The sequence below is a fragment of the Camellia sinensis genome, chromosome 11 (assembly GCF_055761805.1).
Source record: "Camellia sinensis isolate YWXY chromosome 11, ASM5576180v1, whole genome shotgun sequence".
NCBI classification, from domain to species: Eukaryota; Viridiplantae; Streptophyta; class Magnoliopsida; order Ericales; family Theaceae; genus Camellia; species Camellia sinensis.
This window is the reverse complement of record NC_138971.1, coordinates 142,486,692-142,558,780: the sequence shown is the minus strand read 5'-3', so window position 1 is coordinate 142,558,780 and position 72,089 is coordinate 142,486,692. Positions and strand designations below refer to the sequence as shown.

Genomic DNA, 72,089 nt, shown 5'->3' with positions numbered 1-72,089 from the left:
ATTGTTGAATCATTGATGAAAATGGGACCTAAGGGTTGAAATAGTAATTATGGAAAATGGCCTAATTACATTGTTTAATTAATTGGGATAATTAATTGGTGAGAAATGAGGAAATGAAATGTTGATTGAATATCCATTTGTGCATTTATTTTCTGTTTTAGAAATAACTGCTTTGGGCTATCGGTGGAGGATAGTCGTGATTGTTGTAGACAATGTATGTTGATTAGGCAAACTGAAACTAATCAATGGAATGTGTTATGGAACTTGACAGTTGCTAGAATACATTAATTGTTTGTATTGTGTGATTGTATATAGAACCAATGTGTTTATATACGTTATGTGTAGAGGAGGAGATAGGGGATGTACTCCGCGGTTTAGGGGAAGATAGGGGATGTACCTCTAAACCGGATAGGTATTTGGAGGAGATAGGGGATGTACTCCGTAGACAGAGCTCATATGCTTGTCTAGAGAAGTGAAGATAGAGCTCATATGCTTATCTTTGTGAAGTGAAGTGTGGATACAGCTTGTATGCTTATCTGTGGATATTGTTGATATACATATCTGTTGTAGAGTGTGGATACAGCTTGTATGCTTATCTGTGGATATTGTTGATATACATATCTGTTGAGATTGTGGATATAGCTTTTATGCTTATCTGAATGTGAGATATAGTTTTTATACATATCTGTGGAAATGATGATAGAGCTAGCATGCTTATCTGTTGAAAAAGGGAAAATGAAGAGTAATTGGGACTTGTAAGTCGTTGACATAAATATGTAATTTATGTGATTGTATCAGTGTTGACCAACTATCAATTGCTAATGTTTTAGTCATTGTCCATGGTTGGTTTAGTGTATTTCTACTGGGCTGTGGCTCACCCTATATGGGAATATCATTTTCAGGTACAGGAAGCATGCCACCTCCAAGGACATAACTGGGAGGCTAGTGGCGGGCATAGTTTTGTCGTTTTACTTTTGATGTATTATATGTAATTTCAAGCCAAGGGCTTAATGTGTAACGAGTTAGAACTCTTTGTTGTAACCAAGTGTTAACTTGGAAAGCTGTAAGCCCGTAGGGCATTTTGTTATGATGTTAACATGTAATACTTATGTCTTGGAATTCTAATGAATGAAAGGAATGAGGTTAGTTTATATGAAGATGCGTGTCTTATCTGATGGGTTTAATGTTATTATTTTGAGGGCGTTACAACTTGGTATCAGAGCGTACCGGGTTCGAATACTTTGGGTACGTGGGAAGTGATTTAGTATCACAATGGGTTTGTCTCGCTTGGTAGAGACTTAGATGTAATATCATATGCTATGTGCTTAAATGCTAACATGCTTATGTGACTATGTGGGTATGGGATTTAATTTCTGGGATATTGATTGGATCCTTGAGTTTCTGGGAGTCTTGTTGGAAAAGCACTTGATCAACGCTGTTTCTAACCGGAACTCTAGTAACGTCTCGGGACTATTATTATCCGGAAATGAAGTTCGTAAGTGCTTATGTGTTTATGTGCTTATGTGGAGTGAATTACACTTGTCCATGCATTAGGACGTGAGTGTTTAGTTTCGGCACATTTATGAATGTGCTAACGTTCTGTGTTGCCTTTATTAGGATGTCAGGACGAGGAAGAGGTGCTAGGCGTGGTAGACCTGCGAGGCAGGAAGTACCGTTACAGGGTGAGATTCCGGCAGTGCAGGAGGGAGTTGGGCAGGCCAATGTGGCTGAGCCAGTAGGTCAGCAGGCTATGGGTGCCTTGGCCAGAGAGATAGCAGGAGCTTTAGGTATTCTTAGAGCTGGGAATCAGGCAGCTGAGACAGGGCCTTCCTTCTTGAAGAGGGAGTTCTTCCGGTGTAATCCGGACGAGTTTATCGGGGATCCTAAAGAGCCGCTTAAGGCAGATGAATGGCTCGAACAGACAACGAAGACGTTTGAGATGCTTGGCATCGAGGACGGAGCACTGAAAGTGACCTTGGCATCTTTCCAACTGAAGGGAGATGCGGGTCAATGGTGGAAATACGAGAAAGCTCGTGTTGGTGGTACTTGGGAGGCGTTTGTGAATGCTTTTCAGGAGAGGTTTTTATCAGCAGCAGCTAGGGAGAAGCTGAGGGATCAGTTTAGCCGGCTTAATCAGCAGGGCTTGTCAGTGGCCGAGTTTGAGGCTACTTTTACCAGTCTGTCCAGGTTTGCACCTGAACTGGTGGCGTCTGAGGAACGCCGTTGTTATGAGTTTGAGCGGAAGTTGAGGCGGGGCCTCAAGTTGAGAATTGGTGGGTCTTACATTCGAGAGTATAGACACCTAGTGGATGCTGCAGCTCATATGGAGCTTATGATGCAGGAGGAGGATGAGGGTCAGAGAGGCTCCAAGAGGAGCCAGGATAGTCAGAGTGATGGCAGGAGGCAGAGGGGTTATAACCCTCAGCAGTCTCAGGGTGCAGTCTCTAGATCGACCTTTCCAGTGCCTAGTGTAGGCTCGGGGAGAGGCAGTCAGGGAGAATTCACTTGTTACAAGTGTGGCCAGCTGGGTCACAAGGTTTCGGTTTGCCCGCAGAAGGGTGGGAGTCAGAAAGCTGCTTCTTCTTCAGCTAGACCGCCGAGTCAGAGTTTGGGCAGGGGGCAGCTCTTGACTTGTTATCAGTGTGGACAACCTGGGCACATGAAGAGGTTTTGCCCACAGTTGAGTGCCACTTCGGGAGCGTCTGGTTCTAGGCAGACGCAGGGTTTTCAGCCAGCTCAGTCTGTGCAGGCCTCGAGGGCCAATCCGGGAGCTTCGTCATCCCAGTCTGTGCAGCAGTCTTTTGCTCCGAGAGGTGAGCAGGTAGACCAGGGGCCTACGGGGCGCGTGTATGCTGTTACCGCGCAGGATTTAGTACCGGCTCCATCAGTAGTGAGAGGTACTTTTCTGTTTTGCAACTCAGTTGCTAATGTGTTGATAGACACGGGTGCATCTCATTCTTTTGTATCTGCTGCATTTGCATCTGTTTTGGAATTGGAGTTAGCACAGTTAGCATCTCCTATTTGTGTGGTATCACCTTTGGGTGGTGAGTTGATTCTGAAACAGGGTGTTAGAGGATGTGATATAGAGGTCGCCGACTATAGGCTTCCTTTTCCGTTTGTTGTCATGCCCATGAAGGGTTTTGATGTTATTTTGGGTATGGACTGGTTATCGTCATACCGGGCTGTTATTGATTGCTACCGCCAGAGGGTTACATTGTGTACCTTGAGCGGGGAGTGGTTCCATTTCTTGGGAGACCGGGTTGGTAGTGTTTTGCCACCGGGGTATGATTCGCGAGGGCGAAGTGAGCTTAGTAGTCTACTTGCTAGCTTTGAGAGTGGTGAGAGTGGTGAGACCCAGCATGTATTGCCGAGGGTGGTTTGTGAGTATTCGGATGTCTTTCCCGAAGATCTTGTTAGTTTGCCACCTCACCGAGAGATAGAGTTCTCTATTGATTTAGTGCCTGGTACGGCGCCGATTTCTATGGCACCTTACCGTTTTGCTCCAGCAGAGTTGGTTGAGTTGAAAGTTCAGCTCCAGGAATTGCTAGATAAGGGCTTTGTTCGCCCTAGTGTTTCACCGTGGGGAGCACCGGCCCTCTTTGTTAAAAAGAAAGATGGTGCCTTGAGATTGTGTATTGACTACCGGAAGTTGAATCGGGCTACGGTTAAGAATAAGTATCCTATGCCCCGTATAGATGATTTGTTTGACCAGTTGAAGGGTTCCCGTTGTTTCTCTAAGATAGACTTGAGATCGGGTTACCATCAGTTGAGGGTCAGGGAGGAAGATATTCCGAAGACGGCATTCCGTACGCGGTATGGCCATTATGAGTTTCTGGTGATGCCATTTGGGCTTACCAATGCACCGGCAGTCTTTATGGACTTGATGAACCGGATTTTCCGGGAGTTCTTAGACCGATTTGTGGTTGTTTTCGTGGACGATATCCTTATCTATTCGTCATCTAAGGAGGAGCACGAGGAACACTTGAGAGTGGTGCTTGAGTTACTTAGAGCCCATAGGCTGTATGCCAAGTTTGGGAAGTGTGAGTTCTGGCTGGGGGAAGTCAAGTTCTTAGGCCATGTGGTATCCGGGGAAGGGGTGTCTGTTGATACATCCAAGGTTGAGGCAGTGCAAGATTGGGCACAGCCTAAGAGTGTGTTTGAGATCCGCAGTTTTCTGGGATTAGCTGGGTATTACCGTCGGTTTGTGAAGGATTTCTCCAGGTTAGCGTCACCGTTGACTAGGCTGACTCAGAAGGGAGTCAAGTTTGTGTGGAGTAAGACTTGTGAAAAGTCGTTCCAAGAGTTGAAAGTTAGATTGACCACCGCTCCGGTGTTGATTATTCCGGAGAGAGGGTTGGGTTATGCGGTTTATTGTGATGCCTCACGAGAGGGTTTGGGTTGTGTGTTGATGCAAGAGGGGAAAGTGGTAGCTTATGGCTCACGTCAGTTGAAAATACACGAGAAGAATTACCCCACACATGACCTAGAGTTAGCAGCTGTAATCTTTGCCTTGAAAATCTGGAGGCACTACCTTTATGGTGAGAGGTTCGAGGTATTCTCGGATCATAAGAGTTTGAAGTATCTGTTTACACAGAGAGACTTGAATCTGAGGCAGAGGAGGTGGATGGAGTTCATCGAGGATTATGATTTTGAGTTGCATTATCATCCGGGAAAGGCCAATGTTGTGGCCGATGCCCTTAGTAGGAAGACCATTAGTGATGTAGCTTGTATAGCCATCCGGGAATGGGTGATGTTGGGAGCACTTGGCGAGTTTGATTTGCTACTGGGCGAATCTGTCGAGGCTGCGGCCTTGTTTTCTGTTGTTGCGCAGCCTACACTTATGATTAGAGTGTTAGAGGCACAGAGAGGTGACCTTGAGGTAGAATCCCTCCGAGAGAAGATCTCCAGTGGGAAAGTTGAGAAGGGTTTGACGGTGTATCCCGACCTGAGTGTGAGATACCGAGACCGTTTGTTTGTACCGGAGGCTTGCCGTGAGGAAGTACTCCGAGAGTTTCACCATTCGCGCCTTGCGGTGCATCCGGGAGGTACTAAGATGTATCAGGATTTGGGTCGCCAGTTTTGGTGGCGGGGTATGAAAAGAGATGTGGCTGTTTTCGTATCGAAGTGCCTTACTTGCCAGCAAGTGAAGGCCGAGCATCAGAGGCCAGCGGGTTTGTTGCAACCCTTGCCTATTGCCGAGTGGAAGTGGGAGCATGTCACTATGGACTTCGTTGTAGGTCTTCCGAGGACTCAGCGGGGTAGTGATGCTATTTGGGTGGTTGTAGACCGGTTGACTAAGTCGGCGCACTTTATTCCTATGCGCGTGAGAGATTCGGTAGATCATCTTGCTGATTTGTATATTCGGGACGTAGTGAGATTGCACGGGGTCCCAGTGACGATTGTCTCAGATAGAGATCCTCGTTTTACTGCTAGGTTGTGGCAGAGTTTGCAGAGTGCCTTGGGCACTAAGTTGACCTTTAGTACGGCTTATCATCCTCAGACTGACGGGCAGTCCGAGCGTACTATTCAGATCCTCGAGGATATGCTTCGGGGTTGTGTCCTGGACTTCAGTGGGACGTGGGAGAGGCACTTACCCTTGGTAGAGTTTGCCTACAACAACAGTTTTCAGTCTAGCATCGGTTTGGCACCGTTTGAGGCCTTGTATGGCCGACCGTGTAGGTCTCCAGTTTGTTGGGCCGAGGTGGGTGATGCACCTTTGTGGGGTCCGGAGTTGGTTAGGGAGACGACGGAGAAAGTTGAGCTTATCCGTAGGAGACTTGTTACAGCCCAGAGTCGACAAAAGAGTTATGCCGACCGTAGGAGGAGGCCTTTGGCGTTTGAGGTAGGTGATCATGTCTTTCTGAAGATATCACCTAGGCGAGGCCTGATGAGGTTTGGGAAGAGTGGGAAGTTGTCCCCTCGGTTTATTGGTCCTTTTGAGATCCTTGAGAGGATAGGTGAGGTTGCTTATCGGTTAGCCTTACCGCCGCAGTTGTCCGGGGTGCATGACGTGTTTCATGTGAGTATGCTTCGGAAGTATGAGCCAGATCCATCACATGTGCTGGATTGGAGCGATTTAGAGGTAGATGAGGATGCCTCGTATGAGGAGAGACCGGTTCGGGTCTTGGATAGGCGGGATCAGGTCCTGCGTGGCAAGACCATTCCTTTGGTGAAAGTCTTGTGGAAACATCACGGAGTGGAGGAAGCCACTTGGGAACGTGAGTTGGAAGTCCGTGAGAAATATCCGGACTTGTTTATTGATATGTAATCTTGTATTTGAATTTTACATTTTGTTGAACTTAAGAGCTTTTATATATGTCTTAAGTTGTGAAACATTGAGAATGTTTGGTTTATTGAAAGTATGTTTTGGAACTTGCCTCATATGGAAGTTGAATGTAACATTATATCTGTTGAATATATTGTTGAAATTGGAAGGATAGTGCATAATGTTGATGCATGTTGAAAGTACATATGTTGTTTACATATTGTGATATGTCTCTTGTTAAAGGGATGGGATGACCGGTAATGGGTCGAATTGTTGAATGTTAAAATATAACATTGCTTAAAATGGAGGAAAACTTGTTTTTGAAAACTTGTGTTTAATTTCGGGGACGAAATTCTTTAAGGGGGGGAGGTTATAGCGATCCCGGATTTACCCTTGTTGTATAGTGATCCGGACATGTGTCCGTGGATGTTGGTAGTTGTTCATTATCTTGTTTACATCCTTTCTTTCGTTGTATTTGAGTTATAGGATGTGTTGAGCGGGTTTGTTACAGGTTGGTTGAGTTTAGAAACCAAAACTAGTTGCCCAGATTTTTGGCCTGTACGCTCGAGCGGAGGTGTTGGCGCTCGAGCGTAGATTACGTCCATCCAGTATCTTGTTGTGCAGTGTTGTGAGCTCGAGCGTAGGGTTGGGAGCTCGAGCGGAGTCCTGGTTCTGCAAAAGTGCTGGGCGAGTGCATTCTGCGCTCGAGCGGGAGGTTGGCCGCTCGAGCGGACGTCTGTGAGTGGACGCTCGAGCGGGGTGTTTTACGCTCGAGCGGAAGACTGGGTTTAAGTCCCGAAATTGTGACTTTTCAAATCACTTTTTGCTTTCTCTTCTCTCTCTTACTTTTCCAAAATCACCATTGTTGAGCCTCTCACTCTAGATACTACCTTCTCTCTAGGTTTTGATCTAGTAGGAGTGATTTACTCACCTTTGGCCTTTACAAAAAGGTTGTTGATCGTCGAGGGCTTCTTTTTAATCTGAAAATCTCGGGTTTTGGAGCACGTTGGGTTTTGTCGTCTTCTCCTTTGGGACTCCGAATTTGAGGTAGGGATATCCTACTCCTCTCTATGGGTTTTGTCTTTAAATTTTGGTATTTTGAGATGTTGGGCTTGGTGTGGTAATTTTGTGAAAGTTTGGGGCTTTTGTGCAATTACCCAAAAGTTGGGGTTTCATTCATAATAAACCTAGATGCATGTTTGGCATAGAAAAATGGAATGATTGTTGAATCATTGATGAAAATGGGACCTAAGGGTTGAAATAGTAATTATGGAAAATGGCCTAATTACATTGTTTAATTAATTGGGATAATTAATTGGTGAGAAATGAGGAAATGAAATGTTGATTGAATATCCATTTGTGCATTTATTTTCTGTTTTAGAAATAACTGCTTTGGGCTATCGGTGGAGGATAGTCGTGATTGTTGTAGACAATGTATGTTGATTAGGCAAACTGAAACTAATCAATGGAATGTGTTATGGAACTTGACAGTTGCTAGAATACATTAATTGTTTGTATTGTGTGATTGTATATAGAACCAATGTGTTTATATACGTTATGTGTAGAGGAGGAGATAGGGGATGTACTCCGCGGTTTAGGGGAAGATAGGGGATGTACCTCTAAACCGGATAGGTATTTGGAGGAGATAGGGGATGTACTCCGTAGACAGAGCTCATATGCTTGTCTAGAGAAGTGAAGATAGAGCTCATATGCTTATCTTTGTGAAGTGAAGTGTGGATACAGCTTGTATGCTTATCTGTGGATATTGTTGATATACATATCTGTTGTAGAGTGTGGATACAGCTTGTATGCTTATCTGTGGATATTGTTGATATACATATCTGTTGAGATTGTGGATATAGCTTTTATGCTTATCTGAATGTGAGATATAGTTTTTATACATATCTGTGGAAATGATGATAGAGCTAGCATGCTTATCTGTTGAAAAAGGGAAAATGAAGAGTAATTGGGACTTGTAAGTCGTTGACATAAATATGTAATTTATGTGATTGTATCAGTGTTGACCAACTATCAATTGCTAATGTTTTAGTCATTGTCCATGGTTGGTTTAGTGTATTTCTACTGGGCTGTGGCTCACCCTATATGGGAATATCATTTTCAGGTACAGGAAGCATGCCACCTCCAAGGACATAACTGGGAGGCTAGTGGCGGGCATAGTTTTGTCGTTTTACTTTTGATGTATTATATGTAATTTCAAGCCAAGGGCTTAATGTGTAACGAGTTAGAACTCTTTGTTGTAACCAAGTGTTAACTTGGAAAGCTGTAAGCCCGTAGGGCATTTTGTTATGATGTTAACATGTAATACTTATGTCTTGGAATTCTAATGAATGAAAGGAATGAGGTTAGTTTATATGAAGATGCGTGTCTTATCTGATGGGTTTAATGTTATTATTTTGAGGGTGTTACATAGGAGAAATTGAACAGATAGTTACAAATTTTGAATAGATAGGGGACAAATTGATCAGATAAGGAACAAATTTGAACAGATAGGAAATTTTTTGAACAGATAGGAAAAAATTTGAACAAATAGTCAACAAAAATCAACAGATAAATTAAGAGGTAAAATTGGAAACAAAATTTCCTTCAAAACAAACAAAAAGATTTCTCACCAAACTATTTCACAAAGGATGTACCTCTTACTAATAAAAAATATTCAATGGATCTAATGTTTTATACCTTCTTTAAATTGGATTTATTACCAATTTTTTCGTACAAAAAATAACGAGAGTGATGTCACAAACTTTTTGGTTTTTTTGGTTATCGGAGATCCTTTTGGGTGTATACCATATTCATCCTATTATAAAAAAATTATAATTTTATCATAAAATTTTGTAACATCAATTATAAAATACATAATTTTACCACAAATTGATATAATAAAATGTCCAAAATTTTATGGTTAAAGTTGTAAAAATTTATCAATTTATGATGACATTACATATTTTATGATTGATATTATCTATTTTTGTAATAAAATTACATATTTTGTGATAAGGTGTATATGGCCCCGTTTGGTAGAGCTGTGCAAAAGTGATTATAGATTATAGCTTAACAGATTATGACTTATAGCTGTGAACATAAGCTGTTAACCTGTTTAGTGCAGCTGTGGGATTCTGGATTTAAGCAGCAGAGTAGTGTTTGGTTAATAAGCTGTAAAATAGCTTTTTACTGTATAATTGTCCTTTCTACCCTTATATCATATAAAAATAATTATTTTGTCATTTTTTTCAGTTTTAATTTTTTTTTTAAATATTTCATTAATAAAAGTTCATATAAGTAGTATTAATTAGTATCAATTAAAATAAAAATTGATACATTTGCTAAAAATATAATGGAAGTATTATTGTCACAATTATTTTCCATTATAAATTAATTAGTATCAATTAATTACTTAATTAGTATCAATTAATACTAAAATTATTAATTAGTATCAATTAATGGCTTAATTAGCCTCAATTAATATTAAAATTATTAATTAGTATAAATCAATATTAATATTTAATTTTTATTAGTATCAATTAATATTAATAATCAACAATTGTTATTAATTAGTATCAATTAATAATTAATTCATTACAAAAGTATACAATATTAATTTATTAATAATTAATACTAATTAATATTGATTTTTTGTATAGCGACCCCGGTCTTTTCCCATTTGATTATTGTATCCGGACTGTTCCGTAGATTCTGTCATTGTATAATTGTTGTTGTTGTTGTTCCTTATTTTCTCTTTTGGAATTATAGGATGTGTTGGGCAGGTTTGTTCAGGTTGGTTGGGTTTAGAAACCGAGTGTTGCTGTCCAGAATTTTGGTTATTCGCTCGAGCGAGGAGTTTGTCGCTCGAGCGAGATGTTGTTTTGGTTCTTCGCTCGAGCCGGGGTTTGGTAGCTCGAGCGAGAGTTTGCGTCTGGGTTGGACCTGTAGCTTTGCATTCTTGGCTCGAGCAAGCTTTTCTTCGCTCGAGCGAGTTAGTTTGTTCTTCGCTCGAGCAATAGTTCCTTCGCTCGAGCGTGAGTCTGGTTTCAGACCTGAGGGTTTGAGTTCTTCGCTCGATCGAGCTTTCTTTCGCTCGAGCGAGCTTTTGGGTTGTTGGCTTGAGTAAGGCTTCCTTGGCTCGAGCGTAGATTCTCTGTGTCTGGTCGCTCGAGCGACCAAGTCTTCGCTTGAGCGAGCCTGTCCAGTTTAAATACACAGCAGCGGGATTTGATCAGTCTTTTTCATATTCTTTTGATTCCAAACCCTAGGTTCGACCTTTCTCTCTCCCTACTCACCTTCTCTCTTAGGTTTGATCTGTTTAGAGAGTGTTTCAACCCTAGTTGCTTTATTAAAAAGATAGAGTGAGTCAAGAGCTTTCATTTAATCTGAACATTTGGCAATTTGGAGCATTTTGGTCTTTGGGCACTCATCTCTGTCTTCACCATTTGGGTTGTTTTCTCTGAGGTAGGGATTTCCTACTCCAATTTATAGGTTACGTTCTAAGTTTTGGTATTTTAATATGTTGGGAATACTTTGGTAAATTTTGGGAAAAACCCTAGTTGAATTATTGAATTGATTTGTATAAGTAATTCATGGAATTGGGAAAAGATGATTAGATTCATGGAATTGGGGAATTCATTGATTAAATGGCATAATTGGATAATTTGTATCATTTGTCTGTTGAATTGTGGGCATAGTTATTTTCATTTTAGAAATAACTGTTTTGGGCTATCGGTGGAGGATAGTCGTGATTGTTGTAGACATTGCATGTGGATTAGGATTAACTGAAACTAATCACATTGGTTAAGTCATAAATTTTGACTATTGCATTGATAGAGAATAAGTGTATTGATTGAGCATTGCATTTGCATACATTGTTTTGTGTGTGGGAGGAGATAGGGGATGTACTCCACGGTTTAGGGGAAGATAGGGGATGGACCTCTAAACCGGATTTTGTTTGGGAGGAGATAGGGGATGGACTCCATTAGCATCACTTTTATGTGTGCTTATTTATATAGAAGTGTTTTATTGATACAGCACTAAAATGTGTATCAATCTGGAAGTATGAAGTATTTTGATTTATTTGAGCTTGAGTCTCATTTGTTTGTTGATATTGGAAGGATGTGAATACGATATATGTAATTCACTGTTGTAAGTTTGGCCAGGTTCTGAGCCATGTTGATAAAACTGGGAAGTAAAACGTATCTTAGACAATAGTGTCATGAGACTGTAAAATGAAGTAATTGATTATCCTGGTTAACCATCTGTTGAATGCTATTGCTTTATTCGTTACTTATATGTGGTTTAGTATATTTCTACTGGGCTGTGGCTCACCCTTTATGGGAACATCATTTTCAGGTTCAGGGGATAAGCTACCTCCAAGGACTTAGCTTGGAAGGACTTGGATTCTGAAGACTATTTTTCTGTTGTTTGCTTTTATTTGTTAGTACATGTAAACACACAAGCTTAGGGCTTTTCTTGTATTGAGTTAGAACTCGTATTTTTGTATCCAAGTGTTGGCTTGGAAAGATGTAAGCCTGTAGGGCATTTTATTCGATTATTTAGTAATACTCTGATGAATGAATTAATAAAATGTCTTCTTTAAATAATGCATGTTGATGATATATAATGGGTTAATTTTGAGGGCGTTACAACTTGGTATCAGAGCGTACCGGGTTTGAATACTTTGGGTACGTGGGAAGTGATTAGTATCACATTGGGTTCGTCTCGTTTGATAGAGACTTAGTGTAATGTTATATGCTTACGTGATAACATGTTTATGTGATTATGTGAGTATGGAATGTAGTTTCTAGGATGTTGATTGGACCCTTGAGTTTCTAGTAGTCTTGTTGGAAAGGCACTTGATCACTGCTGCTTCCAACCGGAACTATAGTAACGCATTGGGACTATCATTATCCAGGAATGAAATTCGTAGGTGCTTATGTGATTATGTGCTTACGTGGAATGAATTATTGTTGTCCATTGTATTAGGACGCGAGTGTTTAGCTTCGGCACATTTACTAATGTGCTAATGTCTTTGTTTCCTTTATTAGGATGTCAGGACGAGGACGAGGACGCGGTAGGTGTGGTAGGCCGGGTAGGCAGGAGTTGCCTGTGCCAGAAGAGATTCCGGCAGTTCAAGAGGGAATTGGCCAAGCCAATGTGGCCGAGCCAGTAGGCCAGCAGGCTATGGGCGCTCTCGCCCGAGAGATAGCAGGGGCATTCAGGGAGTCAGTAGGTATTCTCAGAGCTGAGAATCAAGCTCAGGCTGTTATTGCAGATGCAGGACCTTCCTTTCTGAAGAGGGAGTTCTTCCGGTCTAATCCGGATGAATTTGTGGGTGATCCTAAAGAGCCACTTAAGGCAGATGAATGGCTCGAACAGACAACGAAGACGTTTGAGATGCTTGGCATCGAAGACGAGGGGTTGAAAGTGACCTTGGCATCTTTCCAGCTGAAGGGGGATGCGGGTCAGTGGTGGAAGTTTACTAAGGGGCGTATAGGAGGTACGTGGGAGGTTTTTGTGAATGCTTTCCAGGAGAAGTTTTTATCTCCGGCAGTCAGGGAGAAGCTGCGAGACCAGTTTTGTCAGCTTAAGCAGGCGAGTTCTTCAGTGGCCGAGTTTGAGGCTGCATTTACTAGTTTGTCCAGGTTTGCACCTGAGTTGGTGGCGTCAGAGGAACGCCGTTGTATTGAGTTTGAGAAGAAGTTGAGGCGTGGCCTCAAGCTGAGAGTTGGGGGAACTATGATTCGGGATTATGGGCGTATGGTTGACGCTGCAGCCCATATGGAGATCATGATGCAGGAGGAGGAGGAAGGGCAGAAGGGCTCCAAGAGGAGTCAGGATAGTCAGAGTGATGGTAGGAGACAGAAGGGTTTTAATCCCCAACAGTCTCAGGGTAGCTTTTTGAGATCGACTTTTCCTGTACCGAGTGCTAGTTCGGGGAAAGGCAGTCAGGGAGACATTACCTGTTTCAAGTGTGGCCAGCTGGGCCACAAGTCTCCAGTTTGTCCTCAGAGGGGAGGAGTGCAGAGAGCAGCATCTTCATCGGCTCGATCTCAGAGCCAGAGTCAGGGTAGAGGTCAGCCACTCTCGTGTTATCAGTGTGGTCAGCCAGGGCACATGAAGAGGTATTGCCCACAGTTGGGTGGCACACCTGGTGCATCTGGTTTGAGGCCGATTCAGGGTCAGCAGCCAGCTCAGTCGGGTCAGGCCTCGAGGGCTAATCAGGGGGCTTCATCGTCCCAGACAGTGCAGCCATCTTATGCTCCTAGGGGTGAGCAGGTTGATCAGAGGTCGTCTGGGCGCGTGTACGCTGTTACCGCGCAAGATCTTGTACCGACTCCATCAGTTGTGAGAGGTACCTTCTTGTTTTGCAACTCGGTTGCTAATGTTTTGATTGATACGGGTGCATCTCATTCCTTTGTGTCTGCTGCATTTGCATCTGTTTTGGAATTGGAGTTAGAACAGTTAGCATCTCCTATATGTGTAGTGTCACCTCTTGGGGGTGAATTGTTTTTGAAACAAGGTGTTAGGGGTTGTGATATAGAGGTTGATTATCATAGAATCCCATTTTCCTTTGTCGTTATGCCTATGAGGGGTTTCGATGGTATTTTGGGTATGGACTGGTTATCGTCATACCGGGCAGTTATTGATTGCTACCGCCAGAGGGTCACTTGTTGTACCTTGAACGGAGAGTATTTTCATTTTCTGGGGGACCGGGTTGGTGATGTGTTGCCACCGGGGTATGTTCCACGAGGACGGAGTGAGCTTAGTAGTTTACTTGCTAACCTTTCGATTAGTGAGGATGAGGAGACACTGATTGTGTTGCCAAGGGTGGTTTGTGAGTACTCGGACGTCTTTCCTGAGGATCTTGTTGGTTTGCCACCGCATCGGGAGATTGAGTTCTCCATTGACCTAGTGCCAGGCACAGCACCGATTTCTATGGCACCTTATCGTTTTGCCCCAGCCGAGTTAGTTGAGTTGAAGATTCAGCTCCAGGAGTTATTAGACAAGGGTTTTATACGTCCTAGTGTTTCGCCGTGGGGAGCACCGGCCCTCTTTGTTAAAAAGAAAGGAGGTGCTTTGAGACTTTGTATAGATTACCGGAAGTTGAATCGGGCTACGGTCAAGAATAAGTACCCTATGCCCCGTATAGATGACCTGTTTGACCGGTTGAAGGGTTCCCGTTGTTTCTCTAAGATAGACTTGAGATCGGGTTACCACCAGTTGAGGGTCAGGGAAGAGGATATTTCGAAGACGGCATTCCGTACGCGGTATGGCCATTATGAGTTTCTGGTGATGCCATTCGGACTCACCAATGCACCGGCAGTCTTTATGGACTTGATGAACCGGATTTTCTGGGAATTCTTGGATCGGTTTGTAGTCGTTTTTGTGGACGACATCCTTATCTATTCGCCTTCTGAGGAGGAGCACGAGGCACACTTGAGGGTGGTGCTTGAGTTACTTAGAGCCCATAGGCTGTATGCCAAGTTTGGGAAGTGTGAGTTCTGGCTGAGAGAAGTCAAATTCTTAGGCCATGTGGTATCCGGTGAAGGAGTGTCTGTTGATACATCCAAGGTAGAGGCAGTGCAGGATTGGGCACAACCTAAGAGTGTATTTGAGATCCGCAGTTTTCTGGGATTAGCTGGGTATTACCGTCGGTTTGTGAAAGATTTCTCCAGGTTAGCATCACCGTTGACTAGGCTGACTCGGAAGGGAGTCAAATTTGTATGGAGTGAGACTTGTGAAAAGTCGTTTCAGGAGTTGAAAGTTAGACTGACTACCGCTCCAGTATTGATTATTCCAGAGAGAGGGTTGGGTTATGCAGTCTATTGTGACGCCTCACGAGAGGGTCTGGGTTGTGTGTTAATGCAAGAGGGGAAAGTAGTTGCCTATGGCTCACGTCAGTTGAAAATTCACGAGCAGAATTACCCTACGCATGATCTAGAGTTAGCAGCTGTGATATTTGCCTTGAAGATTTGGAGGCATTATCTTTATGGTGAGAGGTTCGAGGTGTTCTCGGATCATAAGAGTCTGAAGTATTTGTTTACACAGAAAGACTTGAACTTGAGGCAGAGGAGGTCGATGGAATTTATAGAGGATTATGACTTTGAGTTGCATTATCATCCGGGAAAGGCCAATGTGGTGGCCGATGCCCTTAGCAGGAAACCTGTTGGTGACATAGCTAGTATTGCCATCCGAGAATGGGAGATGTTGGGTGCACTTGGGGAGTTTGATTTACTTCTGGGCGAATCCGTTGAGGCTGCGGCCTTGTTTTCTGTTATTGCACAGCCTTCACTTGTGATTCGAGTGTTAGAGGCTCAGAGAGGTGACTTTGAGGTAGAATCTCTCCGTGAGAAGATTTCCGGTGGGAAGGTTGAGAAGAGTTTGACGGTGTATTCCGACCTGAGTGTGAGATACCGAGACTGTCTGTTTGTGCCGGAGTCTTGCCGAGAGGAGGTACTCCGAGAGTTTCATCATTCACGCCTTGCGGTGCATCCGGGAGGCACTAAGATGTATCGGGATTTGGGTCGTCAGTTTTGGTGGCGGGGTATGAAGAGAGATGTGGCAGCTTTCGTATCTAAGTGCCTTACTTGCCAGCAAGTGAAGGCCGAGCATCAGAGGCCAGCGGGTTTGTTGCAACCCTTGCCTATTGCCGAGTGGAAGTGGGAGCATGTCACTATGGACTTCGTTGTAGGTCTTCCGAGGACTCAGCGGGGTAGTGATGCTATTTGGGTGGTTATAGACCGGTTGACTAAGTCGGCGCACTTTATTTCTATGCGCGTGAGAGATTCGGTAGATCATCTTGCCGACTTGTATATACGGGACATAGTGAGATTGCACGGGGTCCCAGTGACGATCGTCTCAGATAGAGATCCTCGTTTTACTGCCAGGTTGTGGCAGAGTTTGCAGAGTGCCTTAGGCACTAAGTTGACCTTTAGCACGGCTTATCATCCTCAGACTGACGGACAGTCCGAGCGTACTATTCAGATACTTGAGGATATGCTTCGGGGTTGTGTTCTAGACTATAGTGGGTCGTGGGAGAGGCACTTGCCGTTGGTGGAGTTTGCCTACAACAACAGTTTCCAGTCTAGTATCGGTATGGCACCATTTGAGGCCTTGTATGGCCGACCGTGTAGATCTCCTGTGTGTTGGGCCGAGGTGGGTGATGCACCTCTGTTGGGTCCAGAGTTGGTGAGGGAAACAACGGAGAAAGTTGAGCTTATCCGTAAGAGGCTTGTTACAGCACAAAGTCGTCAGAAATCGTATGCCGACCGTAGGAGGAGACCTTTGGTGTTTGAGGTGGGTGATCATGTCTTTCTGAAGATATCACCTAGACGGGGTTTGATGAGGTTTGGGAAGAGTGGGAAGCTGTCCCCTCGGTTCATTGGTCCGTTTGAGATCCTTGAGAGGATTGACGAGGCTGCTTATCGTTTAGCTTTGCCGCCGCAGTTGTCCGGAGTACATGACGTGTTTCATGTGAGTATGCTTCGGAAGTATGAGCCGGATCCATCACATGTGTTGGATTGGACCGATTTAGTAGTTGATGAGGATGTCTCGTATGAGGAGAGACCGATTCGAGTCTTGGATAAGCGGGATCAAGTTTTGCGAGGCAAGACCATCCCTTTGGTCAAAGTTTTGTGGAAACACCATGGAGTGGAGGAAGCCACTTGGGAACGTGAATTGGAAGTCCGCGAGAAATATCCGGACATGTTTGTTGATTTGTAATCTTATAATTAGATTCTGTTATATTGTTGAACTTAAGAGCTTTACATATGTCTTAAGTTGTAAAACATTGAGTATGTTTTGGTAAATGGGTGTATCTTGAAACTTGTTTCATTATAGAAGATTAGTGTAACATTGTATATGTTGATTACATTGTTGGATGTGTTATATATATCATGCAATTGAATATGATATGGAAATTGTTAACATTGAAAGGAATAATGCATAATAGTGGTGCAGGTTGAAATATATATTGTTTTATATATATTGTGGGATGCCTCTTGATAAAGAGATGAAGTGACTAGTATTGGGTCAAGTTGTTTATTATTGTTATATACTATCTTTGGGTATTGAGAAAAACCTGTTTTCAAATTTGTGCCTAATTTCGGGGACGAAATTCTTTGAAGGGGGGGAGGTTATAGCGACCCCGGTCTTTTCCCATTTGATTATTGTATCCGGACTGTTCCGTCGATTCTGTCATTGTATAATTGTTGTTGTTGTTGTTCCTTATTTTCTCTTTTGGAATTATAGGATGTGTTGGGCAGGTTTGTTCAGGTTGGTTGGGTTTAGAAACCGAGTGTTGCTGTCTAGAATTTTGGTTATTCGCTCGAGCGAGGAGTTTGTCACTCGAGCGAGATGTTGTTTTGGTTCTTCGCTCGAGCCGGGGTTTGGTAGCTCGAGCGAGAGTTTGCGTCTGGGTTGGACCTGTAGCTTTGCATTCTTGGCTCGAGCGAGCTTTTCTTTGCTCGAGCGAGTTAGTTTGTTCTTCGCTCGAGCAATAGTTCCTTCGCTCGAGCGTGAGTCTGGTTTCAGACCTGAGGGTTTGAGTTCTTCGCTCGATCGAGCTTTCTTTCGCTCGAGCGAGCTTTTGGGTTGTTGGCTCGAGCAAGGCTTCCTTGGCTCGAGCGTAGATTCTCTGTGTCTGGTCGCTCGAGCGACCAAGTCTTCGCTCGAGCGAGCCTGTCCAGTTTAAATACACAGTAGCGAGATTTGATCAGTCTTTTTCATATTCTTTTGATTCCAAACCCTAGGTTCGACCTTTCTCTCTCCCTACTCACCTTCTCTCTTAGGTTTGATCTGTTTAGAGAGTGTTTCAACCCTAGTTGCTTTATTAAAAAGATAGAGGGAGTCAAGAGCTTTCATTTAATCTGAACATTTGGCAATTTGGAGCATTTTGGTCTTTGGGCACTCATCTCTGTCTTCACCATTTGGGTTGTTTTCTCTGAGGTAGGGATTTCCTACTCCAATTTATAGGTTACGTTCTAAGTTTTGGTATTTTAATATGTTGGGAATACTTTGGTAAATTTTGGGAAAAACCCTAGTTGAATTATTGAATTGATTTGTATAAGTAATTCATGGAATTGGGAAAAGATGATTAGATTCATGGAATTGGGGAATTCATTGATTAAATGGCATAATTGGATAATTTGTATCATTTGTCTGTTGAATTGTGGGCATAGTTATTTTCATTTTAGAAATAACTGTTTTGGGCTATCGGTGGAGGATAGTCGTGATTGTTGTAGACATTGCATGTGGATTAGGATTAACTGAAACTAATCACATTGGTTAAGTCATAAATTTTGACTATTGCATTGATAGAGAATAAGTGTATTGATTGAGCATTGCATTTGCATACATTGTTTTGTGTGTGGGAGGAGATAGGGGATGTACTCCACGGTTTAGGGGAAGATAGGGGATGGACCTCTAAACCGGATTTTGTTTGGGAGGAGATAGGGGATGGACTCCATTAGCATCACTTTTATGTGTGCTTATTTATATAGAAGTGTTTTATTGATACAGCACTAAAATGTGTATCAATCTGGAAGTATGAAGTATTTTGATTTATTTGAGCTTGAGTCTCATTTGTTTGTTGATATTGGAAGGATGTGAATACGATATATGTAATTCACTGTTGTAAGTTTGGCCAGGTTCTGAGCCATGTTGATAAAACTGGGAAGTAAAACGTATCTTAGACAATAGTGTCATGAGACTGTAAAATGAAGTAATTGATTATCCTGGTTAACCATCTGTTGAATGCTATTGCTTTATTCGTTACTTATATGTGGTTTAGTATATTTCTACTGGGCTGTGGCTCACCCTTTATGGGAACATCATTTTCAGGTTCAGGGGATAAGCTACCTCCAAGGACTTAGCTTGGAAGGACTTGGATTCTGAAGACTATTTTTCTGTTGTTTGCTTTTATTTGTTAGTACATGTAAACACACAAGCTTAGGGCTTTTCTTGTATTGAGTTAGAACTCGTATTTTTGTATCCAAGTGTTGGCTTGGAAAGATGTAAGCCTGTAGGGCATTTTATTCGATTATTTAGTAATACTCTGATGAATGAATTAATAAAATGTCTTCTTTAAATAATGCATGTTGATGATATATAATGGGTTAATTTTGAGGGCGTTACATTTTGAATTAATATTGATTTTTTTTCTTTTTCTTCAGAAATATACATTTTTTTAATCTTTTAATTAATATAAAAATATATAATATGAATTTATTAATAATTAATACTAATTAATATTTATTTTTCAATTAATATTGATTTTTTTTCTTTTTCTTTAGAAATATACAATTTTGTATTTTTTAATTAATATTAATTAATAATATTAATATTTGGATATTGATGAGGGCATGTAAGTAATTTTAGCCCCTCAACACTAGCTGCGCATTTAAGTAAAAAATTTAAGCACCATTGACCAGCTTTTGAGATAAGTTGAGAAATAGCTTGATTTAAGCTATCAGCTGGTTAACTTAAGCTGCACCAAACACAATATTTTAGCTTAAATTAAGCTAAAAGCTGAAATAAGCAGCTTATAAACTCTACCAAACAGGCCTTATATTATGCATCGTTTAGGAGTGCATAACATAACTTTTGCTTTACCGCAATAGGAAAAAAAAAATTTATGAGTCACATAATGGAATGAAATAAAAAAAATTATAATTTATGAGCTTATAACTTTTCCTTCATCGTTTAGGATTTTTAATAGTTCAATTTAAACTTCTGAAAAAAAAAAATTTTATTGACACATAATAGCATGAAATAGGTAGAAAGTGTGGGAAAGAGAAAAAAAGTAAAATACAATTATGAGTTTCTGCAGTTTGAAAGTGGTGAAAAATAAAAGAAAATTAATTTTTTATATAATTCATGTTAACATTATAATTAATTTTTAATTTCTTGTTAAAAAAAAGAAAAATTGAATGTGTAAGTTATTTGTAACTGAACTCTTAATTTTTTCTATATTATTCTTACAAAATTTTCATCTTAATCAAATATTTATAAGAAAATATATTTTCTTTGCTATTTCTTTTTTTTTATAATTTCATTCTCTCTTTCAATTTCAACCAAATTTTCTTTCTAATCAAAGGGAACCATAGGGAAAATAATCACCTAATTTTTTCTATTTTTTTGAAAATTGAGTTTTTTATTTTTGGATTTTTTATTTTTAGTTAATTAGTAAATTTTTTTAATATTTTATGTATTTTTTTAAAAACTTTTTTAGATATCAATCTATATATCTATTATATTAAAAAGTCAATTTAAAAAAAAAAAGTTTGACAAAAAAAAGAGGAAGCAACGTGATGGTGGCGATAGCGACGGTGATGGAGTGTAATAAGCTTCTCTACTTAATTATATGTTTAGGGGGGCAGTGAAATAGAGAGAAAACAAATTTTATAACCCACTTTTTCAATTTTTTTATTTTTATTTTTTTGAGGAGAACTATAACTCACTTTCTATACTGTTCTAAAGTAATCAAAATTAGGTTAGGTTTGAATTAAAGATTTAAAAAAATATTTATGGAGAAAAACAAAAAGGAAAAAGAAAAAATAAATAAAATAGGAGCTTATTTATTTTTTTTCTCTTTCTTTTTCTTTCTCTCATCAAATTTCCACTTTAATTTTTAATCCAAGTACGGTGTGAAAATTGGTAAGTTAGACCATCTCTAATAGATTGTGCTATTTCAATCATAGCAAAATTGTATTTTAATATGATACAATATCAATTTTTTATATTTTAAGAAACTCACACTGACAGTAAGTAGGTTATTTTTTAACATGTTCACTATATAATTTAAGTTCTACTACATATTTTGTATACCTAATTATATATTTGCAATGTCTTTAAATTAAACTTTTAATTAAAAAATGTAATCTAATAATTTAATATTATAAAAACTTTGATTCAGTAGTTTATCATGATAGCCAACACCCTAATTAATTGAGTTCAATACTAGTACCATATGATTCAATCTTCTCAAATCCATTTCAAACTCAATTGGGAAAAAAAAAAAAAAAAAACCTCCACTGCTAAAGATGCAAAACATTTCACCTACAGCCACTACAAGAAAAGTAACTTATGGTGACGAAAAATTGTGAAGAAAATAAATTTCGTCACTAAATAAGAATAATTCGTGACGAATTATAAAATTTTGTTACATATAATAAAAAAGTAAAAATTATAGGTGTCGAAATTTATTTTCGTCAATAAATACTTTTTTTCAGGTAAGGAAAAATTAAATTTCGTCACTAAAGATTTTCCCTCTAATTTTTTTGGGTGGCACCAAAATTTTGAGACTTTTGGTGAGAAATTTTTTTGTCACCAATTATAAAATTATTAGTGAGAAATATATTTTCGTCACTAATAATTTTTAATATTTTAAAGATTTTTTGGTGAGGAATTAATGTTGTCACCAATTTTGGTGGGAAAAATTTTGAGTATTGAGCAGCATTGAAAAAATAGGGTTCTAGTTATTTTTTCCCCATTTTCTGTTTATCATCTCCTTTTCCATTTATCATCTCTATATCTCTCTCTCAAAACACACGCACCTAATACTCTCCGCCATCGCTCTTTGCCCTCGCTACTCCCCCTTTAGCGCCTGCACTACCGTCAGCCCTTGTTGTCTTTCTACGCCGCGGCTGACATCGCATCTCTGAGCAAGCATATTGTTCTCTCTCTACACTGGACTTGTATAAATAGGGCTCCACTCTTTGCATCAAACCCAGGTTCTTTTTCTATTCCATCAATTTGATTGAGCTATTGTAGAATTTTTATGGGTTTTCAATCTTCACAATTTTTTTAGCTTCTAATATGGCTTTATTGCTGATATGTTAAATAAATTTTGAATTGTTTTCTTTGTTGAGCGATTTAAAAGCTTTAATTTATCATATGGGTTTTCAAGTTTCATATATTTTTTGAAATTTTTTCAGTAGTTGATGTATTTAGTTAGCCATTACTGCTCTGCTCAAGGATTAGATTTCTAAACTAGGGTTTCGATTTTGGTGATTTGTGCAATTTGATTCCTTCTAGTCTACCGCCTAAAGATGGTATTTTTATTTTGTTATTATTCTACTCTGTGTCTATCAAAATTATTTGGGTGAAAAGGACATTTATTTTAATTATTCATTTGGATATTAAGTTATTTCTAGCGAGATTATTTCTAAGATCAATGAGTTTGGACTGTGATATTCTGATTAATGATATTGATAATGAAGCTGTAACACACTAACATTGTTACATTATTGTTTAGTTGATAGCAAAAAGCAATTCTGGATGTTAGAAATACTATGTTTGCCTTACAAACAAACCAGATGGCATGGAATAACTCTATGTTCAACAAACCAAATGGCACGGAATAACTCTTTTAAAAATAAATCAAAAATAATAAAATTAAATTACAATTTCTAAAACAAAACAAAATACAAAATTAAGAATCTAAATGATAGAATCTACTCATAAAGTACCTTACATCACAACAAAGTGGCAAGTTTGATACTTGGGCGGTTTCCTATCAAACATGGGCCTTTTAAAACTAATCCACCAATATTAATCTAGATAACTATTTACCATTCTATTATCCTATGATCCAAATAGACTAATTAAGTTGTCTTCATTTAGTAATGCTCTCGATTATGGTGTTTTTGAAATGTATCTTTATCTTGATGGTATTGTAGCAGAGGTTGGTTAGAGATTTTTACAAAATCCTCAATCAAGTGAGTACTGAAGAAATCTCAGATGACCTGAAGTTGTCGAAGTCATTTTTGAGCAACAATTGCTATTTTATTTGAGCAACAATTTTGTAAATATATAAAAACTTTGGTTTTACTTTATTTGATTTAAGAAAGTGGAAGACATTGTTCTTATGAGTACAATGAAACAAAAATGAAGGAAAATGATGAAGATTTGAAGAAAGGAAGCTAGAGAGAGAGAGAGTCTAATTTTGCTCTAGTTTTCATTCTGTTCTTTGAAGAAGAAGACATAAGTTTTATCCTGTGTGAGTGTGTTTTTTATACAACCTAGTTAATCATTCAGTGTGGTTGTGTCCTAGGATGGTTTTTACATCCTACTGAATTAGTCATTTAGTGGGATTGAGGCTAAAATTATTTATTACATCCTAATTGTTTTGAGACAATTGGATGGTTAATTTTATATCAGAAATTATCTTTTTGTTTATATATTGAAATTGATTTTGCCTATTTGATTCTTGCATAAAAAATTTGTGAGATTTCAGTTTGTGAAATCTAGTTATAGCAGATTTTTGTGGGCCTGAGTTGTAGCAGAATATTTAAAATAAAATAAAAAAAAAATTTGAAGGTAAAAGAAATTTATTTTCTTTTGGTGGGAGTATATTTTAATATACTAAAATAATTTTTTATTCAAAAAATAAATTATTGAATCAAAGGCATCTCTGTCGACACTAAGAATCATGTGAAAATTAACATTCAGGTTATTGAACATTTTCTGTATTTATTATGTGTTCCATCACCATCAAAATTTTTTATTTGGTTTTATCTGTTTTGTGTGAGAATTAGCAATGTACAAGTTTTCCTATTTCTGACCAGCTAGAGTTATACCCCCCAAATAATGTTTACTTGAAAATTATACCTCAACAGTTTGTCATTTTCACATTTTTTAATTACTTAAAAAGTCCTAGTGTATATGCAAGATATTTCTGTATGCATATTTTAGCTTTGATTTTTTCATGCTTTATTTATTATGTGCACATATCAATCAGGTTTTACAATTTGGCTTAATAGATAGTTAAGTGAGCAGAACATGCTCTCACTGAACTTGTATGTTTATAAAGTTGGGCACAATTCTTGATAAACTGAGTCTAGATTTTAATGGATCAAGCCTCTTTAAAATAGCAAGAAATACGTATGTGCAAGGGAACTGTTACTTTTGATATGTTTTTGGCTCTGGCAATTTCTTGTACCCCATTAAAAATAATAAGCACTATTATTTTTTTTGCTTCTGTTTAAAGTGCTTTAAAATGAGGAGGTGAATTATGTCTACTTAGCAACCAGTAAAATATTTGCAACTTTCTTGACTTTATACTTAGATCTATATTATCATACATAACTTTTTGCTCTTTGTTTTGTTATTTTTGCAATTGAGTTCTAATTTGTTGTCGCATTTTCATGCTGATAATACCCCCATGCTCAACTTAACATATTGCCTTTTATTTCTTTTAACCTGTATGTTATTGTTCTTAAGAATTTCAGGGGGGAAATTATTGAATTCTCTGTTGACAGAATTTTTGCTCAGCTTCACTTTTGCCCATCTGCCTTTTAAGGCTGGTGAAAATTAGGGTAACAAATGTTTCTACAGTTGTCAGTTAAGGATCCTGTGGATGGAGGAGCTTTCAGATGCATAATATGTAGACTATGCTCTTTGAGATTTTTCTGTGCTAGTTTTTATTATGATAACAGGAGGGTTTTATTTTTTTGCTGGTTTTATTTTGATGACAGTATGAGGATTTGATTGGGTGATCTTCACCTAAACAAACTTTATTTATTGTTAACAATTTGTGGGATTCTTTTCTCACTCTCAGTGAGTTGGAAAATGTGGGGTGTTTGACTGTTGTTGAACCAATTTGTATGAGTTTTTTAATTAGAGCAGATGTACTGCAGCTGGGAATTGGTGTAGCATATGCATAAATTATCATCATCATGACATTATAATAATGTGTCTTGTGCTATCTACATTATCCATGCACATTACCAATGGACTGATTTCCCTATTTTGGTGATCAACACAATCTTCCTAGTATAATTTAGTAACTAGACGACTAGTCCTACTATCAGCTGAAAATAGAAAAGTGATCAATGAATCAGAACCATTTGTCTGAAACCTTAATTGCATTTGAACTGGATGTAAATGGGGCAATTTTAATGATTCTGAAATGTTTGTTGATTTGTACAATGATCAATAAATCAGAGATGTAATTTTCAAGTAAGGAGGGATTATTTAAGTTATGGAAATGTCTTTTTTTTTTTTTTTTTTTGCCTTGATGACTTTAGGTTGACACTAGTGTTGTTCCAATAAAATTTGACCATGCATCCCATGTCTTATTTTGGTTTGATGTTGGGCACTACACTAGCTCAATTTTGATTGAATAATCAAGCCAAATTGTATTTTTCACTCTCATCAGTTTGCTATTGTTTCAAAGATATTCATCAAGTCTTTCTATCTCTGATATCTTAGTGTGATAGTTATGATGGTTAAGAATATTGTCTCACTGAAGAAGTGTTTTGCAGGAATGCTTCACGTGGTTTATGTCAATGTGAAAAGGATTAATGGAAAGCTGTCCAGAAGGGGCTTTGGAGCTCTGTCATGTCACCTTATGAGGATAGATATATTGATGTTAAGTTCATTGGTGAAATTTCTGGTCCTGTCACATTGACAGATGAAGATGGTAAGACATTTATTTCCTGGTTCTTGGGTCTAATTCTTATTTTGTTCTCTCTCTCTCTCTCAATGTTTATTTTTGGTTTTTATGGTTTGTGCAGAGTTTCAAAGATGGCGTTTACTTTGTCTTGCTTTTGGTTTTGTTTTATTGCTGTTGGCATCAGTGTTCAGTAGTTGGGTTCCTTTCTATTATAGCAGTTCAATGGAAATAGGAGTTTTGCTTGTCATTATAATCCTTCTTTTTCAGGTATTTGGATTTGGTGGCATTATACAGTAGTTTTTTTTCGATCTGTTTCTTTTCAACTTGCTCTAACTTCTTTATTCTCATATGGTGTGCGACCTCTTGATTGTAAGGTTTTAAACTTAATTTTATTGCACATCAAATATCAAAGTTGACTTCTTTAATTATACAGAAATCCTGAAATCTTTTGAAAATTGAACCTCGGTTAAGAGTAAAAGTAGACTGGTGTTCACTAGTTGTATTGGCAATGTGACTAATGCTATAAAAAATCTTGTAACTTGTGGGGCTTTTTTTTTTCTTTCAAATATTTGTTTTTATTTAATTTTATAATTTCATGATAGCTTCAAGGGAGAAGAGATGGGAAGAAGAATAAGTTATGATGTTTGTCCTTCTCTAGCTTTAGAATTGAACGATAAAGAGAACGAAAAAGTATTCTTTTCACTATATTGAAGAATTTTTGCCAAATGAGTAGTGTTTAATGCAATTTTATTACTTGCTAGATAGTTTTAGAATTTCATATTTTCCTATGAATCCATTTTACTTTCAAAATTCAATAATAAGGTCTAAAACAGTGGAGTCAATGTGACTTCTTCTATCCCCTCTTCTTTTGCACTTCCTCTAGCCGTATCTACTTGTGTTATAGCGACCCCGGTCTTCTCCCATTTGATTATTGTATCCGGACTTAGGTTCCGTAGATTCTGTCATTGTATAACGGTTGTTGTTGTCCTTTATTTCTCATTTGGAATTATAGGATGTGTTGGGCAGGTTTATTTCAGGTTGGTTGGGTTTAGAAATCATGTGTTGCTGTCCAGTATTTTGGATCTTCGCTCGAGCGAGGCGTTTGTCGCTCGAGCGAGCTGTTGTTTTTGGTTCTTCGCTCGAGCCGGGGTTTGGTAGCTCGAGCGAGAGTTTGTTTCTGGTTTGGACCTGTAGCTTTGCATTCTTGGCTCGAGCGAGCTTTTATTCGCTCGAGCGAGTTAGTTCGTTCTTCGCTCGAGCAATTGTTCTTTCGCTCGAGCGTGTGTCCGGTTACCGACCTGAGGGTTTGAGTTCTTCGCTCGATCGAGCTTTCTTTCGCTCGAGCGAGCTTTTGGGTTGTTGGCTCGAGCAAGGCTTCCTTGGCTCGAGCGTAATTTCTCTGTGTCTGGTCGCTCGAGCGACCAAGTCTTCGCTCGAGCGAGCCTGTCCAATTTATATACGCAACAGCGGGTTTTGATCAGTCTTTTTCACATTCTTTTGATTCCAAACCCTAGGTCCGACTTCTCTCTCTCCCTATTCACCTTCTCTCTTAGATTTGATCCACTTAGGGTGTGTTTCTACCCTAGATCCTTCATTAGAAAGATAGAGGACGGCTTGGGCTTCATTCTAATCTGAACATTTGGTGATTTGGAGCACATTGGAATTTGGGCATTTATCTCTATCTTCTCCATTCGGGTTATTTTCTTTGAGGTAGGGATTTCCTACTCCATTTTATAGGTTTTGTTCTAAGTTTTGGTATTTTGATATGTTGGGAATACTTGGGTAAATTTTGGGAAAAACCCTAGTTGTATTATTGAATTAATTTGTATAAGTAATTCATGGAATTGGGAAAAGAGGGTTAAATTCATGGAATTGGGGAATTTATTGATTAAATGGCATAATTGGGTAATTGGTATCATTTGTCCATTGAATTGTTGACATGGTTATTTTCAGTTTAGAAATAACTGTTTTGGGCTATCGGTGGAGGATAGTCGTGATTGTTGTAGACATTGCATGTGGATTAGGAATAACTGAAACTAATCACATTGGTTAAATCATTAATTTTGACTATGGCATTAATACAGAAAATAGGTGTATTGATTGAGCATTGCATTTGCATACATTGTTTTGTGTGTGGGAGGAGATAGGGGATGTACTCCACGGTTTAGGGGAAGATAGGGGATGGACCTCTAAACCGGATTTTGTTTGGGAGGAGATAGGGGATGGACTCCATTAGCATCACTTTTATGTGTGCTTATTTATATAGAAGTGTTTTATTGATACAGCACTAAAATGTGTATCAATCTGGAAGTATGAAGTGTTTGATATGAGCTTGAGTCTCATTTGTTGTTGATAATGGAAGAATGTGAATATGATATATGTGATTCACTGTTGTAAGTTTGGCCAGGTTCTGAGCCATATGGATAAAATTGGAAAGTAAAACGTATCTTTGTCAATAGTGTCATGAGACTGTAAAATGAAGTAATTGATTATTTTGGTTGACCATCTGTTGAATGCTATTGCTTTATTCATTGCTTATATGTGGTTTAGTATATCTCTACTGGGCTGTGGCTCACCCTTTATGGGAACATCATTTTCAGGTTCAGGCGATAAACTACCTCCAAGAACTTAGCTTGGGAGGGTTTGGCATCTGGATTGAAGAAGACTATCTTTAGTTAATAGTTGATATTTATTTGTACATGTAAACATTCAAGCCTAGGGCTTTTCTTGTATTGAGATTAGAACTCATATTTTTGAATCCAAGTGTTGGCTTGGAAAGATGTAAGCCTGTAGGGCATTTTATTCGATGTTACATGTAATGCTATATTTAGTAATACTCTGATGAATGAATTAATCAATTGTCTTCTTTAAATAAAGCATGTTTATGATATATATAATGGGTTAATGTTGAGGGCGTGACAACTTGGTATCAGAGCGTACCGGGTTTGAATATTTTGGGTACGTGGGACGTGATTAGTATCACATTGGGTTCGTCTCGTTTGATAGAGACTTAGTGTAATGTTATATGCTTATGTGTTAACATGTTTATGTGATTATATGGGTATGGAACTATAGTAACGCATTGGGACTATCATTATCCGGGAATGAAATTCGTAGGTGCTTATGTGATTATGTGCTTACGTGGAATGAATTATTGTTGTCCATTGCATTAGGACGCGAGTGTTTAGCTTCGGCACATTTATTAATGTGCTAATGTCTTTGTTTCCTTTATTAGGATGTCAGGACGAGGGCGAGGACGCGGTAGGCGTGGTAGGCCGGGCAGGCAGGAGGTGCCTGTGCCAGAGGAGATTCCGGCAGTTGAAGAGGGAATTGGCCAGGCCAATGTGGCCGAGCCAGTAGGCCAGCAGGCTATGGGCGCTCTAGCCCGAGAGATAGCAGGGGCATTCAGGGAGTCAGTAGGCATTCTCAGAGCTGAGAATCAAACTCAGGCTGGTATTGCGGATGCAGGACCTTCCTTTCTGAAGAGGGAGTTCTTCCGGTCTAACCCGGATGAATTTGTGGGTGATCCTAAAGAGCCGCTTAAGGCAGATGAATGGCTCGAACAGACAACGAAGACGTTTGAGATGCTTGGCATCGAAGACGAGGGGTTGAAAGTGACCTTGGCATCTTTCCAGTTGAAGGGGGATGCAGGTCAGTGGTGGAAGTTTACTAAGGGGCGTATAGGAGGTACATGGGAGGCTTTTGTGAATGCTTTCCAGGAGAAGTTCTTATCTCCAGCAGTCAGGGAGAAGCTGCGAGACCAGTTTTGTCAGCTTAAGCAGGCGAGTTCTTCAGTGGCCGAGTTTGAGGCTGCATTTACTAGTTTGTCCAGGTTTGCACCTGAGTTGGTGGCGTCTGAGGAACGCCGTTGTATTGAGTTTGAGAAGAAGTTGAGGCGTGGCCTCAAGCTGAGAGTTGGGGGAACTATGATTCTGGAGTATGGGCGTATGGTTGATGCTGCAGCCCACATGGAAATCATGATGCAGGAGGAGGAGGAAGGGCAGAAGGGCTCCAAGAGGAGTCAGGATGGTCAGAATGATGGTAGGAGACAGAAGGGTTTTAATCCCCAGCAGTCTCAGGGTAGCTTTTCTCGATCGACTTTTCCTGTACCGAGTGTTAGTTCGGGGAAAGGCAGCCAGGGAGACATTACCTGTTTCAAGTGTGGCCAGTTGGGCCACAAGTCTCCAGTTTGTCCTCAGAGGGGAGGAGTTTAGAGAGCAGCATCTTCTTCGGCTCGATCTCAGAGCCAGGGTCAGGGTAGAGGTCAGCCACTCTCGTGTTATCAGTGTGGTCAGCCAGGGCATATGAAGAGGTATTTCCCACAGTTGGGTGGCACACCTGGTGCATCTGGTTTGAGGCCGATTCAGGGTCAGCAGCCAGCTCAGTCGGGTCAGGCCTCGAGGGCCAATCAGGGGGCTTCATCGTCTCAGTCGGTGCAGCAATCTTATGCTCCTAGGGTTGAGCCGGTTGATCAGAGGTCGTCTGGGCGCGTGTATGCTGTTACCGCGCAGGATCTTGTGCCAGCACCATCAGTTGTGAGAGGTACCTTCTTGTTTTGCAACTCGGTTGCTAATGTTTTGATTGATACGGGTGCATCTCATTCCTTTGTGTCTGCTGCATTTGCATCTGTTTTGGAGTTGGAGTTAGCACAGTTAGCATCTCCTATTTGTGTAGTGTCACCTCTTGGGGGTGAATTGATCTTGAAACAAGGTGTTAGGGGTTGTGATATAGAGGTTGATTATCATAGAATCCCATTTTCCTTTGTAGTTATGCCTATGAGGGGTTTTGATGTTATTTTGGGTATGGACTGGTTATCGTCATACCGGGCAGTTATTGATTGCTACCGCCAGAGGGTCACTTGTTGTACTGTGAGCGGAGAGTATTTTCATTTTCTGGGGGACCGGGTTGGTGATGTGTTGCCACCGGGGTATGTTCCGCGAGGACGGAGTGAGCTTAGTGGTCTACTTGCTAACCTTTCGAATAGTGAGGATGTTGAGACTCAGATAGAGTTGCCAAGGGTGGTTTGTGAGTACTCGGACGTTTCTCCCGAGGATCTTGTTGGTTTGCCACCGCATCGAGAGATTGAGTTCTCTATTGACCTGGTGCTCGGCACGGCGCCGATTTCTATGGCACCTTATCGTTTTGCCCCAGCCGAGTTAATTGAGTTGAAGATTCAGCTCCAGGAGTTGTTAGACAAGGGTTTTATACGTCCTAGTGTTTCGCCGTGGGGAGCACCAGCTCTCTTTGTTAAAAAGAAAGGTGGTGCTTTGAGACTGTGTATAGATTACCGAAAATTGAATCGGGCTACGGTTAAGAATAAGTACCCTATGCCTCGTATAGATGATCTGTTTGACCAGTTGAAGGGTTCCCGTTGTTTCTCTAAGATAGACTTGAGATCGGGTTACCACCAGTTGAGGGTCAGGGAAGAGGATATTCCGAAGACGGCATTCCGTACGCGGTATGGCCATTATGAGTTTTTGGTGATGCCATTCGGGCTCACCAATGCACCGGCAGTTTTTATGGATTTGATGAACCGGATCTTCCAGGAATTCTTGGATCGGTTTGTAGTCGTTTTTGTGGACGACATCCTTATCTATTCGCCTTCTGAGGAGGAGCACGAGGCACACTTGAGGGTGGTGCTTGAGTTACTTAGAGCCCATAGGCTGTATGCCAAGTTTGGGAAGTGTGAGTTCTGGCTGAGGGAAGTCAAATTCTTAGGCCATGTGGTATCCGGTGAAGGAGTGTCTGTTGATACATCCAAGGTAAAGGCAGTGCAGGATTGGGCACAGCCTAAGAGTGTATTTGAGATCCGCAGTTTTCTGGGATTAGCTGGGTATTACCGTCGGTTTGTGAAAGATTTCTCCAAGTTAGCATCACCGTTGACTAGACTGACTCGGAAGGGAGTCAAATTTGTATGGAGTGAGTCTTGTGAAAAGTCGTTTCAGGAGTTGAAAGTTAGACTGACTACTGCCCCAGTACTGATTATTCCAGAGAGAGGGTTGGGTTATACAGTCTATTGTGACGCCTCACGAGAGGGTCTGGGTTGTGTGTTAATGCAAGAAGGGAAAGTGGTTGCCTTTGGCTCACGTCAGTTGAAAATTCACGAGCAGAATTATCCTACGCATGATCTAGAGTTAGCAGCTGTGATATTTGCCTTGAAGATTTGGAGGCATTATCTTTATGGTGAGAGGTTCGAGGTGTTCTCGGATCATAAGAGTCTGAAATATTTGTTTACACAGAAAGATTTGAACTTGAGGCAGAGGAGGTGGATGGAATTTATAGAGATTATGACTTTGAGTTGCATTATCATCCGGGAAAGGCCAATGTGGTGGCCGATGCCCTTAGCAGGAAACCTGTTGGTGACATAGCTAGTATAGCCATTCGAGAATGGGAGATGTTGGGTGCACTTGGGGAGTTTGATTTATTTCTGGGCGAATCCGTTGAGGCTGCGGCCTTGTTTTCTGTTGTTGTTCAGCCTACGCTTGTGACTCAAGTGTTAGAGGCTCAGAGTGGTGACCTTGAGGTAGAATCTCTCCGCGAGAAGATTTCCGGTGGAAAGGTTGAGAAAGGTTTGACGGTGTATCCCGACCTCAGTGTGAGATACCGAGACCGTCTGTTTGTGCCGGAGTCTTGCCGAGAGGAAGTACTCCGAGAGTTCCACCATTCACGGCTTGCGGTGCATCCGGGAGGCACTAAGATGTATCGGGATTTGGGTCGCCAGTTTTGGTGGCAGGGTATGAAGAGAGATGTGGCAGCTTTCGTATCTAAGTGCCTTACTTGCCAGCAAGTGAAGGCCGAGCATCAGAGGCCAGCGGGTTTGTTGCAACCCTTGCCTATTGCCGAGTGGAAGTGGGAGCATGTCACTATGGACTTCGTTGTAGGTCTTCCGAGGACTCAGCGGGGAAGTGATGCTATATGGGTGGTTGTAGACCGGTTGACTAAGTCGGCGCACTTTATTTCTATGCGCGTGAGAGATACGGTAGATCATCTTGCCGACTTGTATATTCGGGACATAGTGAGATTTCACGGGGTCCCAGTGACGATCGTCTCAGATAGAGATCCTCGTTTTACTGCCAGGTTGTGGCAGAGTTTGCAGAGTGCCTTAGGCACTAAGTTGACCTTTAGCACGGCTTATCATCCTCAGACTGATGGACAGTCCGAGCGTACTATTCAGATACTTGAGGATATGCTTCGGGGTTGTGTTCTAGACTTTAGTGGGTCATGGGAGAGGCACTTGCCGTTGGTGGAGTTTGCCTACAATAACAGTTTCCAGTCTAGTATCGGGATGGCACCATTTGAGGCCTTGTATGGCCGACCGTGTAGATCTCCTGTGTGTTGGGCCGAGGTGGGTGATGCACCTCTGTTGGGTCCAGAGTTGGTGAGAGAAATAACGGAGAAAGTTAAGCTTATCCGTAAGAGGCTTGTTACAGCACAGAGTCGTCAGAAATCGTATGCCGACCGTAGGAGGAGATCTTTGGTGTTTGAGGTGGGTGATCATGTCTTTCTGAAGATATCACCTAGACGGGGTTTAATGAGGTTTGGGAAGAGTGGGAAGTTGTCCCCTCGGTTTATTGGTCCGTTTGAGATCCTTGAGAGGATTGGAGAGGCTGCTTATCGTTTAGCTTTGTCGCCGCAGTTGTCTGGAGTACATGACGTGTTTCATGTGAGTATGCTTCGGAAGTATGAGCCAGATCCATCACATGTGTTGGATTGGACCGATTTAGTGGTTGATGTGGATGTCTCGTATGAGGAGAGACCGGTTCGGGTATTGGATAGGTGGGATCAAGTTTTGCGAGGCAAGACCATTCCTTTGGTAAAAGTGTTGTGGAAACATCATGGAGTGGAGGAAGCCACTTGGGAGCGTGAATTGGAAGTCCGCGAAAAATACCCGGACATGTTTATTCATTTGTAATCTTGTATTTAGATTTTGTAATATTGTTGAACTTAAGGGCTTTACATATATCTTAAGTTGTAAAACGTTGAGTATGTTTTGGTGAATGGGTGTATCTTGAAACTTGCTTCTTTATAGAAGTTTAGTATAGCATTGCATATGTTGATTACATTGCTGAGTGTATTATATATATCATGCAATTGAATATGATATGGGGATTGTTAACATTGAAAGGAATAATGCATAATAATGATACAGGTTGAGATATATGTTGTGTTATATATTTAATGTGAGATGCCTCTTGATAAAGAGATGAGATGACCAGTTTTGGGTCAAGATGTTTACTAATGAATTGTTAAAAAAAAGGGAATCTGTTTTCAAAAAAAAAAAAAAAAAAAAAAAACTTATGCTTAATTTCGGGGACGAAATTCTTTGAAGGGGGGAAGGTTATAACGACCCCGGTCTTCTCCCATTTGATTATTGTATCCGGACTTAGGTTCCGTAGATTCTGTCATTGTATAATGGTTGTTGTTGTCCTTTATTTCTCATTTGGAATTATAGGATGTGTTGGGCAGGTTTATTTCAGGTTGGTTGGGTTTAGAAATCATGTGTTGCTGTCCAGTATTTTGGATCTTCGCTCGAGCGAGGCGTTTGTCGCTCGAGCGAGCTGTTGTTTTTGGTTCTTCGCTCGAGCCGGGGTTTGGTAGCTCGAGCGAGAGTTTGTTTCTGGTTTGGACCTGTAGCTTTGCATTCTTGGCTCGAGCGAGCTTTTATTCGCTCGAGCGAGTTAGTTCGTTCTTCGCTCGAGCAATTGTTCTTTCGCTCGAGCGTGTGTCTGGTTACAGACCTGAGGGTTTGAGTTCTTCGCTCGATCGAGCTTTCTTTCGCTCTAGCGAGCTTTTGGCTTGTTGGCTCGAGCAAGGCTTCCTTGGCTCGAGCGTAATTTCTCTGTGTCTGGTCGCTCGAGCGACCAAGTCTTCGCTCGAGCGAGCCTGTCCAATTTATATACGCAACAGCGGGTTTTGATCAGTCTTTTTCACATTCTTTTGATTCCAAACCCTAGGTCCGACTTCTCTCTCTCCCTATTCACCTTCTCTCTTAGATTTGATCCACTTAGGGTGTGTTTCTACCCTAGATCCTTCATTAGAAAGATAGAGGACGGCTTGGGCTTCATTCTAATCTGAACATTTGGTGATTTGGAGCACATTGGAATTTGGGCATTTATCTCTATCTTCTCCATTCGGGTTATTTTCTTTGAGGTAGGGATTTCCTACTCCATTTTATAGGTTTTGTTCTAAGTTTTGGTATTTTGATATGTTGGGAATACTTGGGTAAATTTTGGGAAAAACCCTAGTTGTATTATTGAATTAATTTGTATAAGTAATTCATGGAATTGGGAAAAGAGGGTTAAATTCATGGAATTGGGGAATTTATTGATTAAATGGCATAATTGGGTAATTGGTATCATTTGTCCATTGAATTGTTGACATGGTTATTTTCAGTTTAGAAATAACTGTTTTGGGCTATCGGTGGAGGATAGTCGTGATTGTTGTAGACATTGCATGTGGATTAGGAATAACTGAAACTAATCACATTGGTTAAATCATTAATTTTGACTATGGCATTAATACAGAAAATATGTGTATTGATTGAGCATTGCATTTGCATACATTGTTTTGTGTGTGGGAGGAGATAGGGGATGTACTCCACGGTTTAGGGGAAGATAGGGGATGGACCTCTAAACCGGATTTTGTTTGGGAGGAGATAGGGGATGGACTCCATTAGCATCACTTTTATGTGTGCTTATTTATATAGAAGTGTTTTATTGATACAGCACTAAAATGTGTATCAATCTGGAAGTATGAAGTGTTTGATATGAGCTTGAGTCTCATTTGTTGTTGATAATGGAAGAATGTGAATATGATATATGTGATTCACTGTTGTAAGTTTGGCCAGGTTCTGAGCCATATGGATAAAATTGGAAAGTAAAACCTATCTTTGTCAATAGTGTCATGAGACTGTAAAATGAAGTAATTGATTATTTTGGTTGACCATCTGTTGAATGCTATTGCTTTATTCATTGCTTATATGTGGTTTAGTATATCTCTACTGGGCTGTGGCTCACCCTTTATGGGAACATCATTTTCAGGTTCAGGCGATAAACTACCTCCAAGAACTTAGCTTGGGAGGGTTTGGCATCTGGATTGAAGAAGACTATCTTTAGTTAATAGTTGATATTTATTTGTACATGTAAACATTCAAGCCTAGGGCTTTTCTTGTATTGAGATTAGAACTCATATTTTTGAATCCAAGTGTTGGCTTGGAAAGATGTAAGCCTGTAGGGCATTTTATTCGATGTTACATGTAATGCTATATTTAGTAATACTCTGATGAATGAATTAATCAATTGTCTTCTTTAAATAAAGCATGTTTATGATATATATAATGGGTTAATTTTGAGGGCGTGACATGTGTCTTGCTTTCAAAGTCTTTACTTAACATCTAGGGGCCATTGGCAAAAATGATAATCTTATTTTCCCCTCCCAAGATAAGCATTTTGTTTCATTATGGAAAAACAGTCACTAGTAAAGGGGCTGCTAGCTGTAGTGCAGTGTACTAATAAATATCAAAAGCAAATTGAGATTACTGGTGGTGGATCGTGGATGAAGGTTGAGAGTATAACATGTGGAATACCTTATGTTGTCTCTCAATTAAATATGATATATTTAGATTCTTAGAGGGAGATGAGTTTTAAATTTTACTTCCCTGCAAGGGAGAGAAAGATGAGAGGGATGAAAGGTGCTTGTCCATTAGGTGTTGGGGTCGAGTTTGGCCATGTACGATGGATGCCTGGTGGACTGTGTCTATGAGGTTGTTGAGTCACCCAACCTTGGTGTTTGGGGAAGTGGTTTCTAGGTTTTGTTTTAGAGGTGGTTGATAGCCATGGTGGCCCATGAGGCTATTGGTCAGTGGTGGCATGTGAGGCTGATTAGTTTGTCTCAAACATGTCCTGTGATTCTCTCTAGTTCTTGTTGCCATTAGTACTAGTGATACATGGTATTTCTGTAATATTTTGGCATCTTTTGTTATCCGTGTTGCTTATCATCAAAAGATCACCTTAACTCTTTGAAGTTTTGGATTGTTATATGCATTTCTACTAAATTCATTTATAAAATAAAATTATTTATATATGAGTTTAGATGTAATTGATAATATATTAACGTTTTCCTTATTTATTTTCTTCGCAGATTGGTTTTTGATGACATTTGGAAGCATACTTGCAAATCAAAATTAAGTTTGGATTTTTTTTTTCTTGTAAACTGATACTTAGTTCTAGTTGCAAATCAAGATTGAGTGTTTATTTTATTTTTTGCAGATTCCACGTTAGGTCATTTTGGGATTTGCTATGATGTTTTTTTAATTTTTATACTTAATGGAATATTATTAAATTTGTTTGATGGATATATTTTGATTTATAATATAAATTGTTTAGTAAATTTTTTGTGTGGAGTGGTGTATAATAGCTAGTGGATTTCTTAACACATTTAGAAGGCTATTGTGATATAAGTAGGGATATTTACGAAATAATAATTTAAATTGAAATATAAAATATAGAACAAGTTTAGTGACGAATATTTTCGTCGTCTGTACTTGTTAGTTTGACACAATGATTATTCGTCGCTAATAAATATTTTTGTGACAAAATTTATTACAACTTATATATGAAAGTTTTCATTGATTTTGTTATTTGGTGACTAAAAATTTCGTCATGTATATATATTTTTGTCACGAAATATATTTCGTCACTCATATCTGACTTTTGGAGACGAAAAATTTCGTCAACTATACATCTTACCGTGACGAAATTATTTCCTCATCAATGATCAACATGTGTGACAAATTTATTCGTCAACTAAAGTTATATATACAGTACTGAATAACTATTTGGTGACGAAAATGACAGTTTTTGGTGATAAAATGTTGTTTTATTGGTGACAAAAATTTTTGTCATCAAAGTAATTTTATTGGTGACGAAATTATTTTTCCTCACGGTGATGTTTAGTGACAAACATTCAATGACGAAACTAGTGACGAAAATATTTCCTCACAAATATCTATAGTGACGAAATTAGCTCTTTGGAGACAAAAAATTTTCGTCATTCAAGACCCAACTTGATTTCAAGCTCCAAGTTCATACTCGATTCCTTTTAGGATTGCCAAGTCTTGGATTCATGGAAGCCGGGTAAATGATGAATATGAATCGTCATACAATGATTTGGAAGAAACCTTGATTACATTGAAAAGAATTTCAAATTCCTTATTCCATCTTCTGCGGTCAGATGAGTAATTTACTGAATTTTCAAATTGATTTTTGCAATCACGAACTTCTTCCTTAACATCATTTACTTTAACCGCTATGCACTTATAGTCACCATCATAGAAGAGTTTCTTGGTTTGCTCAAGGTCTCTAATGGCATCCTGATAATTTTTGTAACACGAGCCATATCGGTCTGTGAATGAGTTGTATCTGTTGGACAATCTTCACTATATTTAAATAAATTAAATTCTGTTGTGTACTAAACAACAACCAGAATATAAAAAAATAAAGGAAATGAGAGAATTTGTTTGATTACAAAAATCAAACTCGAAATAAAAATAAATAAATAAAAACAGATTTTATTTTGTTACAAAAACAAAATTAAAATCTGATTTAAATAAATAATAATAACACTGAAAATAAATTAAATAACTTACTTGATTTAATTTCTTCGAATTATAACCTGATCAAGTCTAGTGTTTGACACTGTGTCCTTAAGACAGATTCGTCCTCTCCACGGTGCTTTCAGAATTTGGACGTCTATCTCCCAAGATGAAATGATCTACTACAAACAATAGCAGCATTACAAATTGTTTGCCTTACGAACACACTAAGTGTTTACACTTTTTCACACAAAAATAAAATGCAGCAAAATGAAGAATAGAATTTGCAGAAGTGAAATACGAAATTTCTGGATGATCAATGAATGTCAAAAATCAAATGAGGGTGGTTCTATTTATAGATGCAAAGGTGGCTCTTGGTTTTGAATTGAACATGTATGAAACCTGTTGGTTTTGAATTCAAACAGATTTGAATCTGTTGGGTTATATTTCAAACAGATAACAAAACGGGAAGGGCCCTGTTTGGATGTACAGTAAAGCCAAACTAGTTTATTTCCGATTTAATTTGAATTCTGAATTTTATTTTATACAAAATAAAATTAAATTCAAATGTTTTTGGCCCAAAAAGATTAGTATTGGGCCGAACAAGCCCAACCACACACCACGCACCTGCGCTCAAGCCTAGGCCCAGCCCAGCCGACCAACGGCGCACGGGGTGATTTTTGGATCTAATGGGTTTAGCCTATTTTGCCATAACCTCTCTCTCTAAAACATTTGGGTATCCCTTGGGGCACACCCCAAGTACCAAACCCAAGCCTTATAAACCCATTCAAAACCTCCCACCAAATCAATGTGGGACAAGCCATTTTACAACCTTAAGGAATTTCCACCAAAACTCTATTTCCATGGAGCACACTTTGGCTTCAATTTCCCATTCACTCGGTAATGGTTTTGAGCAACCAAATATACCACGTGAATTACAACGCAGCATAGAACGCGTTACCACTTTGATTCATGAAAATCGATGCACGGGGCCCACCTAAAAAATATACCGAACTTAGGATAAAATTCTAATTTTACCCAGAATTTGTAACCATTTTCAACAGTATCTGTCCTTCCATGCATCATATCTGTTATCATGACGAGAATTAAGAACCCCAAGAATGTCCCTAGCCTTAGAGGATGCTAAGTCAATTGCAATCTCAGTTAGGCCACGAATATCAGCATCTGAAGCACGCCAATCAGATTTCGTAAGCTTCATGCACTCATGCTGATCAATAGTCTTAGAACATATTTGCTTGAGCTTAGTATGTTGTTTAGCAAACGAGGGACCAATCAACATGAACATGAATACAAGAGAAACTAGCATGGAACAACTACCAAAAAACGATGCCATTTTCAATTCTCTATTTCTGGATTTGTTTTTTTTGTTCTTCCCTCTTGGCTAGTATGGGAAGTAGGAGAGGCTCTTATATAGTACTTTTAATTTGAGGGACTCTCAATTAATACATTTGATCTTGTGTTTCACGAACTGCTATTTAGTATTTTAACAGAAAATTTATTTTGAAATTGAAATTTTATTTAATATATTTATTGCATCTTTATAAGTTTATTCTCAATGAATTACCTCGGTTACAGGATGAACTGTTCATATGCATATTGCTATTTTTTATTTCCTTCTTTATTTATTTATTTTTTGGGTGAGAGAACAAATAACCTTTGCTAATTCTTGTTAAAGAAGCAAAATGTGTCTCTTAAAATTTTTGAAAAAAATAAAAAACCATGAAAATTATCTTACTAATTATCAATATAATATGAGATTTTTTTAAAATTAAAAAAATGTGACCGCCCCTACACCCCTAAATCAGTCATTTTTATGTTTAAGCACCATAAAACAAAATCCGTAAATTTGAACTCCTTGCCACAACCCACTATAATTAAGTAATTGGGAGTCACCATCTAAGTAAATATAAAAAAAAAATAGAAAAACAACACATGTTTTTGAGACCAAAGATTAATTTGGTAGATGACACATTTCTTATAAAGTCTGATGTTTGGACATGATGCTTGAACGTTTAGGTCTAAAGTGAAACATTTTGGATTGCGATAAATAAAAATAAAATTTATCGACCTCCATAGGTAGCATAGCTGTGAAGGAGTTGGATTGGGATAAGCTGTAAATCTAGGGACTTGGGGTGGCGGCTGTGCGCCTTGCATAGCAGCCACTGTTGTACAGTCAAATCGGCTTATTTTGGAGTCCATTTTGATAATCTGAACCGTTCACATTTTAAAGTACATTGAGTAAAACATACTTGCAAACAATCAAATTAATCAAATATCGTTAACCCTTTCATCCATTCATCCATTTTGATGATCCGAACCGTTCACATTTTGAAGCTTTTTTTTTTTTTTCTCTTTCTGTTTCTTTTGCTCATCAAATTTCCAGTTTAATTTTTAATCCAAATACGGTGTGAAAATTGGTAAGTTAGACCATCTCTAATATATTGTGCTATTTCAATCATAGCAAAATTGTATTTTAGCATGATACAATATCAATTTTTTATATTTTAAGAAACTCACTCTAACAGTAAGTAGGTTATTTTTTAACACGTTCACTATATAATTTAATTTCTACTACATGAGTGATTTTGTATACCAAATTATATATTTGCAATGTCTTTAAATTAAACTTTTAATTAAAAAATGTAATCTAATAATTAATATTTATAAAAACTTTGATTCATTAGTTTATCATGATAGCCAACACCCTAATTAATTGAGTTCAATACTACTAGTAGTACCATATGATTCAATCTTCTCAAATCCATTTCAAAGTCAATTGAAAAAAGAAAAAAAAAAAAAAACCTCCACTGCTAAAGGTGCAAAACATTTCACCTACAACAATGATTTCAAGCTCCAAGTTCATACTCGATTCCTTTTAGGATTGCCGAGTCTTGGATTCATGGAAGCCGGGTAAATGAAGAATATGAATCGTCATACAATGATTTAGAAGAAACCTTGATTACATCGCAAAGAATTTCAAATTCCTTATTCCATCTTCTGCGGTCAGATGAGTAATTTGCTGAATTTTCAAATTGATTTTTGCAATCACGAACTTCTTTCTTAGCTTCATTCACTTGAACCGCTATGCGGTTATAGTCACCATCATAGAAGAGTTTCTTGGTTTGTTCAAGGTTTCTAATGGCATCCTGATAATTTTTGTAACACGAGCCATATCGGTCTGTGAATGAGTTGTATCTGTCCTTCCATGCATCATATCTGTTATCATAAGGAGAATTAAGAACCCCAAGAATGTCCCTAGCCTTAGAGGATGCTAAGTCAATTGCAATCTCAGTTAGGCCACGAATATCAGCAACTGATGTACGCCAATCAGATTTCATAAGCTTTATGCACTCATGCTGATCAATAGTCTTAGAACATATTTGCTTGAGCTTAGTTTGTTGTTTAGCAAAGGAGGGACCAATCAACATGAACATGAATACAAGAGAAACTAGCATGGAACAGCTACCAAAAAAGGATGCCATTTTCAATTCTCTATTTCTGGTTTTGTTTTTTTTTTGTTCTTCCCTCTTGGCTAGTATGGGAAGTAGGAGAGACTCTTATATAGTACTTTTAATTTGAGGGACTGTCAATTAATATATTCACTAATTGCTATTTAGTATTCTAACAGAAAATTTATTTTGAAATTGAAATTTTATTTAATATATTTATTGCAAGTTTCTTCTCAATGAATTATTATCTCGGTTACAGGATGAACTGTTCGTATGCATGTTGCTATTTTTTATTTCCTTCTTTAGTTATTTATTTTTTGGGTGAGAGAACAAATAACCTTTGCTAATTCTTCTCTTCTTATTATATCAATATCTAATCAGTCTCTGAAAAAGCAAAATCTGTCTCTTAAAAATTTTTGAAAAAACAAACCAAGAAATATCTTATTAATTATTAATATAATATGACATTTTTTTTTTAATTTAAAAAATTTGACCGGCCCTACACCCCTAAATCAGTCATTTTTATGTTTAAGCACCATAAAACAAAGTCAGTAAATTTGAACTCCGTGCCACAACCCACTATAATTAAGCAATTCGAAGTTGCCATCTAAGTAAAATATAAATTTTCAAACCATATAAAAAAATAGAAAAACACTTGTTTTTTATTTGGTACATGACACATTTCTTATAAAATCTGATGTTTGAACTTGATGCTTGAACATTTAGGTCTAAAGCGAAACATTTTGGATTACGATAAATAATTTTTGGGAAGATTTTTGTTTGTTTGGTTTGTTTTTCAGAAAAAAATTTTGGGAAAATTCTCTACAAACAAATTTTCAAAAGTAATCAAACCAAGCAAACTTTTCCAAAAAAAATCTAAAAATTTTGTTTGGTTACCTACTTTCCAAAATCACTCTCTCTCTCTTATACACATCAAATCAATCACTTTTTTTTAAAACTCTCTCCCCAAAATAATTTGCCAAAACCATTTCTGAAAAAAGGCAAACCAAACAAATTTTCTTACTTTTTATCTCAAAAACTACTTTACAAACACAAACCAAACACAAACAAATTTTCGTAATTTTGTTTGGTTCCATTTTTTTGAATTTTTTTTTTAAAAAGTGATTTGAAAACTCTATTTTGAAAAAGATCTTTGTTTGGTTTTCAAAAAAATGCATTATTACAGATTCAAGTTTTCCTCCAATTTAAGGAGAGAGACAGTTTTTTAAAAAAATTTGTCACATCAAAAAATATTCTTATGTTAGTAATATATATATATACATGCTATATATGTATGAAAATATAATATGGTATGTATCCATTTATGGGTACATATCCTACCATCAAATATGTGACTTTAACATAAAATTTTCACTCATTTCAACCACAGAAAACGTAATTTTTTTTACAAATTGGTATTAAAATACTTTTACATAGAATTCAATTTTCATAAATGTTATGCAAAAAATTTATTTTATCACAAAATATCGTAACATTAATACAAATATGTGTAACATCGTCAGAAATTCACATAAGAAAATGTCCAAATTTTTTGTATTTGATGTTACAAAAGTTTGTAAGTTGGTTACAATCTTTTTATAAAGCCAATTTGTAAAAAAAATTACGTTTTCTATTGTTAAAATGAGTGGAAATTTTATGATAATGTCACACATTTTAATGGTAGGATATGTACCTATAAATAGATACATACGAAATTATGTTTTCATACATATATATCATGTATATATATAAATAACATGAGAGTATTTTTTGAGGCGACAATTTTTTAAAAAATTGTCTCTCTCCTTAAATTAGAGGGAAACTTGAATTTGTAATAATGTATTTTTTTGAAAACCAAACAAAAATCCTTTTTTAGATAGAGTTTTCAAATCATTTTTTTTAAAAATAATTCAAAAAAATGAAACTAAACATAGTGAATAAAATTTATTGACCTCCATAGGTAGCATAACTGTGAAGGAGTTGGATTGGGATGAATGGTAAACCTAGACAATTTGGTTTCAATTCTTATTAGAAACTTAACCAATATATATGATTTGCAGGTGATTATAGGTAGTTAGGATTTACTCTACAAAGATGGATTCACAGTGATCTTGCCATGTGTAGACGTCCCCGAACGCCCCGGGAGGGAAAGCCCGTTTTGTTCATTGGGCTCACTACAGTTCAGGACTCAACGTCACGGTCCTGTATCTAATATTGCAGAGTGCAATGCAAGACCGATGAATCATCAAAGAGTCCAAATCCGGCGAACCGTTTTGAAAAACACTAATTTTTAGAAAGAAGTGTCAAACATGGACTGCTTTGCCAGATACAAAATCGCCACCTAAATATTTTATTTTAGGGGAATTTAGGAAACCCTGACTCGTGCCTAAGGCCACGCGTCTGTCATCACCAGAGTTGCCTCGGCTCGGGAACTTGGGTACGATTGGGGAAGGTCACTTCGTGAGCACCCCCGCTCGCCCGATCAAAGATCGGCTTTTACTAACCATGATATCGAGTTTTGAAAATATATGTGCTCTTATTCCGGTTTATTAGCCTAGAATTACTATGTGATGCGCACAGCATACAGGTATAGACTGGGTCACCTGAATTGGAAGAAAACATCTCATGTTTGTTTTTGAAAGTGATTTGCTACTCACAAGTAGGCTAAAATGCGAATTTTGCCACTCTCAAGTGGGCTTAGAAAACATGATTTTGCCACTCTCAAGTGGGCTTAAAACTCGCATTCAATGCGTTGTTCCAATTCAAATAACCCAACCTCCACCCACAGGCATTCAGGCAGTTATATCACATAAGCAGGTAGCCTCATGGTAAGCGTGCTATCATGGCAGTCACTCACACGCATGCAAGGATGTTAAAGTATAAACACTTACCGAGTACTCCAAGCCAAAACAGAAACTAGTTAGTAATCAATGCATGATCCTAGTTCATGTTAAGATGGGTAATGCAACACATGCAAAATGCAACTAGAAATAGGCTCGGCTATCTTAAGAATGGCATATGAGATGCTACAGCTAACACGTGTTCAACTTGGAATTGGAATACAATGCAGTTAGTATGACGCACCGAGCCCGATGCATGCAATACAGATGAATGATGCAAACATGCAAGCATAAGTATGCTAATTGAAACATGCCCTAATCTAACCATCATAAGCTGGTAAATAAAAGGGAGAAAGACGTGGGGTTGGAAGACATACATCACACACACACACACTTATTACAATTGAGCCCTCGCTTGGAGGGTCCGAATAAATAATACAGAACCGAAATGAATAACAGCTAATTATTACACAACACTGACTAATTACCAAATTTAACGAAGTAAGTGGTAAAACTATCACGTAAGCTACAATGCAATGGACTGCCTCAACTCTGCCCTGGGATGATAGAAGATGCATGCATGCTCGAGTCGCCTTGTCGGGAAATCCATCGCGATGCCTCGTCTCATCTTTGTTTGCAATTGGTCCCAGAAACTTGCACAAAGCTCCAAGAGGCTGAAACTCCACCCTGGACGACTGTGGAAAGGCTGCTGACCAGCTCATGGCCTTGAAGACCACCTGCTGACCATCCTTTGTGGTGAAGACCAAAAAAGGTGGTCGGCCTGCAAGAAAAGCTGGTCGGCCGACCACTTTCTGCCCTTGGATTCTGGTTTTTCTATAACAAAGGTAAGAGAGAGAGAAGGCAAGGTATTTTCAACAAATGTGTGCATGACTACTCTCCCCGTTCTTGTACAAGCTCAAATGAGTGTAGTCCTCGATCCTCGGGTCACCAATCACGCATCTCGATGCACGATGGCCGAGGAGTCGGATTGCACGACTTAATGTGACATGAATGCACAAAAAAGTACCTAAAGCCAATGACTCTATCATGGATAGTCAAGAGTATCGGTGACCGAGAATCGAGGCACGTTTCATCACTTGGAGTATGAAACGTCCCTCGTTTCCCGTGTTTGGACTAACTCCCACTCCAAACACAATGCAACAAGTAAGGCATGCACAATGCGACTTCTAGCATGCAATCCTAATGCAATGTAACTTAATCATGCAAACATGCAATGGATGACATGCAAACATGCAACTAGCATGCACAATGCTATAAACTACATGGCATACACAATGAAATGAACGAGGCATACACAATGCGACGATCAATCACGCGACAGCATGGATATGGCATACACAATGCAAGATGGACTTAAACTAAAATGAATAGGCCTCAGCCACACTCAAATCAGTGGCCATATGATGAAAATGAGACAACCAAAATACATGCAAACATACACGAATACAAAGGACCGATCCTAAGGCACAACATGTAACTCTAACAAAGCATGGCAAAGGATGAAATATGGTATAGAATGACACATGATCCAGCTCTGAAATATGATGCACAATGGTCCCGAATCATGCAAACACTTCACACAATCCACGCTAGATGGCCCGAATACCGAAACTAGTAAAGTGCGTTACACTAGAGGTACACAAAGCAATGCACAAATGGCAAAACCAACCCCAAATAGACCCTAGGCAGGTCCAAGACAGTGGGAAATTGGTCTAAAATGATGGCTCGGAATGCATTCAAATGAAGCCCATGCAATGGTCGGTAAATGAGGCATACAAGCCCGACTCTCAAATGCACTTAAAGAGTGGAAATCATGAGAATATGGCATGCATATAAGCTCTGAAATATGATGTGCAATGGCCCCAAAACATGAAAACACCTCAGTATATGCATGCGATGGACCTCAAAACTCAAAGTTAAGCATGGATATTGAACTACAAGCATGCAAATCAAGCATCATTCGACCATGAGACCCAAAAACAGAGCTAAGGCAGTCCAAAACATGCACAAAATCAGTTTAAGGCATGGCCAAAATATGCTAGGAAAGGTGGTCAAAACATCAACTAACTTATACAAAAATTAATTAATTAAAATTTTTAAATGTTATTTTAATTTTAAAATTTAAAATGAGAGTATAAGATTCATTTTATATGATTAAACAACTCATTTTTTTCTTCTTCTCCCGATGTGAGATTATAAAATAAATCATAAACTAATTAGAATTTTATTTTTATATGGTTAAATGGAAGCAAGCCAATAAAGATTTTTTTTTTAATTTTTTAAAATTAAGAAAATTAGTACGAGATATTGAAACTCTCATAAAACTTCTCACTTAAAACCTCATTTTCGTTATATAATATATGGATAGATATGGGAGTATAAGATTCACTTTATATAAGTAAAAAAACTCACTTTTTCCTCCTTTTCCTAATGTGGGATTATAAAATAAAGCATAGACTAATTAGAGTTCTTATTTTAAAATTTAAACTGTCCTAAACTAAATAATGCACAATACTATAATATTAATATAAGATTCACTTTATATAAGTGAAATAATTCACTTTTTCCTTATTTTTCCAATATGAGATTGTAAAATAAATTACAGACTAATTAAAGTTTTATTTTTATATGGTTAAATGGAAGTTAGTCAATGGAATTTTTTTTAATTGTTTAAAATTAAGAAAATCAGTATGAGAAATCGCGGTTAAATCGGTGAATCAGTCAAACTGAAAACAGTTTAATCTAATTGGTTAGATCCAAAGACCAACCAACTTATACAAAAATTACTTATTTAAAATTTTTAAATGTTATCTTAATTTTAAAATTTAAATTGACGTAAATTGGAGTATGCACAATACTACAATATTAAATGAGAGTATATAGTTTACTATATATGAGTCAAACAATTCACTTTTTCCATCTTTTTCCCAATGTGGGATTATAAAAGAAAAGTTAACAATTCACTTTTTTAATCTTAGTCATTCAATCTTTAATTAAATTAATCTTTAGTTTATTTCGAATGGAACAAATCTAACCATTATATTTTGATAAAATTGCCATCAAACAAATCTAAACTATATTATTTTGATAGAATCGCTAAAACCATGGTTAAACCAACAAATCAGTCAAGTCAAAAATGATTCAGCCCAATTGGTTAGGTCAAAAGACCAATCAACTTACACAAAAAATTAATTAATTAAAACTTTTACATTTTATTTTAAAATTTAAACTATATTGAATTAAAACATGTACAATACTACAATATTAAATGAGAATATAAGATTCAATTTATATAAGTGAAACAACTTACTTTTTCTTTCTTTTCTCGATGTGGGATTATCAAATAAATCCAACATATTCCTCTTCATCAATGTTCATCTTCATCACCAGCGTTCCTCTTCATCACTATCCTAAACTCTAAACGAATTCTTTTTCATCACAATCTTAAATCCTAAATTAGAAATAATTGGCTGAATTGAAATGAATGTTTGTTATATTGAATTGGAACAGAAAAGAGTGAACTCAAGGTTAAGTTACACAGTGCTGAACAAATTCTGTTTGGTAACACAGTACTGAAAAAAATGTTTATGTTCAACAACACAGTACTGACAAAATTGTTTATGTTCGATAACACAATGCTAAATCAACCCTTAGGCAGTCGACTACCCAAACGACTGGTCGAATGATCGGTTAATTGACCAGTGGTGTGATTTTGGCTTAGTTTTACAATTATGATACAATGGTTTTGATAAAATGGACACCATCATTCATTGATTTCGAATAAATAAAAAAAATGGACCGTTGTCGTCGTCATTCTTTAATGAGGGAGGGATCGTTGTTGGCGTTCTTCAACTAGAGAGGGAAGGAGGTGGACCGTTGTCAACCATGATAAAGATGGTGTGCAAAATCAAGTGGGTGTGCACTTGGGTGTGATGACACTATGAATATGGATAAATTTTGTATTAAGTGGGGGTGTTAAAAGAAATCTTATTAAAATTTATGATTTAGGGTGAGAGTTCATAGAAATGGGGGTTCCAAAGAATTAATATAGGTGTTAATAGCAACCCTCGTAAAATATTATGCCCATAAGGACACGCTTGTGAATACCCATATATATATATATATAGACAAATTATATTAATAGTCCTTATAGTTTGGGACGTGTCTTTTTGATCCATGACTTTTCAATTGTGATATATTTGATCATGAATTTCGAATCTCGCTCTAGATAAGGACAATTGAAGACATTGTTGCTCCATTTGAAGGGTAAAGTCGTCATACAACTTATTTTGTATTGGTTAACTTATATGTTGTTTAAAATATAATGGTTTTTTTTTTTTAATGAATAATGTTGGAACTTTTTTGGTTATAAAGTTATATTTTGTTTGATTTTCAGAATTTATTTTTAATTTTTTTTTCTAAGAAACTAAAATTAAATTGGTGAAAAAAAATTAAAAGCACATCATTTTTATATAATTTTATCTTTTGGGAGAGTGTAAATAATTTTTTTTGATATTTTTTTATTTTCGCTAAATTAGTTTTATTTTTTCAAAAGTAAAACATAGCGACAACTTTGGTATCTTTATTAAACTAATCCATTAAATCAAAAAATTCAAAACTAAAAATATTTCATATATTAAAAAATTTTTTTTTGATCAGCCAAAGAAAATTCCATTGATGAAAAGAAATGTACAATCAAAGGATTACATCAACAAATAGGAGGAAGTGCAAAGAGCATCACAATAGGCCAGCACCATCCCAACTAAGTTGGCACTGTGAGGACTATCCGATCATCTGCTAGCAAAGCCCCAAGTTGGTGAGAGACCAACAAACAAACAAAACACCATCAAAGCATAAGCAGAGCTAGCTACACCACATCAGAACACCAACAGATAGGAGCTCCTAACTCAAAGCATCCTATAAGCAAGCTTAAGATGACTCAAAACACCAAAGCTCCTCCCAGGAACAACCTAATCTGATTCAGATAAAAGACAAAATCATTAATTGAAAAATTAAAGTTCTTCAGGTGTGGACTCAACCATAGGCCTATCCTGGTCTTGATCAATTCACACAACTCACCCTTGTTTAGAATAGAAGAGTTGAAAATACAATCATTTCTAAGTTTCCAAATTGACCACAATACAGCCAGTGGAATAACACTCCAAATTTTCCTTTTCCAGCTTAGTCATCTTCCCTCCTACCCACCATAATAGCAACTGGTCCACAGAGCCTGGTAGTGTCCCTTGCATCCCCCACCAATTCAGCATATCAGCCCATACACTCCACACAAAGGGACAGCAACTAAGACATGATTTGCAGATTCAATATTAGTCCTACAAAAGACACAAAGATTAGAACCATTCACATTTAACACACCCACTCTTTGTAAGAACTCCAATGTCTTAATTCTTTTTTTCCAAGCTAACCATCCAAAAGCTTGAACCTTAGGAGGAATATACTTTAACCAGACCAATTTACTAATTTTGAGGGATGGACCAAGATTGCCAATAACAAACTTGTACATTGCTGCTACAGAATACTCACCTGATTTAGATGCTAACCAAACAGGCATGTTTATCTGTTTTGGGCTTAACATAGGGCCTGCTACTAGATGGTTGAGTAGGTCTTGTAGTTCCAACACCTCCCACTCATACAAATTTCTTCTGAAAGATAGGTTCCAAACACCAATTGCATCTTTCCTACCACAAATATCTCTCAATGTATCACTTTTCTCTGTAGATAATTTGTAAAGGCTTGGAAACTCATTCTTCAAGGAAAGTTGTTGACATCATCTATCAGTCCAAAAGGTAATTCTTCTTCCATCTCCCACTTTTAGCTGATAATTGTTTAAATAGAACTGATGTAAACTATTACTTTGCTTATCAGTAGTTATGATTTATTTCCATATTGTTGAATGGTTGCTGCTAGTACTAACAGATGGCAGCCAGCTTCCAACCTCCATTTTATATTTGTTGTATATAACCCTCTTCCACAGAGCTTCATTTTCACTACCAAACCTCCACCACCATTTTAGTAATAAGCATTTATTGACCTCTCTTACCTTCCATATACCTAACCCTTCATGCTCCACACTTTTACATAATTCCTCTCATCTAATTATATGGATCTTCCTCTTGAAGTCTGACTCACCCCACAAGAATGAAGCTTGAAGCCTCTAAAATTTTTTAGCTATCCCTTTAGGCATTCTAAACAGAGACAAATAATACACAGGTAATGAAGATGTCACAGCTTTAACAAGTGTTAATATGCCAGCAAAAGACAACAACCTTGTTTTCCACCTAGCTAGCCTACTTCTGACTTTATCCAAGACAGGTTTCCATGTGGCTTTCTTCCTCAGATTAGCCCCTAGGGAAAGCCCTAGGTATGTAACTAGCAAGGATTTCATCTTGCAATTCAGCACTGAGGCGAAACCAAGCAAAATGTCTTCTAATACCCCTACTGTCACGACCCAAACCCGCCCCTATAGGTTTAGTGTCGTAACTGGCCAGTAATCCTTGGATTACCAAAGGCCTCTTGACATAATAACATATAGTTAGGGGCTGCAGAAGCAAATATACAAAACTTACGAAGTCCATTGAGTTGTGAGGACATACATGGAACTGGAAATCTTAACTTTATATATATACAAGTGACGTCATAGGTACAGTATTTACATGTCACTGCCAAGTACATACAAAGACGAACTTGCTCGTAAAACAAAAGAAATAGTCTTATACATCCATGTTGACACAACCACAATACATTACTTGATCTAGAACCTCCTCGTGAGGCGCAAAGGGTGGCTAACCATTACAAAATACCCCAGGCATTATCTTAAGCCTGATCACGAGCCTGCTCACCCACATACATGATAAATAACTAGTGAGCGGAGGCCCAGTGAATAATAACAAAGTAAATGGTAAATGGATGATGTCCATAAGTGTGGCTAAAACTGAAATTCACATTTGTATTCTTATTCTGAGCATATATAGAATTTAGAGTTCATGCTTAGCCTTATAGAGTACATCCATTAGCAATGACTGATTACGTGCAGAACGTCTTAAATCATACTTGTTAGTTCTATAAAGAACCTCCAGCCAGGTAAGAATAACTTGTCAGTTCCATAAAGGAAAATTTGGACTGGGAACTTATAAACTTGTCAATTCGACTTAGGAACCTCCAGTCGGGTACAGATAGCTTGTCAGTCCCATAAGGAACCTCCGGTACCGGGAACTTGCATATACTTGAATTTAGACTTGGACAATCATTCATTGCATAAAACATGACATTTCATAGAACAGTTCGTAATCCATGAGCAGAAAATAATTTACTTGAACATAGCTTTACTAAGTTATTACTCACAGATAATTGGTAACTCCAAATTCACGGCAAAGTAGGTAATTCACCTATCTTGAGGCGCGTGACCTACATAACATGGAAAATTCATACATTGAATGCACACGCTCGGATTGTATATTACTTATTTCATTTATTCTTAGTGTGTTTCTAGCCTGTAACCTCATTATGGAGTCTTAAACATGGCCTAGGAGTGCCTATGATGGAATGAGGATACTAGAATACACTTGAAAACATTTTTCAAATTTTGCTGGAAGCAGGGTCCATGCTCGAGCGTGGCTTCCCTTGCTCGAGCGGACATGCAAAATGTGAAGGTCCGCTCAAGCGTAATATCCTTCACTCGAGCGACTTGTAAACTTTGGGAAAAGTGCCGGTTGCTTGTTTTTCATGCACGACGGACGCTCGATCTCTACTCGAGCGTGAGACTCAGTTCTTCAATCGAGCGTGACTTCTGTCGCTCCAGCGTACTGCAACACCATGAACTTCTGGATGCATGCATTTCACGCTCGAGCGGGTACCATGTCGCTCGAGCAGAAGTGCACGCATTTAGAGTGCTCGCTCAAGCGTTAACTCCTACATTCAAGCGTGGATTCAAATTCTAGAATTTCCAGATTTGATCTCCAAGCTTCAAACTCAACCCAAACACTTCAAAACTCATCCTCTTAGGCCAAAATTCTGAAAACACTAAGAAACTCACAAAACATCATGCTTTGAAGATCATTTCATGAAACCAAGGCCCAAAAGCATGCCAATTGTTCAAAAATTCAACTTAAATTTTATGAATGTTTTATGAACACAACATGCATAAATTTCCTTAAACTCCAACTTTTCAAAACATGATCCAATGCTACAAAACGTCATGAAACTTGATGATTTCACAAAATTAAGGTGAAGTCAAGACATGCATGAGAGAATTCCTAGTAAACATGCTCCAAATGTAATGAAATGTACATGCATGTTTGAATTGGTCTCCCTTCTTGCTTCTTAAGCTTGGTTCACACATTTCCTAGCTTAATTCACTTAAATTCATGGGTGAATCAACTCAACTTCAAGACCAAAGGTTTGGTTTCTTACCTAAAGTCTTCAATTATTTGGGCTCTTGTTGAATCCTAGCTCAATTCTCAAATTCTCCTTCAATTTCCTAGCCAATTCTTTGTTTGAGCTCGATTTCTCTCTACTGTCACTTTCTCACGTTTTTCTTCCTTGAAGAGGCTCAAATGTACTCAAAATGAAAGAAAAGAGATGAGTAGGGTTCATTTGATGCCTAATATAGGCTTGGTTAAAGTATAGTTAATTAAAGTTAAAATATAAGGGCACTAATTTAATCTAATTTAATCATTCCAAATCGAATTTCAATTAAACCTACCATAAAATTTTAAAAATCTTAATTAACATATAAATCAAATCAATTTCTGGATCGGATGCTGATAAGGCCCTCAATTCGCAAACCAAAGCAAAATCACAAATAGGTTTTTCTACGTTAAACATATATAAACACAAAATGATGTAATGCACATATAATTAACTGAGGATTTCTTCTTAATTACTCATTTGGCATATTTAATCATGAATTAGCGTTAATCATGGGTCGGGGTTGTTACACCCACCCCACACACGACACTTTTATGATAATTAATTCTCAAACCTGACAAAATTTCAAAGCATCTTAGCACTCTTTTCACAATTCTCACCTCCTCCACCTCTACTTCACAGAATAAGATGGAATCATCTGCAAACTGGAGATGAGATAGCACAACCCTATTTGAACCAACCTTCACACCTTTAATCAGTTCTAAATCCTGTGCCCTAGATAATAAGATATGCAAACCTTCAGTAGCTACATTGAACAGGAAAGGGGACAAAGGATCTCCTTGCCTTAATCCCCTTTAGGGGCTGAACTCTTCAGTTGGTGACCCATTAACAAGTATCGAGACCTTGGCAGAGGTTACGCATTCCTTAATCCAGCTGGTCCATTTAGCACCAAATCCAAACTTTGAAATCATAAAAAATAAGAAGCTCTAATTAATGAAATCATATGCCTTCTCAAAATCTAACTTAATAATAAGCCCATTATTCTTAGCTTTCTTTCACATATCTACCAACTCATTAGCTATTAATACCCCATCTAAGATATTTCCTCCACTTAAAAAAGCTGACTGTGTTTCACTAATGACACTTGGCAGCACTGATTTTAGCATGTGGGATAATAGTTTCGCTATAATCTTGTAGATTGATCCCACCAAACTTATAGGTCTATAATTAGCAAGCCCTTTTGGATTCTCCTTCTTGGGTATGAGGGTAATAAAAGAGCTATTTATACCCTTAACCAACTTACCATTCTTGTGAAATTCATTCACAAAATTTATCACATCTTTCTTCATCACATTCCAGAATTTCTAAAAACACCCCATATTAAAACCATCAAGCCTTGGTGCTTTATTTCCATCACATTCCATCACTGCAGCTTTAACCTCAGTTTCGGTAAACACTGCTTCTAGGATATCAAAATCACAAGTTCCTTGTACTGATTTATATAACTCTCAGGTCTCACTGCCCAGTCCTTAGCAAAATGGTCTTTGAAATGCTTAAAGACTTTTTCCTTCACCTGCCAAGGTTCCTCATAGACTACCCCCCCTCTGTAATTAAGTTGATTTCATTCCTTGTCTGCCTACACTTTTCCATAACATGAAAATTTCTTGTATTCTTATCTCACTTCATAGCCCAATGCAATCTTGACTTCTGTAGCCATATTCTCTCCACCATCCTGCTCAATCTCTACATCTGTTCTCTAACCTCCCTTCTTCTAAGTTTCTCTATATCATCAAGATCTCTAATCTCAGCAACAAGATCTAACTTATGTAGGTCACACTCTGTTTCTTTTAGTTTATAGATAACATTTCCAAACAACTCCACATTCCATATTTTAAGTTTTGCCTTGAGAGTCTTCAATTTATTAAGCAGAATATACCTAGCCCAACCCACTATATTGGCCTCTTTCCAGCTGTTCTCCCAAAAAGCTTGGAATTTATTATGTAAGAACCATGCATTTTGGATCTTGAAGGGTTTAGGTCCCAAGTCTCTTTCATCCTCCGTCAGTAGGAGGGGACTATGATCAGAAATTAACCTTGGCAGCCTCCATAATTTCAATTTGAAAACCTCAAGCCACTTTGGATCTACTAAGACTCTTTCTATTCTACTCCACTTCTCACCTTCTCATGAATTGCACCAAGTAAACTTTCTTCCAAACAATGGTAGATCAGACACTTCACATTTATCAATGAACTCATTCAATTCCTTCATTCCTTTATCCCTTCTCAAGCACCCTTTCCTTTCACCAATATTTCTTATCTCATTAAAATCCCCACTCATACACCAAGGCTGAGAAAAGACCTCCTTCAACTTCAGTAAGTTTTCCCAAAACTGTGCTCTTAAACCTACTTCATTAGGTGCATAAATATTTAAAACAGCACACTCAAAAGAGTTAAATAATGTACCTGATATTATGAGAAACCTCATGTTACTTCAGCATTCTAACATCTGGATCCCAAATACAAAGTAATCCGCCATTTTGTCTTTTGCCCACAATGTTCTTACTTCAGCTTCAGAAATTTTTGATTTTTTTGTTCCTTGGAGGAGCACCATATCCATATTCATTTCCTTTATGAACTTTCGAATTTTTCCTTGCTTTCTTTTCTTCCCCAACCCTCTACCGTTCCATGATAGTAACTTCATAACAACATAATGATATATCTAGACTTCACCCCAATGGGTATACTTCATGCCCCAGCTCTGACCCCTCCTTCAATTTTTCCTTTATTCTTTACCTCAAGCTCAACAATCTTGTTTATCACTTTCTCCTCCTCCGTATTATACTTTACTCCCAGAATTTCCCCTATTTTCAATCATTCAATAAGTGCCTCCCATTATCAACCCTATTCTCTCTCGAAGCTGATAAAGAAATTGCTGCTACTACTGCTGTCCATACTGGATATTTAGGGTTTGCCTTACTTGTTGACGCCCCTTTATGACCATACCTTCTGAGTAAACTGAGGGAGCCCTTATTTGGATACTGAGGACACATAATTGATTTACTTCTCATCTTCTTCTTCCCCTTCATTTACTTAGCAGGTTGAAACTTAGGCCCCAGCTCCTGGGCTTCAGACACACTTGAAACTCTGGAGTTTGGCCCAATGTCACCACAACCTTCATTAGTGGTATGAACTTGACCCCTGGGCCCATTCTGATGTTGAATGACTTATTGCAGCCCATGCCCTTCGCATATCCTTTGATTATAGCCCAAAACCACTTCTATTTCTAGTACAGGCCTATTTAGACTTGACCCACTGAGGCTTCAAACATATCTTGGTGTGAGCACAAGATAATCAATGCTCTGACTTTTACTAGTGGCAACTGTATAGCCGTTATTTAGGTTCCCCATTCGCATCATTAGTCTGCATGCCTCTCCATTAGTCTCATTCCCCACGTCTCCACTAGACTCTGCAACTTCTATATCACTTTTCCCACACAGCTCCTGCTCCACCTCCTCACTTTTACTCTCTCCATGTGCCTTCCATTCTTTAGCCACATCAACTCTGAGTTCCAGTGCATGGTCTGAGTCATCGTCCATGTCATCATTCTCTTCCTCTTCACTATTACTCCTTCTCATACTCTGTTTCCTACTGCATTTGACACTTGCACACCACAATCATCGTTTTTGCCATCACTACTTGTTCTTCACAAACTCTCACTGGGTGTACTAAGCCTTTGCAAGCCAAGTTTACTACCTCATTAATGGGTTCCATATACTTGGTGGAAATCTTAATCTTGGTACACACAGAGGATTTAGGTTGACTGGTATCTCCATCAAAACACAGGACATTTCCCTATAAACCACCAATTCACTTCAGATTTGTACTATTCCATAAATTTAATGGGATACCATAGCAGTTGATCCAGACACTCCTTTCCTGCTCCAGAATCACTCTAGATTTTCCTTCAAAGATATCCTCACACTAATCCATAATCAACTCCTTAATAGGCTGCAATTGCAGTACCATTTCCTCATTTGACTTAAAAGTTAGCACCACATCACAGCCTCCACTCTCTTGTACCAGAACATCCTTTATTCCAATTGCTTCAAGTTCCTTCTTCAGGTTGACTTTGGCATAATTTCCTTTCAAACGAACAACCACACTTTTATATAGCCACCTGTTCCCTATTTCCTCAACCTTTATTGTAATGCTGCTTTTCTATCACTCATTTTACCTATCACTACTTCTGCCTATGACCTCTGGTCTTTAAAGCCTTCTTACCCACTTCGTCTTTCCCTTTGGTAGCCAAACTGCCTCGTTGCTTGAAGACTCATTGGGCCTGTTAACCCTTTACCCCTGGCCTTTTCCTTGCCATAATCTGCATGCTTGACCTGTATTGTCTTATCATCCACCCATAACCCATTTGCTTTTTGTACTGCTACTATTGCAGCCACAGAGCAATTAAACCTTACAAACCCAAATCTTGTGTGGGTGATCTTTCTTCTCTTTTGCGAGATAAACACATCCTTCACCACACCAAACTTAGTGAATAGTTTGTGCAGACCCTTTGGATTCACTAAGTTTGGTATGTTATCCACAAATATGGTGAAATAACGTGTTGTAGCTCAACTTTTTTCACGTCTCCTTTCGGAAGGTTTGATGGAAAGCCTTACAGTTTGGACTCCCGTGGTTCTGAATCTAATCTCACAAAATGCAATGTAAAACTAATAAACAACAAAGAGTCCAAATCCGGCAAATCTTTTTGGCAAATCAATTTTAAATCAAACAATGCCAAAAATAAACTGTTTTGCCAGATACAAAGTAGCCACCTAAATTATTTATTTTGGGAAAATTTAGGAGACCCATGACTCGTGCCAAAGGCCACATGTCCGTCATCACCAAAGTTGCCTCGGTTCATGGAACTTAGGTACGAGAGGGAAATGTCATGATTTGAGCACCCCCGCTCGCCCGATCAAAAGATCGGCTTCTACTAATCATGATATGATTTTTATAAACATTATATGCTTTTGTTCCGGTTATTAATCTAACCTTACAATGTGATGCGCACATCCAAGTATAGACTAGCTTGCAAGAATTGGAACAACTCAATTTCATATTTGTTTGTGAAACTGGTTTGAATTTGCCACCTCAGGTGGGCTTAAAGTTTGCGAATTTGCCACCAAACATAGTGGGCTTAAAAACTATGAATTTGCCACTAGACAAAGTGGACTTAAAACGTACATTCATTGAATCGTTCCAAATCAAACAATAAGCCTTCATCTACAGGCATTCAAGCAATTTATCAAGTAATCATTTAGCCTCATTGTAAGCATGCTAGATCATGGTAATCACTCACACTTATGCAAGTATGCTAAAGCACTAAAAACTCACCTAGTAGTCCAAGCTAAGAAGATATGAGTTAGAAAAAATATGCATGATTTCTAACTATATGATTGATTTAAGACATATGGTTAAACACGTATTCAAAGAAGTATTGAAATGACAATGCAGTTTGAATGATGAACCAAGCCTCAGTGCATGCAAGACAAGATGAATGGATGCAATCATAAGGTATACTAATTGAAACATGCCCCTAACCATCAAAAGCGGATAAATAAAAGGGAGAAAGACATGTGGTTGAAAGACATACACATTATTATATTTTGCTCTCACGAAGGAGAGTCTTAATAAATAAACTAAGCTAACTAGCAAGCTAAGCTAATTAAGCTAATCTAAGTAAGCTTATCTATTACAAACCAAATAAAATAAAAAAGCTAAACTAATTAATTAATTATTACAACAATTGAATTAATTAATTATTAAGCTAACTAATTAAATTACAACACAAATGTAAGCAACCTAAGTAATTCAGATATCTAACTCCGCCGCCATTACTCCGCCTCAGGAAATGGAAGATGCACATGCTTGGATACCACCCGAAAAGACCTCCGTTTTGCTCCCGAAAGCCTCTGTTTGCACAGTTGATCATTTCCAGAACCATTTTGCTACACCTTACCAACATTTTGCTGAGGTTTACATCAGTGGCAAGCCAACCACTGGTAATTACTGTCGGCCATCTGCCGGCTATCTATGGTGCCCTGCCGACCATGGATGGTGGCCTGCCGGCCACTGATGCACTGGATTATCGTGCTGCAGCAGAGTATAAACAGAGCAAAAAGAGAGTATTTCCAAGGATTATCTGCACAACTCACCCTTCATTTTCATGGGCAAATCCAAGGAAAAGTGAACTTTAAGTTGCAAACCATTAATTCAAGCAATTTCATTGCATGATGGCTTATGATTCAAGATGTGAGCATGTCACTATGGACTTCGTTGTAGGTCTTCCGAGGACTCAGCGGGGTAGTGATGCTATTTGGGTGGTTGTAGACCGGTTGACTAAGTCGGCGCACTTTATTCCTATGCGCATGAGAGATTCGGTAGATCATCTTGCCGACTTGTATGTTCGGGACGTAGTGAGATTGCACGGGGTCCCAGTGACGATCATCTCAGATAGAGATCCTCGTTTTACTGCTAGGTTGTGGCAGAGTTTACAGAGTGCCTTGGGCACTAAGTTGACCTTTAGTACGGCTTATCATCCTCAGACTGACGGGCAGTCCGAGCGTACTATTCAGATCCTCGAGGATATGCTTCGGGATTGTGTCCTGGACTTCAGTGGGACGTGGGAGAGGCACTTGCCACTGGTAGAGTTTTCCTACAACAACAGTTTTCAGTCTAGCATCGGTATGGCACCGTTTGAGGCCTTGTATGGCCGACCGTGTAGGTCTCCAGTTTGTTGGGCCGAGGTGGGTGATGCACCTTTGTTGGGTCCAGAGTTGGTTAGGGAGACGACGGAGAAAGTTGAACTTATCCGTAGGAGGCTTGTTACAGCCCAGAGTCGACAAAAGAGTTATGCCGACCGTAGGAGGAGACCTTTGGCGTTTGAGGTAGGTGACCATGTCTTTCTGAAGATATCACCTAGGCGAGGTCTGATGAGGTTTGGGAAGAGTGGGAAGTTATCCCCTCGGTTTATTGGTCCTTTTGAGATCCTTGAGAGGATTGGAGAGGTTGCTTATCGGTTAGCCTTACCGTCGCAGTTGTCCGGAGTGCATGACATGTTTCATGTGAGTATGCTTCGGAAGTATGAGCCAGATCCATCACATGTGCTGGATTGGACTGATTTAGAGGTAGATGAGGATGCCTCGTATGAGGAGAGACCGGTTCGGGTCTTGGATAGGCGGGATCAGGTCCTGCGTGGCAAGACCATTCCTTTGGTGAAAGTCTTGTGGAAACATCACGGAGTGGAGGAAGCCACTTGGGAACGTGAGTTGGGAGTCCGTGAGAAATATCCGGACTTGTTTGTTGATATGTGATCTTGTATATAAATTTTTCATTTTGTTGAACTTAAGAGCTTTTATATATGTCTTAAGTTGTGAAACATTGAAAATGTTTGGTTTGGTGGAATTATGTTTGGGAACTTGCCTCATATGGGAGTTGAATGTAACATTGTATATGTTGAATATATTGTTGAAATTGGAAAGATAGTGCATAATGTTGATGCATGTTGAAAATACATATGTTGTTTACATATTGTGATATGTCTCTTGTTAAAGGGATGGGATGACCGGTAATGGGTCGAATTGTTGAATGTTAAAATGTAACATTGTCTAAAATGGAGGAAAACCTGTTTTTGAAAACTTGTGCTTAATTTCGGGGGCGAAATTCTTTAAAGGGGGGAGGTTATAGCAATCCCGGGTTTACCCTTGTTGTACAGTGATCCGGACATGTGTCCGTGGATGTTGGTAGTTGGTTATTATCGTGTTTACATTCCTTTTTCTTCATATTTAAGTTATAGGATGTGTGACGCAGGTTTGTTACAGGTTGGTTGTGTTCGGGAGCCTAGTGTTGCTGCCCAGAATTTTGGACCTTCGCTCGAGCGAGGAGTTGGTCGCTCGAGTGAGAGTGAGGTTCGTGTTTGGTGGGTCGAGCCAGAGTGGCTCGCTCGAGCGAGCTGTTGCACCTGGTTCTGGACCTGAGAGCTGTCTTTCTTGGCTCGAGCAAGCTTCCTTCGCTCGAGCGGTCTGGGTTTTTATTCGCTCGATCGAGAAATTCTTGGCTCGAGCGAGAGTTTTCTGTGTCTGGTCGCTCGAGCGACCAAGTCTTCGCTCGAGCGAACGTGTTTTATATCAGCGGACAGCAACGTCTTAAACATCACTTTTTCACTTCCTTTCTTTGATTAAACCCTAAATCCGAGCCCCTCTCTCTCTAAACTTACATTCTCTCTAAGATTTGATCTCCCTAGAGTGTGAATCTAGCCTAGGGCCTTTGTTATAAAGATTGAGGGTGTTGAGAGCTTCGATTTAATCTGAAAAAGTTTGGATTTGGAGCACGTCAATCTTCGGGTCTTCATCTCCTTTTGGGCTTAAACTTTGAGGTAGGGATATCCTACTCCTCTCTATGGATTCTGTCTTTAAATTTTGGTATTTTGAGATGTTGGGCTTGGTTTGGTAATTTTGTGAAAGTTTGGGGCTTTTGTGTAATTTTACAAAAGTTGGGGTTTTATTCATAATAAACCTGGATGCATGTTTGGCATAGAGAAACTGAATGAATGTTAAATCATTGATGAAAATGGGACCTAAGGGTTGAATGGGTAATTATGGATAATGACCTAATTACATTATTGATTAATTGGGATAATTAATGGCGAGAAAAGAGGAAATGAAATGTTGATTGAATATCCATTTGTACATTTATTTTATGTTTAGAAATAACTGCTTTGGGCTATCGGTGGAGGGTAGTCGTGATTGTTGTAGACAATGCATGATGATTAGGCAAACTGAAACTAATCAATGAAGTATGTCATGGAACTTGACGGTTGATAGAATACATTAACTGTATGTATTGGGTGATTGTATATAGAACCAATGTGTTTATATACGTTATGTGTAACAACCCTCACCTTACTCTTGCCATACTTGCATACATTCTTGCATGGTCTTGCTGCTTATATTAATTTAAAGGTTTTATCTTGGCTTGATTTGCTTAAGTTGCTTGCATGATTTTGTTCCTTGCTTAGTATGTGTGTGTAGCCGAGATCATCTTGAGCTTAGTCCGCCTTTGACCCTTTGTACTTAGAACTATCTTGAGGTCTTGTTCAACCCCATCTTCACCTCGGGAATTCTTTGCCGAGATGTTCCGCACTTGAACCTTGTCCGCAGGCAGGTATGGCCTAGGCCGAGATGTGGCACACCCCGGCCAAGGTGTGGCACAGCTTAGTCAAGTGTCGTCCTCCCTAGCCGATGTTTTTCTATCCTGTTGCTGGATCCTTGTTTTGAGCCGATGTCATCTCTTTGCCGACGTGTCTTACCCGAGCTTGCTGCATACGATTTGTCAGAGACTTGTCTTGTCTATCAATCACCTTTTGGAGCTGAACCAACCCGATAATGCCACGTGTCCGAGCTGTTTGTTAAGGCAGCCGACAGACCTTGAAACAAATCATTTTCTTGTCTCAAATCTTTGTTTTAGAGAGAGAAGCTCTAGAAGGAGGAAGAAGAGTTCTTGAGTGAGAGTTGTCTTCCAAGCTTGATCCTTGTGGCTTGAACCGTTAGATCCGAGTTTTGAGGTTAGAATCTTGATCCCCTTTGATTGTTCTTGCTGTATACCTAGCTGCATTGCATGATCGGATTTGTTTTGCATGTCATGCATCGTTTTGAAGTTGGTTTTGGTAAGAGAAAATGGTTTTTCATGTGTTCTTGAAGAAAGTCTCATTTTGATCGAAAAGTTTAGAACGAAAACCATGTTTTGTGTTTGTTCTTGCATGACTTTCTTTAATGGGTACCCAAGTCCATATGTTTTGAACTCTTGGCATGAAAACTCAGATTTTTGTAACAAGTTGTGAGCTTGCATCCATCTTTCAATGATCATGTTCTTCATATTCTTCAAAGGAAAACCCAGATTTTTTTTCCTGACCTTGTTTAGCGGGACCTCGGCTTAGCCTTGGACTGTACCCAGTGTGTTTTCGAGAAACGGGAGCAGTGGTTAAGCTCCCAGCTTGTTTTGTTTTGTCTTTGACTTAGATCTGGCATGAATGCCAAGATCATTTGCATGTATATAGAGCTTGCTTTGAGAATGTGACTTGCCATGTGATTGTAGGTCCTTGATATTTGCTTTGAGTCTACACCTGAAGAACTAGGTGTGTGGTATTTCTAATAAAGCTATGTTACACTTGTTCTTGATAAATCTTGTTTTGTTTGTTTTGACGTGGTATTTGCTAAGCATGAATAAATGGCCTTGTTTAATTGTTAACCTCGGAAAGTCCCTTGTGCTGGAGGACTCTAAACTTTCGCAGTACCAAGTGTAAAAGGATACGGTCCTTGTTAAATCGGGCTACGGGCCTAAGTAACACAAGTCCCTTGTGTTGGAGGACTCTAAACTTTCGCAGTACCAAGTGTAAAAGGATACGGTCCTTGTTAAAACGGGCTACGGGCCTAAGTAACACAAGTCCCTTGTATTGGAGGACTCTAAACTTTCGCAATACTTTTGACCAAACGATTACGGATCGTACAGCTTTTGATACTTGAATGATGAATACGGTTCATCCCTTGCTTCGCCGATGTTATGATACTTGACTGATGAATACGGTTCATCCCTTGCTTCGCCGATGTTATGATACTTGACTGATGAATACGGTTCATCCCTTGCTTCGCCGATGTTATGATACTTGACTGATGAATACGGTTCATCCCTTGCTTCGCCGATGTTACGATAATTGAATGATGAATATGGTTCATCCCTTGTTTTGCCGATGTTATGATACTTGTATGATGGATACGGTTCATCCCTTGTTTCGCCTATGTCAGTAAACACCTTTGGGTACTTGTAATATTTGGTCGATGAATACGGTTCATTCCTTGCCTTGCTAAGTTTGATGTGTTTCGTTTTGAAGGACCTCGGCTATTTTCATGCAAAACCCTTTATTTTTAGTACCATTCACTGAGTTTTGTACTCACCCCTCTATATATATGTAGGTGATGAGCAGGACGGCGGCGACGCCTAGATCGTTTTGGATGCTTGTTTGGATTCATGCTTATGTCGGCTTCACTTTGTATTTACGTCGGCAATGCCTGCTTTGCATGTCGGCAAATCTTGAAAATCATGCTTCTTGACTTGTATTAGCTGTATTTTGTATATGTCGGCTCGAGAAGCCTTTTGATCAAGATGTAACATGTAATTTTACCTTGTTGTATTTAAGTTGTGAAGTTAATTGGAATGTTTGACACTGCCTTAATCTACGCACAGCTCTTATGGACCACTTGTATTTGATTTATTGCTTCCGCATTTGTGAGCCCCCCTATATTCATACTCTGATTGTGTTAAGTTTTGAAATGTTGGCCTTCGGTAATTACGGATTACTGGCCATCACGGCACCAAACTACTAGGGGCGGTTTGGGGTCGTGACATTATGTGTAGAGGAGGAGATAGGGGATGTACTCCGCGGTTTAGGGGAAGATAGGGGATGTACCTCTAAACCGGATAGTGTTGGGAGAAGATAGGGGATGAACTCCGTAGATACAGCTCATATGCTTGTCTAAAGAAGTGAAGATAGAGCTTATATGCTTATCTTTGTGATATGTGGATATAGCTTTTATGCTTATCTGTGGATATTGTTGTCATACATATCTGTTGTAGAATGTGGATATAGCTTATTTGCTTATCTGAGAATGTGGATATTGTTGTTATACATATCTGTTGAGCATGTGGGTAGTGCTTATATGCCTATCTGTTGAAAAAGGGAAAATGAAAAGTAATTGGGACTTGTAAGTCGATTGACATAAACATATGATTTATGTGATTGCATCAGTGTTGGCCATCTATCAATTGCTAATCTTTTAGTCATTGTTCATGGTTGGTTTAGTATATTTCTACTGGGCTGTGGCTCACCCTATATGGGAATATCATTTTCAGGTACTGGTAGCATGCCACCTCCAAGGACATAGCTGGGAGGCTAGAGGCGGGCATACTTTTGTTGCTTAACTTTTGATGTATTACATGTAACTTCAAGCCAAGGGCTTAATGTGTAAACGAGTTAGTACTCTTTTGTTGTAACCAAGTGTTAACTTGGAAAGCTGTAAGCCCGTAGGGCATTTTGTTTTGATGTTAACATGTAATACTTATGCAATGGAACTCTAAGGAATAAAGGAATGTGGTTAGTTTATATGTAAATGCATGTCTTATCAGATGGGTTTAATGTTGTTATTTTGAGGGTGTTACAACCATGATATATGTATAACCCCCCCTCAAACTCAAATAGGTGTGAAGATAAAAACCTATTTGAGGTTGAAACAAAGGGATTGAGAAAGTGGAGCAAAACGGCTCAACATAAAGTGGAGATGTTAAAAAAAAAAAAAAAAAAAATTGGTAGAAAGGGTTTTTTTTTTTATTTTTTTTTTATTACGAAAAAAGGAAGATAAAATAAAATAAATAAAAGGAAAGTAGGGGTAATGTGAATCAGCAAGAGTTTTTGAAAAAAAAAAAAAGGATGGTGAAAAGTGAGACAACTCATGGTATTAAAGTAGAGAATAAATTAAGTAATGAAAAAAAAAGTGTTATTGTTTGTTGGAATAAAAATATATACATATATATATATATATATATATATGAAAAAGGAAAAGGATAAATACGGGAATAAGAGGAAAGAAAAGAAAAATAGTTTGTCAAAAGCAAAGGGACATGCCCATGTGGGTGTCATGATAAGAAAAGCAAAAGGAAAGAAAGAGAAGATTGGTTTAAAAATAAAAAAGGGGTATGGGTATGTGCAAAAGGGGTATGGGTATGTGCAAAAGGTGGTGGATGATGGGTTGGAAAGTGGCGTCACCCTGGTGGATGTCCTTGAGTAGAGAGAGAGAGTGAGGGGCCATGGGAGAGGTCTTGGAATTGTGTGATCAAACACAACTTTCTCGATTTGGAAAAGTACTGGATACAGCGTGAACGAGATGAACGGTGTCGACGAGGCGGTAGAGGTTGACGAGGGCCCAATCGAAGGCGTGCTTGCTGTTGGGGCCATGATCGACGGCGATGAGGATGTCGCGGCCGCGACGTCTCTTGCCGGTTTCTCTCTCAAGTTCAAGCGCGGCCACCACCGATCGTAGATGCCACGGTGGACAGTGCTGAAAGTAAACATTTCAGTAATGAAATTGAAAAAGTAGATCCATTTGCCTCCATTTTCACCATCTCTGTAGAAGAGTCAACCATGGCTGCTCATGGAGAAGAAGTGAGATGCAAAAGAGCTACTGGATCGAGCACGCTGCCGATCTCACCGTGGAGGCTATGAAGCTCGACTCCAAAGCTGCTGATCGCGACAAGGAAGAGAGACCTGAGGTACTTGCTCTGCTTCCACCATATGAAGGAAGGCGGGGGTGGCAGAGATGTTGGAGATGAAGGCGCGGAAGGCGGGGGTGGTGATGGGTGCTGTGTGACGGCGGTGGTGGTCGATTCGGGGTTTGACTCTTTGTTGCTTCATATGAATCCATGGTGAGGTCTGGAAAAGCTTGGTCTTCGTTGGCAGCCATTGTAAAGGCAGAGAAGAGCTCAATTATGGAAGAATGTATGTGTAGAAAAACAAGCAGACTAGGTTGAGGTCCGGCGGGCAGCCAAGGCGAGGTTGCCGCCCGCCGGTGAAGCGAAAAATACTAAGTTCTTAACCTAGCTCTGATACCATGTAAGATAAATTGATAGAGAGAGAATAAATTGTATGTAATATGATTGATCTTGTGAATGCTGTATATTACAAATGGTGAGGGGCTCCTTATATAGGAGAGGGACTGAGAGTGGCCGAAGCACTATTATTACATACAGCCGAAAGGCTAATAGCACTAGCACTAAAGTAAGCATAAAGTAAGCATACATTAATATACACTAACATAAAATATATTAACAGATCTTGTGTTTCACTATCTGCTATTTAGTATTTTAACAGAAAATTTATTTTGAAATTGAAATTTTATTTAATATATTTATTGCATCTTTATAAGTTTCTTCTCAATGAATTATCTCGGATGAACTGTTCATATGCATATTGCTATTTTTTATTTCCTTCTTTATTTATTTATTTTTTGGGTGAGAGAACAATTAACCTTTGCTAATTCTTCTTAAAGAAGCAAAATGTGTCTCTTAAAATTCTTGAAAAAAAAAACCATGAAAATTATCTTACTAATTATCAATATAATATGAGATTTTTTTAAAATTTAAAAAATGTGACTGCCCTACACCCCTAAATCAGTCATTTTTATGTTTAAGCACCATAAAACAAAGTCCATAAATTTGAATTTCCTGCCACAACCCACTATAATTAAGTAATTGGAAGTCGCCACCTAAGTAAATATAAATTTTCAAACCATTACTATTGCAAAAATAGATAAAGATCACACTTTTTTTGTATGATGTATGTTATTTAATCACACATTTTAAGTTTTATCAAAGTGTGATCTTTGAGAGTGTGACTAAAATGGGTCATTTTTAATCACACTTTTTAAGTTAGATCACACCTTTTAATATTTAGATCATACATTTTAAGTATGATTAATAACATTTAGATCACACCTTTTAAGTGTGATTAATAATATTTAGATCACACCTTTTAAGTGTGATTAATAACATGTACATTACACCTTTTAAGAATGATTAAAAATATTTAGATCACATCTTTTAAGTGTAATTAATAACTAATAAAACATGTAATAATAAACATTTAGATCACAGATTTTAAGTATGATTAATATCTAATAAAACATGTGATTAATAATTAGATAAGATCACACGTTATATGCATTTGAAGAATGTAATGCACAATATATTCTATATTTTGAATCACAACCATATATTGAATGGAATAACGTCATATATTTCATAAATGAAAGTTAAATGTTCAAAAGTATATACAAAGGAATTAATAAAAAGTTTTCAACTGTGCTTATATATATTAAAAAATAAAAAAACTTGAAAAAACTAAGTTGTTGAATTCTTTAACCATATTTTTCATTTCTCCTAGAAATTTCTGACCTGAAAAATAAAAACACAAATTAATTCAGAAACCACTAGAAGCATATGAATAAACTTACTATTTTTGTAGAGACTGTTCTTGTCTTACAAAAGACAAAATTGAACATTTTCTCATCACAGTGACTTTTCATCTCCTGCATCAATAAAAAAGAAATAACAACTTTGATTGTTACTGAGAGTAGGAATGGCAATGGAGCGGGGCGGGGCCGGGGACCACACTCCCTGTCCTCGATCCCCGAAAGTGAGATATTCCCTGTCCCCTCCCCCGATCCCTGACAGGGACCCATAGCCCGCCCCCGTCCCCGCCCCCGATCGGGGATCGGGGATCCCCGATCCCGAAAAATCCTTGGTGATATTTTTTTTTTTTTGATCTGTAAACATTCCTATTGAAATATATTTTCAAACATATTTGTAACTCCGTCCATCATATTTTCTGTAAACATATTTGTAACTCTGTCCAGCATATTTTCATATTTGTAAATCTAAAATATATTTTCAAACATATTTGTAACTCTTCAAACAATCCTATACAAACATATTTGTGACATTTTCAAATTAAAAAAATCTATAAACATCTAATTCAAACATATTTCAAATATGATATTTGTCAACATATTTTGTATCTGTAAAGAACAAAATAACATCTATGAATAACTCTGTCCAGCAGAATAGTCCTATTAAAATCAATATATACAAATCAATAAATCTGTCCAGCAGTTCTAAAAAAAAAAGAATCTGTCCAGCAGCATTCTAATCAAAAGAATCTGTCCAGCAGCATTTAGCATAGCAGAGAGAAAAGCATCCTATTCAACAAAATAACACAAACAACAAAACAGATGTCTAGCAGCCCCACACAAGAAAATTCAACAAGTTGTAAAAAGAATAATTAGTCCCAAGTACAACCCGCAAGGGATAGGTTACCCAAAAATTGAAATTTAAAAAAAAAAAAATTCCATTACAACATAAAAAATCAAATGAATTGTTTCTCCAATTCTCATACAAACCACACAACTACTTTCATCATCTCCTTCAACTTGAATTCTTGTTAAATAACAAAAGGAAAGAAACAAATAATTAATACTAATAATAAAATGTAAAAAATGTTAACAATTTATACAAAAAAGATGACAACTAACACAAAAGTGGCACATGACTCTTCCGAGTCGATCTCATCATTATCATATATAGTTGCATAGCCCACCGATTCCAATGTTGAATTTCCTAAAAAATAAAGAATATAAATTCAGTATTGAAATTATTCCATGGTAATATAAATAATAAAAGTGAAATAATAATATGTAGATTAGATGAAATAATACATTTCATCTCCTCACCCCACAACCAACTTTGTGCACACATTAATGCTTCTAATGTGTTTGGATGAAGTCTACTACGATGTGGACTCACCAACCTTCCACTAGTACTAAATGCTGACTCAGAAGCAACAGTGGATACAGAAATAGCTAAAATGTCCCTAGCTATTGCCTGTAAAGTCGGATACTTTGGTCCATTAGCTTTCCACCAATTCAAAACATCAAAACCTGAAGTTCTTAGCAAAACATCATCTTCTAGATAATGGTCCAACTCTGATCTTACGTTCTTCATTTTTTTACTTCTCTTTCTACTAATAAACAAATCAAATTCTGAAAGGGTCTCTATAACAATTTCTGGATGAGTAGAAGAGTCACCAACAACATCCGTCTCCATACCAACTCGATGCTGATACTCTTGTAACAAATCATAACAAATCTGACAAACCCTATCAACTTCATCTTCAGCTTTGTCTCCATAAAGTTTTTCAAAATAAAACTCCAATACACTCATCTTATACCTAGGATCAAGTACAATTGCAACTCCAATAACACCGTGTACCACTAACCAATATTTATCAAATTTTTCCACGATTTTTGATGCCATTGTTCTAATCACTTCAATTTCACAAGAGAGCCATTGAGACAATGTCATCCTAATCTCACATAAAGCAGGGAAACAAACATTGGCTGTGGGATACTTTGTACCAGAAAACAATTTTGTGATAGAAAAAAAAATCTTAAACCTCCCACTAATCTCTTTAGCAAACTCCCATTCTTGCTCAGTTGGCACAGTCTTATATTGGGGCTCTCTAATTTTCAACCTAGAAAAGACATCCTTATACAACAAGGCTGTCTGAAGCATCAAGTAGGTTGAATTCCACCTAGTTGCACAATCAAGTCCTAATTTTTTAGTATGTGGAATACGCAATTGGTTGACTGTTTCTTCAAAATTTTCTAGTCTTTTTGGTGTTGCTATCCAATAAGCTACACTCTCTCGAATTTTCTCCACACCCACTCGTATGACATCCAATCCATTTTCACTATCAAATTCAAAATATGCGCACAACAACGCATATGAAACAAAATACCACCCAACAAAAGTAATGTATTACTTAACTTATCCATCAACATGGTAATCATGGCATCATTTGTGGAGCAATTATCAATAGGCACAGTAGAGATTTTTCTATCAATATTCCAGTCCATCATACACTTAAGCAAAGTATCACAAATAACTTCTTTTGTGTGTGGACATGGAACATAAATAAACCTAAAATATGATATTCATAAACAAGTATTAATAACATGCAAATTGAACTGAATAAGATAGAATTTTTAAATGATTTGTAAATTTATGAAAATATACCTCAAAATTCGACTTTGCAATGCCCATGAATCATCAATAAAGTGTGCGGTGACAGCCATAAATCCTTTCTTTTGATTGCTAGCAGTCCACATATCAGTTGTGATTGCCGCCCTACTTTTATTATGCTCCGCCAAACTCAATGTCTTCACCCTCTCATAATCATAAATCTTTAAAATATCACTCTTTATTGTATTTCGAGAAGACATTTTAAACAATGGTTGAAGTGCTGCTGAATATCGTTTAAAACCAACATGGTCTACGATAGAGAGTGGATATTCATGCAAGATTATGGCATGTGACAACTCTTTCCTAGCAAAATCTTGATAAAAAATATAAGAATTCATTTTTGGACTGTCTCTACTAAAATTGTTCGTTAACACTTTTTGCCTCATGTCCATCACTTTTTTCCTAGTACAACTCTTATGGTGATCATGCAAATGCCTAGTTCCATTTTTTGAATCACCTCCAAGATGCTTATTACAATAATTACATATTGTCTTCCACACCCCATTGACTTGTTGTTTTTTAAAATGTTCCCACACAACACTAGGTTTTCTTTTAGTTCCTCTACAAGTAGTAGTAGACTCTTCTTCTAAATCAATAACATTTTGATTAGAGAGGGGAGACGGTGAGTTTGTAGCTGGCGATGAATGTTGTGACACGTCACTCTCAAATGATACTTGAGAGTTAACGGGTACTTGAGAATTAACGGGTACTTCAGAGTTAACTGGTGGTTGAGAGTTAACATCTGACATTTTTAACCTTTATAAAAATAATATGGATTGAATTAATATTAACAGAGGTAACATAAAAGTACATTACTGCAACTAAGAAACAAATTAATAATAACTAATAACATGGATTGAATTAATGGAACTGAGAAACAAATTAACTAAACATTAATTTTCTTTATTAACAATACTGGAACTATGATTCTAACTCCTATATACCAATGTATTTGGCAATTGAGATTTGAGATACTTACTCTCCATTCATACTTCTTTTTAGAACTTGAAATACATAATGCATTTTATTCCCAAGTTTTTCTCACTACAAGTTACAAATTTTCCTAAATTGCGTTGTCCTAGGCAGTATAGCATAGCAGAGATAGCTATGCTATGTAACCTAGCCAAGGCAAAAAATGAAAGAGTTTCAAACTTCTAACAGTGAAATAACAAATTTAGAAAAGTAGAAATATCAAAGAAAACTCATACATAACAATATAAAAGAAAACTCATTACACCATCAGTCTAGTTTAAACTATTTTTTTGAAAATTGAATTTTTTGTTTTATTTTAGTGAATTTTTTTTAAATATTCAAACTCTACTTTAGCATTCAACTCAAAGAAACAAAAAAAAATGACCAAATACAAAAGG

At 38.1% G+C, this 72,089-nt stretch overlaps 2 protein-coding genes across 2 annotated transcripts; both read right to left on the bottom strand.

Annotated features, from left to right (window-relative positions):
• Positions 1–37,791: 37,791 nt before the first annotated feature.
• On the bottom strand, positions 37,792–39,616 carry LOC145802709 (pectinesterase inhibitor-like). Its single transcript, XM_082895473.1, has 2 exons — positions 39,377–39,616; positions 37,792–38,040 (listed from the first exon to the last, which is right to left on the bottom strand). Exons 1-2 carry the CDS (start codon positions 39,614–39,616, stop codon positions 37,792–37,794), a joined length of 489 nt encoding a protein of 162 aa, XP_082751599.1.
• Positions 39,617–41,180: 1,564 nt separating this feature from the next.
• On the bottom strand, positions 41,181–41,765 carry LOC145802708 (pectinesterase inhibitor-like). The gene has a single exon (XM_082895472.1). It carries the CDS (start codon positions 41,763–41,765, stop codon positions 41,181–41,183), a length of 585 nt encoding a protein of 194 aa, XP_082751598.1.
• Positions 41,766–72,089: the final 30,324 nt, after the last annotated feature.

Excerpts from the sequence above, each read along its gene's own strand:
- LOC145802709 (XM_082895473.1), bottom strand. The coding sequence starts at position 39,616 with ATGGCATCGTTTTTTGGTAGTTGTTCCATGCTAGTTTCTCTTGTATTC. Across the intron at positions 38,041-39,376 it reads AGGCTAGGGACATTCTTGGG|GATGCCATTAGAGACCTTGA; the intron begins GTTCTTAATTCT and ends AAAAATTATCAG.
- LOC145802708 (XM_082895472.1), bottom strand. The coding sequence starts at position 41,765 with ATGGCATCCTTTTTTGGTAGCTGTTCCATGCTAGTTTCTCTTGTATTC.